This window comes from Phocoena phocoena, chromosome 14, assembly GCF_963924675.1.
Source record: "Phocoena phocoena chromosome 14, mPhoPho1.1, whole genome shotgun sequence".
Taxonomy (NCBI): domain Eukaryota; kingdom Metazoa; phylum Chordata; class Mammalia; order Artiodactyla; family Phocoenidae; genus Phocoena; species Phocoena phocoena.
The window spans coordinates 12,266,474-12,336,039 of record NC_089232.1 but is presented as its reverse complement, the minus strand read 5'-3'; the positions used below and the strand labels follow the sequence as shown (position 1 = coordinate 12,336,039).

General features: G+C 55.3%; 2 protein-coding genes across 2 annotated transcripts; one reads left to right on the top strand and one right to left on the bottom strand.

Moving 5' to 3' along the window:
- The first annotated feature begins 12,392 nt into the window (after positions 1 to 12,392).
- On the top strand, positions 12,393 to 38,518 carry PAX8 (paired box 8). The gene is made up of 11 exons (XM_065891644.1): positions 12,393 to 12,426; positions 13,046 to 13,211; positions 15,642 to 15,839; positions 17,408 to 17,496; positions 17,778 to 17,903; positions 18,141 to 18,316; positions 22,553 to 22,673; positions 23,130 to 23,336; positions 30,149 to 30,250; positions 36,900 to 36,986; positions 38,442 to 38,518. Exons 1-11 carry the CDS (start codon positions 12,393 to 12,395, stop codon positions 38,516 to 38,518), a joined length of 1,383 nt encoding a protein of 460 aa, XP_065747716.1.
- Positions 38,519 to 52,649: 14,131 nt separating this feature from the next.
- Positions 52,650 to 68,154, bottom strand: PSD4 (pleckstrin and Sec7 domain containing 4). Its single transcript, XM_065891643.1, has 17 exons — positions 68,077 to 68,154; positions 66,226 to 67,311; positions 64,981 to 65,106; positions 64,603 to 64,681; positions 63,750 to 64,059; positions 59,749 to 59,958; positions 59,232 to 59,312; positions 58,984 to 59,096; positions 58,716 to 58,774; positions 58,469 to 58,558; positions 57,384 to 57,427; positions 56,870 to 57,030; positions 55,774 to 55,844; positions 55,519 to 55,682; positions 54,850 to 54,994; positions 54,426 to 54,569; positions 52,650 to 52,907 (listed from the first exon to the last, which is right to left on the bottom strand). Exons 1-17 carry the CDS (start codon positions 68,152 to 68,154, stop codon positions 52,650 to 52,652), a joined length of 3,219 nt encoding a protein of 1,072 aa, XP_065747715.1.
- Between the last annotated feature and the right edge of the window lie 1,412 nt (positions 68,155 to 69,566).

Here is a 69,566-nt window from a genome sequence, read left to right as displayed (position 1 = left end):
GGTGATATGCTGGCCGTCATTGGTGTTCCCTGGCTTGTGACAGCATAACTCCAGTCTTCATGTAGCATTCTCCCTCCCTGTGTGTCTCTCTCTGTGTCCAAATTCCCCCTCTTAAAAGTTCACAGCCACATTGAATTAGGGCCCACGCTGATGACCCCATCTTAACTCGATCATCTGCAAAGACCCTACTTCCATATAAGGTCACATTCCGAAGCACAGGGGCTTAGGACTTCCACGTGTGAGTTTTGGGGGGACTCAATTCAATGCATAACAATCTGAGTGTTGCAGGTGGTGGGTCTAGCTCAGCTGTAGAAGCCCTGGTTTGGGACCGACAAAGAGAGGAGAAGCGGCACGTGTTCTCGAGAGCCTTTCTTGTTTCTCACAGCCCCATGTTTCCACAGAGGAAGGGACTCTGCTTCCCAGACCCAGAACCCCCAGAAAAGAGCTCCAAGACTGGGTTCACCACAGAAGAAAATCAAATGACAAGCAAACTGATAAGAGGATCAGGGCTCTTCCGGGGTGCGCCTGGACGAGGAGCACATTCTATCCAATCCCCACCACTGTTTTCCTTCACTGTGGCCAAGATGGCCCCAGTTGAGATGGCACTGAGGTCCCAAAGGGCCCCCCTGGGATGTGGAATGAATGGGAACTTGGGTCAGAAAATGTGAGCTCTGCCCTGGCTCTGCCATGAAGTGAGTCTGTGGCATCAGGCAGGTGGCCTCCCCTTCCTGGCTAGGGACCCTCTCAGACATGCCCCGCAGCCTTGCACACGTACACGTCCCCTCAATCGTCCGTCATCAGAGCATATCTCTCCACTGTCATGCAGGTCACGCACAGCCCGAGGGCCCATTGTGTGCCACGTCTCTCGTCTTTCTACAGGTGGCCTCAGGGCCACCCCCTGGGAGTTTCCTCCATGGAAAAGTTGCCCAAAGTCCCCCCACAGAGCTCTATCTGCACCCCTTCTGGTAGTTCCTGGCCTCTATTCCCAGACCTGAGGGCAGTCCCACAGGTGTGGATATTAGGACTAAAGGGACAGTAGAGATGATCTGTGCCCTTCAAGCCGGATGAGGAAGCTGAGGCACAGACAGGAGGGTCCCAGAGCGGCCAGGACCCAGGTCTCCTAGCTCTCAGCCTCCCGTGCCCCGTTTCCTCCCCAAAACCACAGCCTGCAGGCTGATCCTGCTCCCCTGGGCCTTCCTGTTTCTCAGGCAGCCCTGAGTGGCTTTTACAGTGTATAATGCGCTTTGCTACGGTGCCCAGTTCTGGGGAACCAGCTGTCGACAGGTGTGGAAGCCACAGATGTGAAGTTTTGTCACAGATTTTGCTCAGTGTGTCAGGCTCACAAGGGCAGTTGTTCTTCATTTGTTCCTACCTGTTTGGCTCCACAGGGTGGCCAGGCCCCTCTCCTGCCCCCGCACCAGGCCTGAGGGCTCCATACCCACCACACACACACACACACACACACACACACACACAGGGACAGGAACAGACACACACACACGCAGGGACAGGAACAGACACACACACACACACACACACACAAGGACAGGAACAGACACACACACACGCAGGTATAGGAACAGACACACACACACACACACACAGGGACAGAAACAGACACACACACACGCAGGGACAGGAACACACACACAGAGGGACAGGAACAGACACATACACACACAGGGTTAGGAACGGACACACACACACACATACACACACAGGGACAGGAACAGACACACACACACACACGGATAGGTACAAACACACAACCACAGGGATAGGAACAGACACACACACACACACAGGGACAGGAACAGACACATACACACACAGGGACAGGAACAGACACACACACACGCAGGGACAGGAACAGACACACACGCACAGGGATAGGTACAGACACACACAGACACACAGGGACAGGAACAGACACACACACACACACACAAGGACAGGAACAGACACACACACACACTCATACACACAGAAGTGCACACACGCCCCGTGGGGTTGTGAAAAGAGTTGAAGGAGGTAGCGCTCCTGAATGGATTTGAATGCTTTAAGGCTCTATAAGGCGTCAGGGGTGATTAACCTGTAAGTTTCTCAAGGGCAAGCACGCTGTCTTCTAGTCAGAAACCATCTCCCCACATACATGTAGCCTGGAATATTATTAGACGTAGAGTGGGAGCTCCTTGAATTGAAATCTAATGAACTGAAAATTGCTTTAATATAGAATCATTAAAAAAACCCAGCATTAATATCCACAGGCCTCTGACCCCAGGGGGAGTTGAAGGTACAGCACAGTGATCTGTGAAGATGCTGGGATTCCAAGGGCAGGTTCAGTGGGTGCTGACACACCTGCCTCGTGCCTACTCTCCCCCAGATGCAGAGGCCCTGGCCCTTCCCACTGCAGCCCCGGGTGCGTGATGCCAGGAGTCTGGAGGCATCTAAGAGGCTCAGTGGGAGGGAAGGAGTCAAGAATGACCTCTAGGACACCTCCAGAAAGCACTGGCAAGTTCCATTTGCAGCCTTTGACTGGAAGTTCGCATTTAATCAGTCAATTCATGCTTTCGATAAGTGTTTATTGACCATCTAATGAGAGGACATAAACTCTGGGCAATCACCAGAGGAAATTTTTTAAAAAAACAGACACCATGCCAAGAGATTATGGTTGAAGTGACCAGAGGTGGAAAGTTTCTGAATGCCCCAGGAAGCACCGCTCTCCTGTCCGCGATGCAAGCTTATACAGTCAGATAGGACACTGCACCTGCCCTCGAGGAGCTAGGCGTCCAGGGGACAGGCAGAGCACTGGCCCCAAGAAAGGCCAATAACGACACTCAGATGGAGTGCTGTGAACCAGGGGGGTCAGTGGAGAAGCAGGTAGCGGATAGTGCAGGGTCCTGAGAGGTGGTCCTGAGAGGCTTCTGTCCTGGGAAACATGGTGGCCAGGACGCGGGATGCGTTTTAGCTGCCCCAAAGCCACATCCGCAGAGAGAAGCCTTCGCCTCTTCAGGAAGAGGAGGGAGTATGTCTCCAGTCTGGGAAACAGGGATGGAGGAGAGATGGTGCCCAATATTAGTCACAGGGAGAAAGTGGCCCAATGTTGTTTGGCGTCCTGGTACAATCTATGGGATATGAGAAGCTTGCAGGGCCCTCCAGAAATCTTTGCGACAGCCCCAAAGGGTAGCCCAGCCTGGGAAGCCTTGGGCTGGGTGACCCCTCAGGGCTCAGAACACAGCACATTTCGTCCCACTTGCCGCCAGCTCTTCAGCCCCCTCATTTCCGAACCTTCCAGACTTTCAGGACAAGCCAGGGCCTCTCATCAAGTACTTTTCTGAGGGAGCTTGGAGATCCACGGACATTTACAGCAGCTCCAACCCTGGAAATCCACTCCCTGGGTCCCTTCCTGGGAGGGAAGTGACAGAGTTAATCTAAGGGCTGAGGGAGGTGGAGAAAGGCCTTGAAACTGCACAGTAAACCCAACCAGATTAATAGAAGAAGAGAGGAGGTGTGGGGGGGTGCCCGTTAGGAAGACAAAGAGAAAATCATGCCGGAGTAATAGAGAGGGAAATCTAATATCAACTAGGGAAAAATAAATGGAGATTAGGGCAAACAAATTAGCTTTAATAGGTTCAGTGCTAATACAAGAATAACAGCCGAGCTGCGAATGCCTTTGAGGGGAAGATGGGATAAAGAACCAGAGCAGTCATGCAGGCGACGATAAGGATGATGCAGGGATGCAGGGAGGGGCGATCAGCCAAAGGAGTGGGGGGGGGGGCGCGGGGAGAAGGTAGAGAGGAGGGAAAACTCAGGGTGAGTGGGTGGGTCAGAGGTGCAGGGGAGGGGTCTGCTGTCTTGGACAGGAGTGGAGGAAGGGGCTGAGAAGAGCAGGGGCCATCAGCAAGGGGTGGAAAAAAAAGCTAGCAAGGCAACGGGAGGAGACTGAGGACAGAGGAGGAAACACCCGAGCAGCAAAGACTGCGCAGAAAGGGAGTGTGGATGGGTGGAAATCGAGAGAATGGAGGAGGATAAACCAACGTGGAAGGGGGGAGAAATATAATGTAATTCCGTTCATTCTCTGGCTAAAGAAAATCATAAAAAAGGAAAAATTCAGCCCCAACCAAATGAAAACCCAGAGGGGCTTCTGAAGTGGGCTTTGCAACGCACCCATGCTTGGTAGGTGATGTGAAGACACATTCGCCCTCAGAGAAGGGTCTGACTGTCCATCCGGAATAACCACATGTTGCCAGGGGCAGTGCTGGGATATCCGGGAGCCCTCAGCTTGAGTCTCAATTCTGCCCCAGTGCAGCCTTGGGCAAAATTACAGACAGTCTCTACTCTCATCTCTCCATCTGTAAAATGGGGCTAATGTGCTGTTAGGAGAACTGAATGAGAAGACGCACTTAGAGAGCTCAGCCTGGCTCCAGGGTGAGCCCCTCCCACCATGCTGGCTGTCAGTCTTGTTCGGAAACGTTGACTCCTGGGAGAAGGGGGGTGAATACAGAAAGTAGCCCTTCCTCCCTTCCTCCTTCCCCTCTTTCCTCTTTTTTTTAAGTCCAATCTTGGAAAAATATCAGCCAAGTTTGGTTCTTTCCCACCTAGAGACTAATCCAGGGGAACCCTCCTTATCCCCCCTCTGTCTCCTTCCCTCTGTCCCTGCCAGCCCTCTCTACCTGTTGGACATGAAAAAATAGGGCTGAACCCTCCTACCCTCTGGGCTGATCTAAGGCAAGAGCATATGCAAAGAAGCCAGACTTCTTACCTATTATTCTGGGGGCTCTGGGGGACCCTCAGACCTGCCAGAACTTCAGAGTGTAGGAGGCTGGAAGCTGGTCCTCATGGTCTCACAACCTGGGGGCCTCTTGGGCTGAATTAAAGTGCATGGAGGCCCCACAAGAGGGACAGTGGCCAACAGGCCGGGAGAACAAATCTATAAGAACAAGCCCGGGAATCAATGAATAAGCGCCTAGCAGGGAACCCAGGAGGGGAGAGAGGAACAGGGATTACTTCCTGCCCCTCAGGGCATTCCAGAACCTTGCCCTTTGCTCATCACCAAGGATTTTGGAAGAGGAAGAGTAGAAAATGATCCAGGCAGGAAGATAGGGTAGATGGGGTGGGAGAGCTCTGTCACTTGCTGAGAAAGTAAGCTCATTACATTGAAACCGTTCCCAGAAAACTATGACATCCAAGAGGGCAGAGACCCACCTGTCTTGATCCCTAGGTATCCCCGGAGCCTGGAGCCATGCCTGGCAGGGGAGCAGTGATGGTCAGGTGGTAATGGAGAATGTTGGTCTGAGTGCTATATGGGCATTGTGTTACACAGATCACACAACACACCTAGGAGGAGAGGCGGAGAGAGGTGAAGTCCATGCCAAATTCAGAGGTGGAACAGGCGTTGGAATGTCAGCAGTCTGTCTCCTGAGCCTACTCTGCTAAGCTTTACGTACACAGATTCAGTGCATGAAAATAAATGAACAGATGAACCTCAGCCACTCATCAGGGTGAGAGGACAGATTTGCAAGCTGTTTAACAGTTTGGGCTTCTATGAGGGACTGACGAGTGGGCCATGTGACAGGGGGTGGAAGGCTGGAGGATGGTACAGGGCCTTCCTCTTGTTGCACGTGGTTCTTGTCAACATTGCGTCAGCAGCAGGTGATCCAGAGACCAGCAGTCCCAGAACCAGCCTCCTGCGCCCCTCAGATATACCAGCAGCAGATATACCAGGAGGTGCCATCACCTCGGAGGTCCAAGCCCCAGCTCCCTGGGCCCCTCCTCCAAATGTCAAAGTTCTGATGACTCCAGCCTCTTCCTTTTCTTCCCCAGTCCTACGAATGGTGGCTTCTTCCACAGTTACTGTCTCAGGGTTACCATCCTCTGCACTCTTACAGCCTCCAACGCCTAGAAAAGCAAGTCCCTCCATTAAAGCCTCTCTGTTGAAATACCTAGAAACAGGTTTGTGTTTTCTGACTAGTCCCTGACTGATGCTCGACTTAAAGGTCTGAAGAAACAGGGTCCCAAGACTGGCTTGGTCGTGTACTTGGCCTTGAACCCAGAACACACTGCTGAGCTCCGTGGCAGTGGGATCTGGGGTAGCAAATCTTTTTACTGCTAGGACCCTGACAGACATCAAGGGGTTGCATCACCCTGCAGCCCTGAGTCAGAAATTTGTCAAGTGGGCCTCTGAGTCTGGGATGTCCGAGTTCCCCAGTGGGATAGCTTTTGCTGCTAAACTTAGGTCCTCCCTAGCTGGAGCTGTCTCTCGTGATTCTTGCCCTTGGTGCGTGCTGAAATCTCGCCACCGGAGCTAAAAGTTCCTTATCGTTCTCCATAACCCTCCACAGCCAGGGTTAGAAGGAAAAGGCTTCCCAACTTAGAATCCGAAGACTCAAGTTGGTGACACTTTTCTCATCAGTGTAAACTGGGGACAGTAGCACCTATCTCAGAGTTCTCCTGCCTGATCAACAAGGCAGTGTGTGGGCTGTAACGCCCCCTGCAAAGGTGTGAGCCCGGCAAGTGTCACACATTTAATGTTGACCTTGAAGGTTGGATGTAAAAGCCAACAGGAAGGCCCCTGCATTCATCTCATGGCTCCTGCAGAAGGAAGGCAAACCTCTCTTTTCCTGTGCCATGGTGTCTGGACTCCTTTTTTTTTTTTAAACAACTCATGTCTAAGAGTTTATGTCTTTGAAAGAGACAGAATTCTACTGAGGGCAAAGAATGTGTGGGCTTCACTCAGCTCGCTTTGGACCTGCTTTCTTTCCTCCCTCCCTCCCTCTCTTCCCTCCCTTTCCTCCTTCCTTCCTTCCTTCCAGTAATTAACAAGCGTTTCGTGGGTACCTACTGTGCGTCAAGCATTATACCAGATATTAGGGTTTCAGAGATAGAGAAGCCAGGCAGAGGGAACAGCATGTGCAAAGGCCCCAGAGCAGGAGGGTGCACCAATAGCTCCAAGGTCATGCACAGGGCCCGTGAGGGAGTGGAGCAGGGAGTGTGGTGGAAGGTGGCATGTGATGGAGCTGAAGGGCAGGCTTTATGCTTGCGTGGCAGCTGGTGTCATGACCAACCAAGACAACCCTAGAGGAGGTGCCTCTATCACCTGGAGGTTTCCGATAGGAAGTTGAATATAAAAACGGAGGAAAGGGCTTCCCTGGTGGCGCAGTGGTTGAGAGTCCGCCTGCCGATGCAGGGGACACGGGTTCGTGCCCCGGCCCGGGAGGATCCCACATGCCGCGGAGCGGCTGGGCCCGTGAGCCATGGCCGCTGAGCCTGCGCGTCCGGAGCCTGTGCTCCGCAGAAGGAGAGGCCCGTGTACTGCAAAAAAAAAAAAAAAAAAACGGAGGAAAGATCTGGGCTGGAGATACCTAGATGCCCACGATGCCATCAGTACAGGGGTGGTAAGTGAAACAATGAGAGTAGGTGGGATCACCATGGATGATGGTGTAGAGTGAGCACAGCACTGGGATCTGAGAGAAGCCTGGGAAAAAAATAGATATCACAGAACAAATGACGGAAGAGAAACACGAGGAACCGGGACCAAGGACCGAGCCTTGTATGGAAGCCTCTTTAAGAGGGAGAACTTAGCACCCTCCACCACCTGCCGTCCACCCAGTTCCTAGCATCTGAGCACCTGCTAAGCATGAGGCATGTCGTGAGGTGACCCCTGAACAGCAAGGGAGGAAAGGAAGGAAATGGGAACAGTCAAGTATGACTACTTATTGAGAAATTTGGTTGAAAACAATAGGAAGGAAAAGTTTCATAGTCAAGGGGAGGTTTGGTTTTGTTTGTTTCGTTTTGTAAGCAGGGGCTGGGGAGGCAGCATAAGTAGATTTAATTGTGTTTGTAGGTCCAGAGGATGGACCTGGTCAAAAGGGAGACGTAACTCATATAAAAGACGTGGGAGGATGGTGTATGGAGTAGGGTTCCAGAACAGGTGGAAGGATGAGGAATCAGTGAGAAAGGGACGAGAATCGCAAGCAGAAGCTTTACCAACCGACTGTCTCTCTTCTCCGGTTACCCTTGGGAGACGTGCAAGGCGCAGAGACCAAGGTCATGCAGCAAGTTGAGGGCAAAGCCAGAGGCACGATGCCGCCCCTCCGTCCTAATCCCAGGGCCTAATGGGCCCAGGTAACCTATCACCTCATAGATGCTGGCGGGACCCGGAGTGTAGGCTTGGGGCGGAAGGTGGGACAAGAGGTTGGAACACTGGGTTTCCATGGTCCTGGAGCATTTTCTTTAGGAGTGTTTTGAGGCAGAGGCCCTGGCCTTTATTCCAAGGCAACGGGGGCTGCTGTGAGGTTACAGCGGGAAGTCACAGGCCCGCAGGTGAGCATGCCGGGGAGACAGCATCCCTGAACTGAGATGGTCAGAGACTGGGTAGTGCTGGCACCGCCATTCCTTGGGGAGCGAGGGTAGGCATGGTGGCGAGATTTACAGGACATCCCAAAGCAGCTGCTGAATCCCCCCACTATAGTCCTGCCAAGGCTCGGACGCTCACCTTGACACTCTTTGGGGCTGAAACAAAAATCCCCAGGTAGTTAAGTGGAAACTTTCACAGCACAACACATCGAACCATTGTCACTTTCGGACTGGGCAGTGATGTGAGGAATCAGACAGAAGGTGAAAGGGGAAAGTATCCAACGATGGGACTCGAGGGTCCCGCGGTGGAGAATCCACTCACCAACCATCACAATAGCCCCTCACATTTGTAAAGCATTTTCCTGCCACGTGTATTTACTGCAACATTCTAGGTAGACAAAGATGGGGCCCCTGCGCTTGAGAACTCATAAAGGAATCTAAACAGATCAAGGTGCTGTTCAGTGCAGCCAGTGCTGTGACTGAGACTTGGGCAAAGGGTTATGGGCCACAGGCACTTCCCTGGTGGTCCAATGGTTAGAACTCTGCACTGTCACTGCAGGGGGTACGGGTTCAATCCCTGGTCGGAGAACTAAGATCCCGCATGCCGTGCACATGATGCAGCCAAGAAAAATAAAATTAGAATTAAAAAAAGGATTATGGGGCACAGGGAAATTATCCTACATCTCAAGGGTCTGGGTATCCATACACGTAACAAGAGTTTGGGGCAATGACCTCTCTCTTGTTCTCCTACTCTGCCTACTCCTCAGAGCCCTGTAAGGAGTGAAGAATAACCAGAGGAAGGCCTAAGACCTCCCCCAGATGGTCACTTTTTCAAAGTATACATTTCTGGACAGCAGGCTTCAGCCAGAGCTTTGCAGACTCCCTCGCTGTAGGCTCAGCGCTCGCTGTCCCCAGGCAAGTTGGCATCCCCTCGTGTGCGGACTTCACACTCAGAACCCACTTGGGTCCGGCCGGGCCGGCTCGTCTTTCTCCTCCACCCTCCAGACCATACAAAGGGCCTGAACAAAGGGCCTTTGTTCAGAAAGTGTCAAACCTCTTCCCGGGTCACACCTTTCCCCGCTTCCCACTCATTCCTGGCTTCCGGCCTCAGAGCCCACCCTGTCCACACGGATAGGTGGTCAGCATTGTGGGCGGCCAGGCCCTCCCTGGGTCAGGAAGGAAGGATGCACCCACCTCTGGGCATTTGATGGTGACTCGCCCAAAGGTGTCTACTCCCCCGCACTGGACACAGGAGGGACAAAAGCCCTTCCGTGATGGGGACTGAGCTCCAGACTTCAAACCAGAGGTCCCGTCTCCCTCTGCAGCCAGCAGGCTCTTTCCAAATCCCCCACCCTGATTCTCTGACAGCCACAGTAAATGTCTTTCCATTTCTTGAGAGCACGAAAGTCTTGTGTGTAGGTTTTTTTCCTGTGGAAGCTTCTTCCCCTGGTTACCTCATGGCCATTCCACCCTTCAGCTTCCCTCAGACCGCTTACGGGCTCCCCTAGCATCTGACGTATCTCTTTCAAGAAACTTCTCCCTTAACATGGTGATTTCCAATTTATCTGACTGCATCCTTCCAAAGACTGTAAGTTCCTCGAGGGCCACGTTTCTCGTCTTGTTCAAGGTGACATCCTCAGTGCTTTGATTCATGGTAGGTACTTGGTATATCTGTGTTGAGATCAAAAGAGATGAAAACTGTAATATACAAACAATAAGAATTATTATTCTAAGAAGATGGGGCTCAGGTGGAGGTGTACATGTAGTTAGTTATTCTCTGAAATTTTCTTTACCAGCCGTTGGCCTAGGTCAGCAGCAGACACTGCAAATAGTGTTATTTAGCTCCCATTCAGTGGATGAAAACACTACTGTTGAAAACAACCCCAAATCTCTCAAATGATAAAATTAAAACGGGAAGTAAATGGAGTGTAACCCTTAAAAAATTGTATTACAAATATATGGAGAGAAAGACATATATCATATGATATCGCTTATATGTGGAATCTTAAAAAAATGATACAAATCAACTTATTTACAAAACAGAAATAGACTCACAGACTTAGAGAACGAACTTATAGTTACCGGGATGGAAGGGTGCGGGGGAGGGATAGATTGGGAGTTTGGGATGGTCATGTTCACATTGCTATATTTAAAATAGATAACTAACAAGGACCTACCGTAAAAAAAAAAAAAAAAAAAAGACTACATGATAAAAAAATATATGCGTGGAGGGATAAACAAATTAAGAAGAAGCAGCAGCAGCTTTGGCGAAAAAAAGAAATTACGCCTCAAAAGGGGATTTAAAGAAGTTTTTAGAAGAATTTAAGCAACTTTACAGAATAAAAGAAACTAGTGAAAAAAAAAAATTAGAACAGGCAGAGTCGACACAGGAGTCTGACCCAACGCCCTTTGCACAGCAACACAAAGAACTTAGAAGCCAATAAAATAAGATAAAGCACCCTATTGCCTTTCTAGGGGTGAAGAACTCCACCTGTAGGAACCCTCGTTTCTAGATGTAGAGAACCTAGCACAACATCTAAGCTCCGTGGATCACGTGGGAGCCTAAATTCTGGAAAATGGGGACAAAGCTGGGAGGCCTTGTCTGTTTGGGTGGCTGTCTGGCGCCCCCTTGTGTTCAGTGTCTGGACCCAAAAGAGCCGAAAAGCAGCACGGATGGAGTGTCAAATGGCTGAGCTATTTTCCACCGACAGCCTGTGGCCAGTGAGAAGCCAGAGGAGCGGTCTCAGGAGTGGACGCAGCCCCCTCCGCTGACCATCTGGGATGTGTTCCCAGCCCTGGTGGAAGCACACTTGCTAGGACAAGCTGCCTAGAACGAGACAGGTGGAAGCAGTGCCCAAGGTCACCCAACTGTCTCCACCAGGGAGATGGATCATCATGTCCCTCCTGCTGGGTGTTTGGCCAGCGGGCTTTTCCTCTGGACTTAGTGCCCAGGCCAGAGGCGCTTATAGACTCTTTTTTTAAAAAGCAACAAAAAAACAGATATTCACTGCTCTGCTGAAAACAGCTTGGGCCCCTGAGGAGACATTGCAGGGGCAGTTTTGAACGTGCTACGTCAGTGGGCCGTAATGGGCACGGGGTGCCTAGCAGAGGTACATCCCACCCTCGGCCGTAAGTAGCCCTTAACGGGCTGACGCAGAAAGCCTGGCATTGGCTCTTCCTCCTGCCCTGCCCGCTCCCCCTGACTCCCACCCCAGGGGCTCTGCCATTCCAGATCACCAAATCATGCCCCTGGTGTGAAAAGATGCCCTCGGCTCCCGGGCAGTGGCACCTCCAGTGTGGAACTGCACAGCTGGTGCCAAGCTTCCTGGGTCAGTTCTGGCCATAGAGTGGGGCTCACCCAGCAGCTCTGATGGGAGCCTTAATCCCTGGTTAGATCCTGGCTCTCCCTCATATAAGCTGAGTCAAATCAATTGTCACTGAAAATCTCTAAGCCCCAGTCTCCTCATTGGCAAAAGGAAGATCTCAGGCCTGAAGTTAGCCCAACCTGTATCTAGGGATTTTAGAGAGTTAAGTATGTTGATAAATCGAACAGACACCTTCTTGCCTCTAAGCCTTTGCACATGCTGTTCCCATTGCCTGGAACAGTTTTCCTCCTCATGTCCTTCTGTAGTCTGACGTCTCTTTATCTTCAGTCTCCACTTAGACTTCTTCAGAAACCCATCTATGGTCCCCTGAGCCTGAGCTTGGTCCCCTCCAGGGGTTCCCATAACCCCCTGCATGTCCCCGGTCCCAGCGGTGACCATGTGGTATGGTCATCGGCCGGTCTAGATCCTCACTTGAACCCTATGAGCCCAGAGCAGGGATCACATCTGCATTATTCACCTCGACACCTGCAGGGCCTGGTGCAGCGTTTGGCATGTAGTACGCGCTCAATAAATATGTGTTGAATAGGTGGATGGGCTGAGAATGAAACACAGGCTGGGGCCAGAGGGTAGAGGCCGAGTCAGGAAGGCAGCTAACGAGAAAGGTGCACATCACAGCGTGTCCACGTTCTGCACCACTGCCCACAGCCCGACATGTCAGTCCTGGAAGCCCTGGAAGCCCTGGAACGTGGGCCAGTGAGGTCTCTGCCGTTGCCCTTTCAGTGCCCCTAGCAGAGCTCGGGCCATTCAGGCCGGGAACCCACGGACAGGGCCCGCTCTGTCCATGCTCAACCAGAGAAGCTCTCCTTTTATTTAAGTTTTGTGTCTGTGTTTCTCAACGAGAATGAGAAACTGAAATACCACTGATTTCATCCTACGCCCTCATTTTATAGATGAGGAACAGAGACACAGAGAGGACAGGGGGATTTTCCCCAAGGTCACACAGCTCAGTATCAGAGTAGGAAAAGCCTGAATCCTCAACTCTTTAGATACGTTCTAGAGGGAGGGAGGGAGGTGTTGGGGTTGTTATTTGGAGTGAGGTGCTGAGGGTCTGAGAGGAGACCCCCCAAAAGGTCCCCAAAGTGGGATGTCCCCCCCTCTGTGGCATCATACGTGCCCCTCACCCCGCCAACCTGACCTAGCCCTCCTCAGAGGTGGGAAGCAGGACGGGGTGCAGCGGGAACACCAGAGGGGGTGCCCAACGGTGGGAGTTCAAGTTCAGGGGCTCTCAACATCCAATGTCCACACGCAGGCCGATTCTCTGCCCGGTGGCCCTGACAACTGTCCCCCGGACTACTGTGTTTCAGGCCACGGAGGGCTGAACCAGCTGGGAGGGGCCTTTGTGAACGGCAGACCCCTGCCCGAAGTGGTACGCCAGCGCATCGTGGACCTGGCCCACCAGGGCGTGAGGCCCTGCGACATCTCCCGCCAGCTCCGAGTCAGCCATGGCTGTGTCAGCAAGATCCTCGGCAGGTAAGCACGAAATTCACCCCTCACCACCCTCCCTTTCAGGGACTCGTGGGGTGTCCTGCTTGGGCCCCTCAACAGGACCTGAACAGGATGTGATGGTGCTTCTGGGCTTCCCCCATCTGCTGCCTTCTGTGGTTTCCTGCCCTTCCTTCCTCATTTGTCCATTTCTCCTTCCTTTCATTTCTCCCTCCCCCGTGGTCTCCTTTGCCCCATGTCCCATTTTCTATAGACTTCTTTGTTCCTAAAGCAGAAGAATCTTCCCCAAAGGCCCTCCCCCTGCTGAGACCAAGGGAAGGGAGCCACTGGGGAGGGGGACACACGATCAGAGTTGACTCCCGAGGTCTAACCCCAGCTTGAGGGACGCCTGAGTTTGTGTGTTTCTCAAACCGTAACTCCCAGAGTACCTGCCACAGAAGCACCGGGGTTGCTTGAGGAAATGCAGATCCCTAAGCCCCAGGCCAGGCCTACAGCAGCCTCTCTGGGAGCCAGGCCCGGACGCTGTGATTTTTATGAGATGACCAGGTGACACGGACACTAACTCTAGAGCAGCAGTTCACAGCCCTGGCCGCACGGTAGAGTCACCTGGGGAATCTTAATCTGAAAAAGAAATTGATGTCTAAGCCCCAGCCCACCCCAGTTAAGGCAGAACTTTCGGGGAATGAGTCCAAGTTTCAGTATAGTGTTAAGCCCTCCTCGAGTGATTCTAATTTCCTGCAACCAGACTTAAGAACTGCTAACCCTGGGCTTCCCTGGTGGCTCAGTGGTTGAGAGTCCGCCTGCCGATGCAGGGGACACGGGTTCGTGCCCCGGTCCGGGAAGATCCTGCATGCCGCGGAGTGGCTGGGCCCGTGCGCCATGGCCGCTGAGCCTGCGCGTCCGGAGCCTGTGCTCCGCAACGGGAGAGGCCACAACAGTGAGAGGCCCGCGTACCGCAAAAAAAAAAAAAAAAAAGAACGGCTAATCCAAAGGTTCAGGAGGGACCGGAAGCAGCGAAGCTCTGGACTGACGCAGCCGCGTAGTCCAGTCTGGAGGGCCACTTCGGGTGGGAAGTGCCCACACGTGGGGGATTCGGAGCTTCATGTCAGCGCGGTGTACCCGTCTCCCTTACCCAACCTGTAAGTGGATTCAGGAGGAGTTCTGGTTCAAAAAGACCAAAGCCTGATCTGTAATTGAACGTGGAAAGCCCTGCTTTCCTGGCCGAAGTTGTCAGGGAAGAGCGTGGTCCCAGGCTGGGGTCAGGAGATGCGTTCCCAGGATGGGCTGCAGTATCCCTCGAAGGGGATGAGTGCAGGAGGGTGGTGACACATAAAGGGAGTTTTTTGTTTTGTTTTGTTTTTAAAGAAGATGTTGGGGGTAGGAGTTTATTAATTAATTTATTTTTGCTGTGTTGCGTCTTCGTTTCTGTGCGAGGGCTTTCTCTAGTGGGGGCGAGCGGGGGCCACTCTTCATCGCGGTGCGCGGGCCTCTCACTATCGCAGCCCCTCTTGTTGCGGAGCACAGGCTCCAGGCGCGCAGGCTCAGTAGTTGTGGCTCACGGGCCCATTTGCTCCGCGGCATGTGGGATCCTCCCAGACCAGGGCTCGAACACGTGTCCCCTGCAAAAGCAGGGAGATTCTCAACCACTGCACCCCCAGGGAAGCCCATAAAGGGAGTGTTAAAGAGACAGATTTTATTTCATGGCAGAAGAGACCAGAGTTTCCCCAAGGAGGGGAGGCAGGCTATCCTGCTGAGGGATGCGGGGAAGGGGAGTGGAGACCCTGGGAGAATAGGCTCAGCTTCAGGGAGCTGGACGTGGCCAGGGCTCCAGGCCAGACTGGGGTTCCAGAGTCCATGAGCAGCAGCTTCAACTTGAACTGTGTAACCTGGTGGGAAACCAGTGGCTGGGGGTATGGGGTGGGGTGGAGGGGTGGAGGGGTTTTATGGAGAACAAAGGTGAAACCAGCATGACAGGGCAGAGGGCCCAATGACCCCCGCTGGCTTCCTGGGGAGGGAGGGGTAAAACCAGGATGGCCAAGGAGAACAGTAAGTCCTGCTTCAGCCAAGAACAGCTGGACAGAGCAAACCGCCGCTGGGAACCTGTATGTACCCGCAGAGCACATTCGTCAAAGTGCCCTTTCTAAGAAGGGAGGTGTTCTGTGCCCCGTAAGGTGGCTCTCGCAGGTGCTCAGACGCAGGAGACTGGCCAGAGGGACGACGGGAAAGAGAGAAGCCAGGTATCCCTGGGCGAGGTCTATTGAAGAGAGTTCTGGTTTGGCAGCGGCAGAAACCTACCCATGCAAGGGAAACAGGCAGTGCCGGGAACATCTTGTCGGAGGCCGGCCCTGGGGGCACGATTCAACCCCCCGGCCCCTCCCCAGAAGCCTCTGGCTCAGTTCCTGCCCGAAGACCCCACCTGCTTACTGGGTACTTCTTTGGGGTTCTCTATTGGAGTAGGTACTACGAGACTGGCAGCATCCGGCCTGGAGTGATAGGGGGCTCGAAGCCCAAGGTGGCCACCCCCAAGGTGGTGGAGAAGATCGGGGACTACAAACGGCAGAACCCGACCATGTTTGCCTGGGAGATCCGAGACCGGCTCCTGGCCGAGGGCGTCTGTGACAACGACACTGTGCCCAGTGTCAGCTCCATCAACAGGTGAGAGGGACACTGCAGCCAGGGGCCGGGGAACCCGGGCTTTGGGGGAATCATGACGGAGACCTGGCTTGAGTGGAACGGAGCCTGGGAAGGGGCCGCATGCTGAAGAGTCAGGCCAGAAGTGCCCCGGGTCCAGGCCAGGCACCACCCCCTCCAGCTTCCTCACTGCCATGGGGCATCCCCACCCTCACCCCTCTCCTCACCGCACCGCCCTCTCACCCCGTCCCCAACCCAGACTGTACCCACTGCAGTCTCCTTCCCCACACACCACATGCGCTTTCATTCAATAAAAGAAACTTCCTCTTGCATTGATCCTTTCTTTGGCGAGGCACAGGACCCCCTAACTGGGCCCTCATCCAAACACACACTCATTAGTCATCAATCATTCACCGCCTCAATCAATCATTCATTCACACATAAGTCACTCACGTGTAGGCCCTGGGGACACACAATCCTTGCCCATGTGGTGCTTACAGTCCAGTGGGAAAACACACTAATCGAGTCCTAATCAAGTGCCCATGCAAACAGCTGTAAGAAAAGCAGCTCTAAGTTTGGCTAAGGAGAGAAATGTGAGGGTGTTGAGCTGGCAGAGGGTGACTTTGTTTAGGGAGGTTCTGAAAAGATGCCTGGAGTAAGAAATAACTAATAAGAGTTAACTAGGTGAAAGGCTGGGGGGGGGGATGGTGAAAGGAGCTCTGAGACAGCACGTGCAAAGGCCCTGTGGTGAATAGGATCTCATACAAGAAGCTGAAAGAAAGCCAGTAGGTGGAGGGAAGGGGAGCATGAAGTCGGCTGAGGTGGAGATGTGAAGAAAAGGCTGCAGGTCAGAGGCTGGTGACCGTGCTGCATATCCTTGCCTCTGACCCAGAAGCAATGGGAAGAACCTTGGCAGATGTTAAGCCCGAGGCTGACTTGCATTTCAGAAAGTCCACTCTGGCTGCAGTAGAAAGAAAAGATTAGAAAGGGTCAAGAGCAGAGAGGGGTGGGCCAGCGAGTGACCCTGGAGGGAGAGTTTGGTGCTGGCAGTGAGGGACGCAGAGAGGGATGGATGCTGGAGAGATTTACAAGGTCAAACCCACAGAACCTGATGACGGGCTCAATGGAGGAAGGAGGGAGGCAGATGCTGAGCCCCACGTGCATTTATGCCTTGAATGACCAGGGGGACTAATCGTGAAATGGGAACAGTGCGAAGGACCAGGCGTGAGGAGTAAGGTCTTGGGTTTGAGTGTGGACAGGCTGAGCTTGAGGTGCCTTTATTTTTTTTTTTTCTGTACGCGGGCCTCTCACTGTTGTGGCGTCTCCCGTTGCGGAGCACAGGCTCCGGATGCGCAGGCTCAGCGGCCATGGCCCACGGGCCCAGCCGCTCCGCGGCACGTGGGATCTCCCCGGACCGGGGCACAGACCCGCGTCCCCTGCATCGGCAGGCGGACTCTCAACCATTGTGCCACCAGGGAAGCCCTGAGGTGCCTTTAGATACCCAAGTGGGATCTCAAAAAGGCAACTGGATCTGGGGCATCCAGGAGCCCTGTTTCCTTCTCTGCTAAGGGCCTTTCTTGTCTTCCTTACAGAATCATCCGGACCAAAGTGCAGCAACCATTCAACCTTCCTATGGACGGCTGCGTGGCCACCAAGTCCCTGAGCCCAGGACACACGCTGAGTGAGTACCGAGGGTCCCACAGGCACACCCAGCCCCTTGCACACACACATCCATCTGTGTACACACCCAGAGTCACATACAAACACATCCACACAGACACACCAGGTGTGTAGACTGAGCCCTTCCGTCGGGACACAGTCTTGCTCTGAAATATTCAGGGGTGGAACCAACTCAGGCAAGAACCCTGGCACCAGCGGTGCCGCTGACCCCTCCACGGTGGCAGCAGGGGCTCTAAGGGGTGTCAGTTTCACGTCCTGACCCTCCGTCTCGCCCCACTGCAGTCCCCAGCTCAGCCGTGACGCCCCCAGAGTCTCCCCAGTCCGATTCTCTGGGTTCAACCTACTCCATCACCGGGCTCCTGGGGATCGCGCAGCCTGGCAGCGACAGCAAGAGGAAACTGGACGACAGTGAGTGTTGTGGGAACCAGAGGGCAGGCTGGGGGCGCAGGAGGGCAGTTTGCTGAGGCTTTGATGGGACACAAGCCCCCTGCGGCCCAGGGCTTTCGGGCCTGTCTCTAAGCCACCCTGAGGCCCGGGAGCCTGGTCCTTTCCCTCCCCTGAAGCAAGTCTGCTCCCCAGCTCGGGCCTGGGGGATGGGTGGACGGGCCCCTGAAAGCTTTCTCCCTGCCTGGGGACACCCGCCAGGTGACCAGGACAGCTGTCGGCTGAGCCTTGACTCCCAGAGCAGCGGCAGTGGGCCCCGCAAGCACCTTCGCACGGACGCCTTCAGCCAGCACCACCTTGAGCCGCTTGAGTGCCCTTTTGATCGGCAGCAGTACCCAGAGGCCTATGTCTCCCCCAGCCACACCAAAGGCGAGCAGGTGAGGGGCCAGCCGGGCGTGGGAGGTTAGCAGACAGCGGGGGAGTGGGTGGGGGGAGGGTGGAGGCACGGGCTCTGAAAGCTCCCTAATCAGCCTGCAGCCCTGGAAGCAGCTAGGAGTTGCTTGATGGGCTCAGGGGGTGTGCTTCCTGCAGCTCCAAGGCCGTCCCAGGCTTTGTTTCACCAGACGCTAGCTTCTTCCTCATCATCCTCCCGGCTCTGTTGCCTTCCCTCACCCACAGCCTCTGAGCTTAGGGCAATGCAGCCAGCCATGCCATGCCCCTGCCGCGGTGACTTCCCTAGACGGCGGGGTCAGGTCCCACGCAATAAAGCCGCAGCTCCGGCCTCTACAGCGTGACCTCTACCGGCAGCTGCAGCCCCGCCTCGGGCCACTCACGCCTGCCCACCCCGTGAGCCTTGTTCACACCCCTCTACCCCAGCACACGGTGTGCCCTCCTCGCAGAATGCCTTTCCTCCCACTTCTCTGCCTGGAAAAATACCACTCGGCCATTATGACTCAGCTCAAGCATCACCTGGTCCACGAATCCTTCCTCGCTCCTCAGACACGCTTCATCTCGCCCGCATCCCTGCTTCTGCACGTCCGGGTGGCTGCTCCCCAGGACTCACGGGGTAGTGTAACTGCCTAGCGGACAGAGATGTAAAGACACAGCAGATTTCTTAAGGACAGGGCAGCATCTCAAAACATCTTTTTTTGTCTCCAGCACCTAACATTGCGCCCCTCTTATAACAGATGCTCAATAAAGGCAGATTGAGTGAATGCCTTGAGAAATCCAGCGCAATAAACTACAAGCTACAAGGGAAGTTTTATTTCCGGTGCTCAGGGCAGGTGAAATGGCTTATCGTGGGTTGGCTTCTGCGAAAAGCTGGCAGAGATGTCCGAGGTCTCCCGCAGAGCCCGACAAAGACTCCACACCTCTGTGCGAACTTCCAGGCCCGCTGGCCTCTCGGTTTATGATCTTTTATCAACACTGCAGTTGCAGTGTCTCCCTACCTCACCCCACCTGGTCAACCGGCTGAGGATTCTCTGGGCCGGTGTCTGCTCACCCCTCTCCGCACACGCCGTCATCGGATCTAGGAGTGAGGCGTGCCCGTACATCTTTAAGATCTGAGTAGGCCAATGAATGGTGACAATACCAATAGTCAGCTGAGCCATTGCCAGTGACCGTCTGGGCTGCTGGGCCGATGCCAGCAACGCAGCTGGGCAGGCATTCTGCGTCAGCGATTTTATCAGCCCGGGAGGTAGCAACCAGGAGGGCTGCAGAGAAGGCTGGCCGTCAGCAGACCTGGGGAGAGGGCCCGGGCGCTCAGCCGCAAGGCAGCACCTGGCTCTCGGGGCAGGGCGGGGCGGGAGTGGGGGAGCCGAACGGGGCCGCAGCGGCGGGCCTGCGGGAACCCGCTGTGTGAGACGGAGCCTGCACAAACCCACGTCCTGGTAGAGAAACCCTGCTGCTGAGACCCGCTGGGCCGCAGAGCCATTTCCTGGCTCTGTTCCTGGGCCCCACAAGGGGCCCTGCTTGATTACAAGGAGCCCCGAGACCCAGCACCAAGCTGGCATACGTACATGGGGAGTCATGCGATGGAGAGTCTTGAGCCAGAGGGACCGCAGGGCCCACCCAGTCCAGTCTCTCCATTTGTGTGGAGATGACCCAGGGCCGGAGAAGGTAGAGAGGGCTTGGGGAAGCGAATGGTTGTGGAGCTCAGACCTGCCGGCCCTGGTTTCATTCAGATCCGTTCACTTCACCTGCTTTAAATACGACGGTCCTATGTGAGTTCTTATTTGAAGACTGGAAAAAGAGAGCCTGAAAACCGTGGAACTGCTCCAACCCCTCACCTTACAGATAAGGAGACAGAGGCTTAGCCGTGTCCATAATTGATTCATTCCCTCCCTCAGCCAGTCATCTACTCCCTCATTCATTCCCCTGCTCGGTGGTGAGCGGCAGGGAGAACCCAGCCTGTGCCGGGGGCTCCTTACCTTTCCCGCCCTTGGTGCCGTCAGCACTGCTGAAGGAAGACTCCGTGTATCCTCACTGGGCACAGGAAGGCCCTCCGGCCTAGGGAGCCAGGAGAGAAGCACAGGTCCTCACACCTGACCTCAGGATGGGGCGAAGACATGGCCATCTCTTCTGTAAAGTCAACAAGGGGCAAAGCATTCAACAGAAACGTCGTGTGGCCTCATTTCCGGTTGCTATCTACCACCCGGCGTAGTTAGGCGTCCGCACGGCCCTTGTTCCTCTATTTTACAAGTGCAAGAAGCAGATTTATCAACAGAATGTGAATATTACGAAGACAGAGACTCAAGAATTGGGGAGCTTCTGACTCTTCACGTAACTCTGAAATAGCTATTTATTGAGCATTTGTGTTACCAAGCATTCTGGGCTAAGCATTTAATGTAGGTATATAAAATCTCATCGAACCCTTACATCAGCCTTGTGAAGCAGATTCTATCATCCCTGTTATACAGGTGAGAAAGCCAAGCCTCTGAGAGGTCAAGGAGACTAAAGCGACTTGGCTGGTCCTTGCAGATCCAGGGCTCAGACTCGCCCAAGTCCTAAAGCACTGTGCCCTCTGCACCCCAGTTCAAGTTCAATCCCAGTAAGAAACCCAGTCATCCTGGGGATGTTTGAGCCATTCAGTGCAACGTCACCGAAATGTCTGACTATATAGGCTGGTTTGTCTTTCACTGACTTGCCTAAATTTTAGAAAGTTATAGGATTTTGAGAAAGCATTTGGTATCAAATCAACATATCCACAAAGCATTTTAAACTTTTCTTACACTCTCGAGAAATGAGGCATCTTGTTCAATTTCATTAAGCCGGGCTCTAAGCAACTCCATCCTGCCTAGAAAGCAGGAAGCCCCCTCGCAAGGCACGGAACCAGAGCGCCATTTAGTCAGTAATTGCTGCTACACGATGATGGTGCCCTTGCGGCCTCCAGAATTTACTGCAGCTTCCAGAAGTGCCTGGCACACAACCAGAAACCGCTACGGCTCCTCGGAGAGCCCAGCGCGATGGGAATCATTGAAAGCGATTGCCTTTAGAGGAGCCGTTATGTAACCACGGAGCAAGCCTTGATTTCAGTTCTGCACACTAGTTCACATACTGCATTTGTGACGTGCGTGATCCACGTACGGGGAGCAGGTGTGTGCTGTCTCGTGCCCTGGTGGGAGGGAGTCATGGTGAGGGGTGATGTACTCTTGCTTTTAATTGAACAAGTTCTTCTTGGAGGCCACCTTAGGAGATGGCCTGCTCGTGTTAGGGGAGGCCGAGTGAAATCTAAAATGAGGTCAGAACTAAGAAAATCCCCAGGTACCTGATAAAGAATTAAAAAAAAAAAATTAACCCCTATAATCTTCAAGCTGAATGTGAACATTTATATTTGCTTGGATATGGGGCGGGGGGACGGAAATCCACCTATTCTGCTGGGGTACCGGGTGTGTCATTTTATTGAAGGAGAAAATGCCTGGGTCAGGAACTGCTGTCCTCGATTTAGTCTCTGTCTCTTACGCACCCGGGACGTTGACCTCTCTGGGCTTCAGCCTCTCGGCATATAAAACAGACGGAATATTGCTCACCCATGTCACAGGGCTGCTGGGGGCAACGGATCAGGATAACACGGGCAAAATCTATTGTCCGCTCTTGGCAAGTGTAAGAAGTGGTCATGGTGTTATCCACTGCAGAGCAGTGGTTGAGAGCATGGGCCCTGGAGCCAGACCCCTGGGGTTTAAATCCTGGCTCTGCCCCCTATGACAGTGCGGTAAGTTTCTTGACCTCTCTGTGCCTGCATTTTTGGAGGATCTGGAGAATAACTTAATGAATGGAGCAAAGCAACCTGAACGGTCTCATGTGCCAACTGCCCCAGCCTTGCATCCTGTTCTCTGTGGGCCCAGACGGGGTGAGGAGACCAGGAAGGAGCCCAGCGTCCAGGCAGGGCGTGGTCCTTGGAAGGAGCTGCTCTGTTCTGTGCCTGGCCTGTGCACCACCAGCTGGCATTGAATTCCGGGGCTGCAGAAGGGAAGGTCCTGAGCCTGGGACTGGGAGAAAAACAGAAGGGCTGTGAGTCAGAGAATAAGGGCCAATTAGCCAGCTAGGTGGAGTCGAGATTGAGCGGGAAGAGGGGACAGAGGAAGGGAGTGTTTCCTGGGGAGACTGGGCTGCGGGGTTTCTAGGTGAGCCTGCGACCCACGGCCTCTGTGCACTGACTGCTTTTTGCTCACCAGGGCCTCTACCCGCTGCCGTTGCTCAACAGCGCCCTGGACGACGGGAAGGCCACCCTGACCCCTTCCAATACACCCTTGGGGCGCAACCTCTCGACTCATCAGACCTACCCCGTGGTGGCAGGTACGATGCCCGGAATCTCCTGGGCCATGTGGCCCCAGCTGCCAGGATGGGCTGGAGGGCAGAGCTGGTGGATGGAGAGAAGGAAGGTGTTACGGCCCCGGGCCTGGAGAGGAGAGGGGGGCTATGCTGGCTGGGCCTCCAGGTGGGTCCAGAGGGTCTCGCCTTCTATCCTCGGCCCGGGTCCTCCGCCTGCCCCCCAGCGCGGGGCACACGCAGCCGCGTCTACATTCACAGAGGCACAGCAGGGAGGTAGAGCTGCCCCTCCCCTCCTCCCGCGGCCTGAGGGGCACCGCGTAGCCCCGCCCACTTCCCCCCTCCACTCCCAGCCTCAGGGAGGAGCCCGCCCACCGGCCCCGCGCCGCCGCACCCATCCCGCACCTCATGGCTTGGTTTGTGCATGTTCCCACCCCATCATCTCACACCCCTCTCTCCTTGTTGTCTCCCTCCCTCCGGCAGATCCTCATTCACCCTTCGCCATAAAGCAGGAAACCCCCGAGGTGTCCAGTTCTAGCTCCACCCCTTCCTCTTTATCTAGCTCCGCCTTTTTGGATCTGCAGCAAGTCGGCTCCGGGGTCCCAGCAGGTGCCTCGGTCCCGCCCTTCAATGCCTTTCCCCATGCTGCCTCCGTGTACGGGCAGTTCACGGGCCAGGCCCTCCTCTCAGGTACGACAGGGAGGTCCCGGGCTGTGCAGCCATCGTGGGGGGAGGGAGGGGGGGTCCTCAGGGCCGGACGCCGGTCCCCTGCTGTGGGTCCAACCCCCTCTCTGGCCCCCAGTCCTCTCCACCATCACCCTACTTCCTGATTCCTCCAGCAACTTTTGGAGGTGCCAAGATGTGCCCCCTCCGAGCCTGCAGAGTCAGGCCGTCGGGGTGGCAGGCACTCTGGGGGTGCCCGGCAGATTTCCAGAACCTCCACCCATGGCCCCATGGAAGAGCAGGGACCCTAAGGCCAGGAGCCAGGCTCCGTAAAGCCCTGAACACTTGGTCTGGGTAAAAAGTACAAAAGAAGGAAAAATGAAAACTTTGGAGGGAGAAAGGCATTGGCTTTGGGAGCCAAATTCTGGATCAAATTTCTAAAGACAGAGGGTAAGCCCCAGTTGGGTCTCCATAGTGGAACTCTCCTTGTGCCCTGCTTAAGAGTGTCACCCTTGGAGGACACTCAAGCGGAGTGACTCACCAATCCAAGAGAGATGGGGAGCAGGGACCTCCCATCAGGAACCTCATCCAACTCAAAACATTTAAAGCTGGAAGCATCTTAGGGGCATTTAGAGCAAATCTCTCCTTACACTGATGGGCGACAGGCCCAGAGAGAAGGGCCTGGCCGAGGCCCCTGAATAGGACCATGGTGAGGGCTCCGCCTGCAGGCAGCATGTGGGTCAGACCCCAGCAGAGCTGGGTCTCCCTGGCAGAAGGACATCAGCCCGTCTAGCCAGGGTCTGAGCAGTGGCTGAAAAAGTCAGAGGTGTTTGGCTTGGGCAGGGAGAAGGCCTGAGGTGGAGTGAGGGGTAGGGATGGGGGGCAGAGACCCATAACAGTCTTCAGATATCTGAAGGGCTGCCACAGAGATGAGACAGTTTCAGATGTGGGTCCAAGGCATTGAACCAGGACCCATGGGGGAAGCCAGGAGTGGGCCAGCCCCTTTTGGGCCAGTGGTTTTCAAACTTGCTGGATCTCACAGCACTCTCTTGAAATGAAACCTTTGACAGAAACCAGGTATCCAAACCAGACAAACGAAGAGCTGCTCTGTCTGAAGTAGGGGCTCTGCCCGCGGAAAGCCCTTGGTCTTGAAAACCACTGCAGCAAAAGAACCAGACCTCTGCCCGCCCAGAGGGACCGCACGGTCCTCTTATTCAAGTTCACTGACCCTTTCTTGTAACTGTCTGTATGTTTTATGTCTGTCTGGCACCTAGGATTTTTTTTTTTCCTCTGTGCATCCCTGCGTCTAATGAGGGGGGTCCTCTTAGAAGAGGTGGGCACAGAGGCAAAGGATTCATAAAGGAAGCCCAGTGTGTGGGCAGAGAGGCAATGTTTAAGGGTCTGAAGCAAGGAGGAAAGTGTTGACTCAGTGCAGAATTTCAAAAGAGGGTGAAGTCAGCGGAGATGGGTCATTTGTTTTGACCAAAGTGATTAAAGAAGCAAACTGTGAGCTGAGTGAAGTGATGTCAGCCAGAGAAAATGGGATGGGGAGGGAGGGAGGGGGGAATAGAAGAGACTCACATCCACTGTGGGGTGGACCGGCCTAGTCACCGGGCAAGACTGCCTGCCTTGTGTGCATGGTACGCCGGGGCCAGGAGGGCTGGGATGAGGCAGGTAAGGGATGAGGGTGTGGGTGAAGCATCTTCACTTACTGTGGGAGCTGTGGAGAGGCTTGGCAGGACCAGCCAGAGAGGAGCGGGAAGGACAGAGGGCAGTGGGAAGCAGATATATCAGAGCACAGACCTGGGTGGCGGTGTGAAGTGTGGTTGCAGCAGCTCAGAGCAAAGTCCCTGCCCCAAAGCTCCCACGCTTTCTCCCCTCCCTGCCACCCTTTTAGGGCTTCAAGCATCCCCAGCCACCGTGCAATCACAGGCAGGGGCTCTGAGAAGGGCAAGCAGTGGCCAGGCTTGGAGGGGCTGGGTCCAGGAGGTTGCCGAGAGCAGGAGGCAAGTTAAGGCCGCAGCTCACAGAGCTAGGCCCGCCCTGTGGATCAGGCACAAGGCCTAGGATGGCAGTATCCACGCTGAGCCCACGTGTGGGCCTGGAGCTCCTGAAAAAGCGCTCCCCCCTGCCGCCTCTGGTCAAGATTGGACCTAAATACTTCCCACGTGGCTGAGCCATGGTGAATGGACTGGGGGGAGACGGCAGAGAGAAAGCAGCTTAGGAGGGGAATGATCTGGGAGTTCCCTGGAAGTCCAGTGGTTAGGACTTAGCTCTTTCACTGCTGTGGGCCCGGGTTCAATCCCTAGTTGGGGAACTAAGATCCCGCAAGCCATGAAGCGCAGTCAAAAAAAAAAAAGGAGGGGAATGATTTCAAGAGTCTGGGGGCTGGAAACCTATTCAAAGGAGGAAGAGATGAGCTTGAAAAACAGGGAAGGAAGTCAAGACCAAATTAATCCGAGGTAATGATGCTGCAGACAGAGGAGACGAAGGAGGACCAGGTACATTTTCATTCCATAATGAAATGTCACCTACATGAACCCTCCCAGCTCTCTCCTCTGAGTAGCTTCCTATGGGCCTTGCCTGCCACCTCCCGCCAAGTGTTTGCCTGCATCCCCGGGGTCAAGTCCCCTCCCGGCCCAGCGGCTCTGCTAGTGCGATGTCTGGGGTGGTATTTTCTGGGTCTCAACTTCTCCCTAATCAGCCAAGAAAGAAGAAACCTCAGGGTTTGGAGAACAGGAAGATTTCTCCTAACTCTACTCGCAGTTCCCGTCAGATGCCCCAGTATGGGGTCCCAGCACACTGGCCGAGAGCAGTATTGAGGCTGTCCTTGTCCTGGCTGTACCAGGGCTGAGTCCCGCTCAGCTGACGAGAAAGCCCTGACTTCGGTTTTATCATCAAAGAGCCCGTTACCCGCCTCCATCCTTTTGTGCAAAATTATATTTAATCCTGCCAAAGAGAGTTCTGGATTGCCATAAATTCTCCTTGCTATCGGGGCAAGATAAGGAGTTGAAAAGAGGTCACAGAGAGGGCAGACATCAAAGGGAGCGGATGAAATGGTCTGAAATCACCTCTACCCTCAGAATTCCTGCGAGTCCTGGCTCTGATCCTGGCCTCTACCGATATTTAGAACATTTACCAGTATTTCTGAGGTGCTAGCGTTCTCTTCTAAAACCCCATTTCCCAGCCAGTCAACGTCGACCTGTGTCTGTGTCAGCTTCTTAAACATAGGACTGTATTGGAAGTATATTTGAGTACAGAGGAGATGGAATTACAAACCAAACATAAACTTGTGGTGAAGAGCCTTAAAAATCAATTTAGTCCATAAAATAGGCCGTGAAAGGGTGCCTCCACCTTATGGCTTCTGCGGTTTCATTTCTAAGAAGGTCGCAAAGTTCTTGGCTTTGGGAGAAAACAACATATTTAAGGAATTGAAGCAGAGTCTTGCGAGACTGGTGGGAAAGTTGATGGTACGGAGTCCGGGTGAAGGCCGTCCTGAAGACTGTCTCAGCAGGCTTTTCAAGGGGGCCAAGCTTCGGGGGAGGAAGCCTTCAGGAGTTTGCTCCAACATCGCATTCAGAAACCTCCGTCCCACTGGGAGAAAGTTAGGTGGCTAAGGGGAGACGAAGATTAAAAATCTCAGAATACAGGGGAGTGAGGCTGGTGAATTCAGTTTCCCGAAGAGCAGTTTGGGAGCTAGTTCTCGTGGCACGGGACTCATGGGGGCAGCTGTGACTAAATTAAACTGTGGGTTAAGGGGAGCTTGCATCCTGGTGCTCTGCCCACTGAGCTGCAGAGCTCAAGAAGCAGCAGGACCAGGTGATGGAAAGGGACAGGGTAAGAGTAGAACGAAGGGGAATGTGGGACCACAGGGCTCCAGGGCCGGAAGGAGCTCTGTAGAGCACCTAGGCCAGCCCTAGCCAATAGGTGGCCTGAGAGCCAAGATATACCAACCCCAATCACGGCAGACACAGATGCAGCCTCAGAATCCTTCTCAACACAAGGCACCAGGAAGCCCCCTACCAATCAGTCAAATATTAATTAAGGTGAGCCCAGTTTATAATCTGTCATCTAGCCTAGCTCCTCATGAGACAGACGGGAAGATGCGGGTCAGGAAAATCAAGTACTTTGTTCCTCAGCCACAATCTGGACCTAGATGTCTGTCTGTCTGTCTCTCTCTCTCTCGGAAGGAGGGAGGGAAGAGGAAAGGGAAAAGGTATCAGGCCCGAATTAGCCACCACCCTATTCCATCACTCTCCTACTCATGTCACTTACACCATGTGTCCTCATCCTGCCCACACAGGCTTCATGTCACTCCTTGCCTCTCATGGGCTCCGGTACCTGACCAGGGGCTTCATCCAAGGGTCCAAGGGGCTGAGTCTGAGAGCCGATCGTATTGCAGTCTATTTCGAAGAAGGATCAGATTTTCCCTTAGCATATCTTCTGCCTACTTCTCCCTCTCCTAAATATACTGACATTTCCCTTTCCTCACCTGTTTGGCCAAGCCCTCCTTTGTTCAGGCCTGTGTCAAGTGAACTGAACCCATCTGTCGAATTCCAGTGGGTTCCTTTCTGTTTGGTCCAGCACCGACCACTGCTGGACATTATACTCAAACAAATTAGGAAATTAGGGGGTGTTGTTCATTTTTACCAAAACATTCACACAGTTTTAAATGATGAACCGATGGCTCCTTTCCAATAGGATTTATTCTATAAGGTTTCCCTTGACATGTAACCATTTATAGAATGTGTCCATTGCACGAATCAGTGTTCACCTGTGGCATGACACCTTAGCTCTGAGTTATGCTGGTAACATTCTGGTAATAGTAATAAGGTGTGCAAGGCTACTCTTATTTTTTATCCCATTTTGCATGTGAAGAAACTGAGGCTTGGGGTACGTAGGTGGCTGGTCTAGGGCACTTGGAAAATTAGTTGTAGAAGCAGAATGGGGACCAAAGTCCTCTGGTTCCTAGACCCTTCCCTTCAGAGGAAGGGCAGAAGTCCAGTAGGCCTGGTCTTGTTTGTTGACCCCCCCAGACTTGGGCTTGGCTCCAATGCCCATCCCAGTCTATCCCCACCATGACTTAGCGCCTAGCCTTGCTAATCTAGCATTCTTGCTTCCTGCTGTATCCCCAAGTGCTGTGAAAAGTGCCTAGGGTATCAGAGTTACTCAATCAGTATTTGTCAAATGAATGAACTGTCTTCAGGGAACCTCTAGAAATAGAGGTAAGGAGGGAGTTACTGCTGTATTGACAACTTACAGGGTTCCATGCGAGGTACCTTCCCTCCCATTGTTACTAGGCCCCCCCTGAAGGTCCCGACATATGGAGGACCTCTGGGGGATGGATGGGAGGAAAGTTGGACAAACAGTGCCATGGAGGGGGTGGACTTGGTAAGCTTGTTGACAGAGGCTCACAGCGAGCCTATGTAAGTCCTAGGAGAGAAGGTAGCCCCCAGTGTGGAAAAGGTAAAAGCATTCTGGTAATGGTGATCATCTAACACACAGGTTCTCATTCAGAGGTGATTTTGCCCCCCGGGGGCATATGACAACATCTGGAGACATTTTGGGTTGTCACACTGAGTGGGAACTGCTCCTGGCGTCTAGTGGGTAGACCCAACATCCTACAATGTGCAAGACAGTCCCTCACAGAGAATTATCTCTTCCCAAGTGTCGATAGGTCTGAGGTTCAGAAACCTTGTAAACGTCACCAAGAGCTAGGACGACCCAATAATTTCATCATTCAAACTGGGGCATTTTGAGAGTGGGATGGACTTATTCCTAAATATGTTGGGACGGTGTTCATGACCTGGGCAGGACAGGATGACTTGTCACCTGGCCAAGAGTCCTTGGACGAGGCGGAATCTCATGGGCCTGCAGGACATGGGGCAACGGAAGAAGGGACACGGGTGAAGCATTGTGGTTGTTGGCACATGGTGCAGATGGAGAGAAACTCAGCAGGCCAGGTGGGGTCTCCAGAATGGGGAGGTTTGACTACCTGATGTCGAGGAGAGGCAAAGCCAGGGAAATCAGGGCTTCGCAGAGCAGCCCCTGTGTCACCAAGGCCAGAGTATTACCCACAAATTACAGATAAACAGAGAGATGGTTATTTTCAGGAATGGCATGGACAGATGTCAGTGGTTCATGGGCATGTGTAAACGCTGTCTGTCAGCCCACATCTCCTTTCCAGGTCAGGAAAAGGCAACATGTTTCACGTCTCTTACAGCTCTGATAGGTTGTGTCCACCCGAAAGGCCAGGTCCAGTGGCAGGAACCTCCCTCTGGCTCAGAAAAGCGTGCAGTGATTGATGAGCCATATCTGCCACAGGTTTGAAAGAGGAGAGAGATGGGCCCGCAGGCCACACCTTTGCCGTCCCTTCATAGGGCCTTGTTCCCGGCTCTCCTTGGAGCTGGAGATGTGAGCTTTGAGTCCAGTGGCCTCTAACGTATTTATTTAGGTCAAGCTGTGTTGGCTGCTATGCGGATGCCATGGGGGACCACAAAGACCCAGAAGACATAGCCCTCAGCCTCCCTCCAATACCACGACATCTTTATGGATGAATAAGATTTGTGTCAATAAAATCATGGGAGAACAGGGAACAATAGAGGACTGCAGTAACCAGGACACCCTGCATGGTGGAGCCTGTGGCCTGGTCAAGGCCAGCCAAGGAGAGAGGAGCCTGGGCTCAGAGGAGGAGGGCGGGGGAGGAAGTGGGTCTGGAGAAGGACTCGGGAGAGAGCGGGAATGGCAGAGGGAAGGCTTGCTGAGCCCCAGGGGAGCAAGACAGTAAGTACAGGAGCCCACAGTGGCCCACCTGATGACACTTTGCTGTATTTTTGCAGGGCGAGAGATGGTGGGCCCCACGCTGCCTGGATACCCACCCCACATCCCGACCAGTGGACAGGGCAGCTATGCCTCTTCTGCCATCGCAGGCATGGTGGCAGGTAAGGGGAGGGGCTGGGCAGGAGGGGAAGCATTGCAAAGAGGAAGTGGTGGCCCCAGGCCGAGCAAGAGAGGACGAGAGGTGAGCTGTGCCCCTCGCATAGGCTTCCCGAAGGGCAAGGAAGCGTGGACCGAGAGGTGTATCTTCTTATAAATGCCTGGAGAAGAGACTTCAGTGCAGTCCTGGCTCCATAACTCTCTCCAGCTCAGCCCCCTTCTTCCCAGATGCTCCTGTATTACCCACCATGATGAAAAGGGAGGGGCTGAGACAGCCTGGTGTTCCAATCGGAGCTCTGCCCTTTCTTCCAGTGATTCAGTGAGCCTTGATAGAGAGGCCGCTGGGGGCCATCGGAACACTGTGTGCTAAACCTAAGCCTAGCCTACAAGCAACCCGTGGTCTCCCAGTTATTTCACTCTGGTGAATCCCATTTACCCTTCCTGTAAAATCTGAGTTTGCGTGGTGTTGGTGATGATGGCGATGAAGATGGTTGAAACACAACCTTCTTCACACCTCGCACTCACTCAACCCTGCACGGGCAGGACCCGTGGTCGGAGAGCTCCAAAGGTACTATAAAGTGTGAGACGAGCTGGGAGTACTTCTCCATCATCACTTGGACTGTCCTGGAATCCTCCCTGCCAGTCATTGTGGTCTCTTTATCCACCAGTGTGGTCATCACCCAGCAGTGACCCGGGGTATCGAGGTTTGGGCAAGTAAAGACAATGAGAGTTTCTCTGGGCGAGTCTCACTCTTTTAGGAAACATACAGGAAGGACCCCAGGATGGATAGGGTGGAAGAGAGCCATGCGCACCGCCCAGAGAGGCCTGAGGACCTGGAGCTTCTGGAAGGGGCTCTGAATCAATCAGGGCATCTGTGACCTTCCTGCCAGCCCTGGACCAGCCTCTCTGGCTTTGACTCCAGAGACTCAAGGCATTCACCCAGGCCTGTTTCCCTCCCCCACTGGCAGGGGTTATTCTTTACCAGCCACCCACTCGGGTGCCCTGTGCGAGGCAGGTGGCCTGGGCTCTCCCGGGCAGAGGGAGGGGAGGAGGAGGGCGGGAGGGAAGGAGGCTCTGCGCTCCCTGGGAACCCGCTGAGCGGGCCTTGTCGCTGCCTGGTTACCGTGGCGATGTGCTTAATGCAGCGTTGAAAATACAGAATACTGACTCCTCTCTCCCTCCTGGCCCCAGACTCCCTCCCTCCCTCCCTTCCTCTTCTGGAGCGTGAAATGAGATTGGTCCAGATAAAAAAGGAAAAGATTTGGTTATTTTTTTAAGAGTGTGGATAATGGGGCCTCTCAATCAAAATCCCAGGCTCCAGTCGGCTCCCCCCATTCCCCTTCCAACCTCTCCACCTTTCCCTGCCGCCTGCTTAGAAGGGGAGGAGGAGATGTAAAGCACAGGGCTTTTCTCTTAATTATGGATCATTCCCGGGGGCAGGCCCAGGGCAAGGGGTGGTTCCTGGGGCCCAGAGTCTGACCTGTGAGGTAGCTGGAAGGCTTGGGCCTCTCATCAAAGGCCCCCAGGTTGTTTCCATAAAGACCTCACCCTGAGTGGGTGTTGTGGAAAAAAAATAAATAACACAAGTACAGCCTGGACTGCAAAGTGAATTCCAAGAGGGGGCTTGCTTGGCAAGGTGGATGGGCTCCCAGTAAGTTACATGCAAATCAGTTTTCAGAAAGTACAATGTTATTTAGATGCATCCCTGGTTCCCAGTAACTCCATGGTGCAAATGAATTCTTAAGGAATTGTTTTATAGAAAAAGTATTCGTGTCCATCTCTTACCAGTGGTTACAATCTCCAAGTTGACTGAAGCGAGATTCCTTCCATTAAAATCAAACCTTCATTGAGCACCTACTGTGTGCTAGGTACAGACAAAGTGCTCAAAGCAAGGCATACCAATGACATTCTTCAATCAATTGTGGAAGGAAGGAAGAGATCATTTGTCAGGCACTTTCTGTGTGCCTGGCCATTCATAGGTATACATTTATTTCTCATTTAATCCTCACCGTAAGACTGGGAAGCTGGTATGATCTTAGTTTTATGTAGATAAGGAAACAAGCGTAGAAAAGCGAACTAGTGCACTCGGGTTCATAACCATACTAAGTGGCTGGGTCGTTTTTGATTTCAAATCTAGCATTCTTTCAAACCTAGCGTACTACACCACGCTGCTTCCCACCACACCGGAAATAATGACATGCGTTATAGGAGAGCGACGTAGGAACCAGACCAGGGCACAGATTTCTCTTATCCACTCATCTTCTCTTGTGCCTTCTAATCGTTGTTGCCGTTGTTCCTGTCTCATCGATACAGTTAATGACCCTCTAACCAGTTCTGGAGCTGTACCGAGAGCTCCGATAGATGGATCCATCCGTCCATCTCTCCATCTTTCCATCCATTCATCTTTACACACAGTTTTACATACATCCGTGTATCTTGTCATCTATTCTTCCATCCTCCTATCATTCATCCTTCTATTCGTCCTTCCTTCCACCCATCCATCTACCCATCCTTCTATCCATCAATCCCTTCTTCTATCCTTCCATCATCCATCCATCTATCCGTCCACCTTTCCATTCATCCATCCGTCCTTCTACCCATCCTTCCATACATCTTTTCACGTATCCATTCTTTCATCTATCCATTATCCACCCTCTCAACCATCCTTGCCTCCTACCATCCATTCGCCACTTTTCACTTAACAAATAGTGGTTGAGGATCTATGGTATGGGATGCTGGGGATATAGCAGTGAACAAGACAGGTCCCTCTATTTATGGAGCTTACAGCCTAACAGTGGAGGAAAAAAGTGTAGTAAAAAAGTCAGTGACTGAATAAACAAGATAATTTCAGATAGTGATAAACCCTTGAAGACAATAAAATGGGATGATGTAATACAGAGCCACAGGGAGAGAAGGTTACTTTAGATCGGGTGATCCAGAGAGGCCTCTCTGAGAAGGCGTTCAAAGTGGTCAACCAAGTGATAAACTGGGGCAGACCGACCCCAGCCCAAAAGAACAGCAAGTGCAAAGGCCCCAAGGCAGGAACTAGTTTAGCATGATCACACAAAGAAAGAGGGTGAAATATCCGAGAACAGTGAGTGAGTGGCAAAAGCACTGCAGAATGAGGAGATGTTGTTTGTGGATGGGTCGAATTTGTAAACTACTCAGGCCACTGGGAAAACAAATTGCAGACCGTCAAAAGAGGAAGCACAGAGACCAACTGACCAATTGGAGGACAATTGCAGTAGTTCATACAGGACATAACAGTGGTTTGGGCCATGGAGGTAGCAGGGAAAGAGGAGAACAGAGACACTGAGGATGGATTTTGGTGGTAGAGCCAACAGCACTTACTAGTGAACTGGCTGTAGGGGTTCAATGACAGGGGAAACGAGGATGGGTCCCTGGTTTGGGGCTTGGGAAACAGCATGGATGGTGGTGACAAGTATATATGTGGGAAGTTAGAAGAGGAAGAGGTAGGGTATTTGGCATGTGGAAGTCAAGCGTTCTATTGGACCATATTAGGATTGAGACACCACCTAGATCACCGGTTTAATACATCAGCAGGCACGTGGTGTGTGTCTGAAGTCAGGAAAGGATCCTGACTAGGGCATAAATTTCAGCCATTGTACAAAGCTGTTATTTAATGCCAAGGGATTACACAAGATCACTAGAAAGGGAATGTGAATGGAAAATCACAGGAGGCTCACAAACCCAGCCCTGGGATTCTTCAGCATTCAGAAACATAGCAGAGAAGGAACGAGCAGGGCCAGTGAGTCAGAAAGGCCCTCGGGTTAGGAGGCCAACCAGGAGAACTGGCCTCGTGAAACCCAAAGGCATGGAGGGAGTGATGAACTGAATCAAAGTCGGCTAAGAGGTTGAGGGGGGTGACGGACACGGAAGTGACCGCTGGAGTGATCGGGGTAGAGGTTGCGGAGATCTGAAGAGATCGTCGTTGGCCTGATTGGAGGGGAATGAGGAGGTGAGGGCAGAGACCGTGGAGCAGAGAAGGGCTGGTAGCTGGAGAGGAATGTGGGGTAAGAAGAGGATTGTTAAAAGAGAAGATGGCAGAGCATGTATGCTGGCTAAGGCAGTGATGAATTGGAAAGGGAGACGTTGATGAAGAGTAAAGAGAAGGGATAAACTGTAGGGACCAAATCCTCAGAAAGGGGAGTAAGGCAGGATGCAGAGCAAAGAGGATGGGTTGACCTTTCATGGGTGCAGGGACATTTCATCTGCTTTGGCTGCAGGGGGCTTGACAGATCTGATGGTGGGAGGATGCTGCACCCAGGGCGTGTACCACCTCCTGAGTCTCGTACCCTACTCCAACTTCTAAGTGACCGAAGCAGATAGGTACTCTGTAAGTGTGTGTCGGATGAGTGAATAAGTGAGCAAGCGAGTGAGTGAACGCACGAAGAAGTAACACAGGGGGAGGGCAAACACATTGGACTTTCCACCTCTCTTCCTGTCCTTTGGAGCCGCTGAGGTTGGCTTTGGGTGAGGTGGGGTCAAAGCCCGAGGGCGTTGCTGGGCAACCAATGTAGAACCGGCTTCTTCCAGGGTGCGCTGAACCCGGCAGTAAGCGGGACAGGCTGCGTGGTGAATGCAAGAGAAAGCACTGGGGGCTATAGGGTCCTAGCAGGCCCTAAGGGATCGTGTGGCCTTGGGCAAACGTCCCTCCCTGGGGAGCAGTTTCTTCATTTGTGAAATGAATGGTTGGATGACATCATTTCTTTTCCTTTTTACTATATTTAATTTAAAAAAATTCTCTTCGATGTGGACCGTTTTTAAAGTCTTTATTGAATTTGTTACAATATTGCTTCTGTTTTATGTTTTGGGTTTTCTGCCACGGGGCACGTGGGATGCTAGCTCCCCGACCAGGGATCGAACCCATCACTCCCTGCATTGGGAGGCGAAGACTTAACCACTGGACCACCAGGGAAATCCCTGGATGAGATCATTTCTTAGTTCCTGTCTTTCTATATTCATCCCTTTGCTTTTCTTCTCCCTCCCTTCTTATACATGTATTTCTTGGGCTCCTGACCTGTGTTAGACTTAGGCCCCGCCCCTAAGGAACTTCCTGTTACTACTGCCTATGCTGACTCCCCGGACGAGGACCCAGTAACCTTCCTCTGCTTCCGGCTCTTCCTCCTTGCTTCCATTCCTGGTGTGCAATTGCCTTCTTCTCTGGCAGGGAAGAAGCCCCTACTGACCCCAGCTCAGGCTTTAACACTGGTTGGATGACTGGTGTGAAGCTCTATTTCAGCGCCTACCTAATGGGAAAATCATAAAAGCTAGCGTTTCTTGACTGCTTCTTATATTCCAAGCATGGCACTCATAAGCATTTGACGTGTGTTATCAGATTGAATCCTCAGCAAAACCCCACGAGATAGGGACAATACTCTGCCCCATTTTACAGATGAGGAAACCAAGGCTCAGAGGGGTTCAGTGACTTGTCCAAGGTTGCACAGCTAGGAAGTGGAGCATGGAGATTTGGCTCCAGACAGGCCAGCTCCAGAGCCAGGCAGCTTCGAGCCTCTCTTCTAGACTCTGGGAAGGAGATCAGGAAGGAACCACAGAAAGCACGAGGCTCACAACAGCAGATCAGATTCTGGAAGGCGGTGTGGATTCACCGGAGCTCAGGGTTGGCGGGAACCTAGCTTTGTGGATGAAATTGTCTCCTAAGTACATAAATGGATGATCTGGAATTTCAAGTTAAGAACCCTCAGGTCAACTTCTGCTCTGCCATTTCCTAACTGTGTGATTTGAGGCCCCCTGCTCACTCGTGTTATACTCCGATTGCCTCTTCTATAAATTGGCGCTACTGATGAGCACTTTGTCGGAAGGTTATGAGAATGAAGGGGCTTACTGTGTGGGAGAGTGTTTTGCCAACTTTACGCCCCGTCCCAAGCCCCAGCAGTAATTGCGGTGGTCTGCTTTGTTATTTAAAGGAATTCTTAAGTAATTTTTTTGGTAAGTAATTCCTTTGGTGAAGCCAAGAATCCACTCACAGAAAGAGGTGATATGATTTGCTTTGTGTAAATCGTGCACTGAATTTGCTTGCAGTGGCAGATTTGAAATGAGACAAACATCTCTATGGAGCCAGTCCCAGGACACAGATGCCCTCCCCTCTCCTTCCCTTCACCCTCAGCAACCCCACCACCACCAAACACACGCCCCTCCCTAACAAACCATATTTAGGGAGGCTACAAAGCTTATCCTTACTGAGTCCTTCCATGACCCCTAACCCCTCTCACTCCCATTGGCCCTTCCTGGAAAGACCTTTTTACAGAAGGTCCAGGCAGCCGCAGAAGTGGTTAGAACCTGGGCCCTGGTCACAGCACAGCTTCCAAATTCCACCAAACCCTCCATGTGTGTGAGCTTCTGCAGATCCCCAAGCCTCTGTTTCCTCATCTGGAAAATGGGCACAATACTAACATCTGCGTCCTGGGGTTCCTGTGAGGGCTGATCTTGATGGGGCAGTACCTCCAGTCCCTGATGGAAAAGGCACTGCCCCACACGATGCAGACTGAGGGGCCCCCGAAGGACTGATGGAGGAGGACTTGCTTGATGCCTGCCCTGCAGACCCTGGTCCCCCATCCCCAGCCTTCCATTGGTGCCTCCACCTCATGGGTCTCTCACATCCTCTTCCCACAGGAAGCGAATACTCTGGCAACGCCTATGGCCACACCCCCTACTCCTCCTACAGCGAGGCCTGGCGCTTCCCCAACTCCAGCTTGCTGAGTAAGTTGCCTCTGGGGCCTCCCAGGCCCTCTGCTCTGCGGGGAGGGGTGTGCAAGGCTGAGCCAAAAGTTGCCTGAGACCTGGGAGGCCCCAGTTAGATGGAGGGCCCGGGAAGACAGGTGTTTTCCGTAATCCGAGCAGATAGAGGGAAGGCAGGGTACCGGGTTGCCTGGGAGAAGAGGCAGAAGGAAGAGAGACTTGCGTGCATCACTGTCTCTCTTCTCCATCCTGAGGCCACGTCTATTAAATCTTTTGTTTTGTGTAAGATTCAGGGCTCAGGCTTTGGGAGGGCAGTGGTGGGTGGACTCCAGAAAAGTCTTGGAGGGGGACTGCCTGCCTTCAGGGACTTGGAGTCCCACAGCTGCAGACGCTGTCACAGGGGCGCCCTGCAGGAGTGCCAGCTGCCCCTCTGCTGGGGAGCACCCTGATTGCAAACAGTGCCATCCTGTTGCCCGCATTAACCATCTAAGCGACTCAAAAATACTCACGATTCAGCAGCAGAGCCCTTACACAGAAATCCTCTGTTCCGCCACATTCCTGTTGTTTGGCTTGAGATATGGACAGCCTTCAGGAGGAACAGAGAGTGAGCTGTAGAGCTGCTCCTCAGCCCCTGTCTCCCCCTGGGCCTGGGCTGGGTAGAAAAGCTTTTCAGGAAACCAGGCCCCTTAATGGGGAACGTGAGGGATCCCACTGGAGTCTCCGTGAAGGATGGCCTTAAGGGTCTCGGAGCAAACCTGAACCGGACAGAAGCCGCAGTGCAGTACGGCCAACCGCAAGGGCGCCGTCGCAGGCCTGGCAGGACCGTCCATTCCCAAGACGCCTCCTCTCCTCCTGTTACCTCCTGATGTTCCAGAAATGACTAGGAGGCTGGCTGAGCTGGGTTCTGTTTGCCAGATAAGTTCAAGCCACCCTTCTGTTCAATGTAGCCGGAAAGGCTGACGGCATTGAGACATGCCCTACCCGTGGAACTTTCCTGGGCTGCCCATCCTGCAGGTGTGCAGAGCTGCCTGGTGCAGGCCCTCAAATGTGCATCCCCCTCGACCAGTCAGGATCCAATCCCCCTACTTCCCAAGAAGAAGATCCTCTGACCTCGCACCTTTTGGGCAAGGCTGGGGAAAGCCCCAGTGATCTCCCCGCGTGAACTTGGTTCTTCAGGGTTCCAAATGTAACTGCTCTCTCTTGCCCTCCCCCTGATGCAAGGGCGTTGAAGGTCAAAGGAGTCATGGCGGGAGGGGCAAGAAGCCACTGTTCTCCTTCTGGCCAGAAACTCAGAGGTGAGGCCAGAGAAGGAGGAAATAGGGCCAGAGAGGAGTTAATCTTTGATGATCAGATAGGCCTGGGGGATCAATGATTAACTTGTGCTGTCTTAAAGGTCGGCAGAGGCAGGGAGACGCTGCGGTGCAGTTTCCCCTTCTGACCAGCAGGTGGTGTTGTTCTTTTTTCGAACGTGTCCAGGTTCCCCGTATTATTACAGTTCCGCAACAAGGCCAAGCGCGCCACCTACCACTGCCGCGGCCTTTGACCATCTGTAGTTGCCATGGGGACAGTGGGAGCGACTGAGCAACAGAAGGACTCGGCCTGGGACGGGCCCCAGAGAGTCACACAAAGGAATCTTTATTTATTACATGAAAAATAACCACAAATCCAGCATCACGGCTCCCTCCCTGTGTGGTTGATTTAATGAACCATGAGAGACCAGACGACGTTGGAGAAGGCCGCGCTGTCCTCCAGGACTCCTTAATGAGGGGCAGGAGTCCCAGGGGGACAGAACCGTCCCGTTCCAAAGAGACAAAATTGGAAGAGAAGTGGGGAGAGAAGAGGGGACAGCCAGAGGCTTGAGAGGGATGGCACATGGGGCCCACGACGGGGTCAGGGGCACACAGAGGCACCTCTGTGGCTCCATCACCGACACGCTCTAGCAGCCGCGGGCTGTAAGCGCTTCGGTCCAGCCCACGAGCCACAGCGGGCTCTCCCGCACCGCCGCCCGGAGAGGCACCACCTTCTCTGGGCAGCTTGCTCGGCGCTTTCCACTCCTCTCCCTCTTGGCCCACAGGCTGAACACTGGGTCCAGCCAACCAGGAGCTCCGCCCGGTGGTCAAGGTGGTCATCCGCCTTCCTTCTACCTGCATGCGGTGCGTGTAGGAGCTCCGTCCGTGAGCCTGTTGCAGCTTGAGACAGACATTCCGAAGCCCCCGGGGTTCCTGGGGGTGGGGTGCAGCCCTGCCCAGGGCGGAGCCAGGCACAATGGCTGGGGACCCGCCTCCCCTCCCAACAGCCCTGCCAAGCCCACAGCTACCCGAGAGACCCTAAGACAACCCCCCAAAGCCAGCCATGGTGGTTTCCTCTCTGGCTCCCACCATTCCTGCCCTCCGCTCCCCAGGCCTGACTGTAAATACTGTAAATGAGGCTCTGCTTGAGTCCAGCTGCCCTCTTCCTCTCAGTGAACTGTCTCCCTGCCATGTCGGGCTTCTCCCCGTGATGCTTCTTTTTTTTTTTTTAAAGACAACCCACCACTGCCACAAGACTCAATAAACCATTACTCTTGGTCTCCAGCTTTGGGGTTGGCTGGGGAAGGAGGCACCCCAGGACTGGGTTTTTTTCTCCAGAGAACCTCAGAGCCCAGTGGCCAGCGAACTCACTTTGGGGCCGGGCATTGAGAGGACCACGAATGCCCAAGGGAGAGAGCCCCTGACTTAGCATTCGCCCTCTGCCCCCAGAGACATGTTCAGCAGTGGGCAAATCACGTATCCCAAGCTTCGATTGCGCCAACTCTGAGTAAATGCGAGCATAAAATAAGCGCGTGGCCCGGTGCCCGGCCAATCACAGACCCCCCCCACAGGTAGTTGCTGTTCTTAATAACAGGAAGCCAGAGAACCCGCCGGGAAGGTTGGAGGCAGATCCGGGAACAGCTCTCCACTGGAGCCCACGTAAACAGCTCTTAGGATCCCTGAGGTGTGAGAGGAGGGAAGGGAGAAGACAGTTCTGGGCTCTGCTGCATGGGGCCTCACATAAATTAAGCCGCCATTTGCCCTATTTTACATATGGAGAAACTGAGGCTCAGAAAACAATGAAATAACTTGCCCAAGGCAGGAAGTAGGAGATTCAACCAAATCCTCTTACCTTAAGTCCAGCACTTTCACCCAACAGCGCAGGGCTCTCATCGGGGATGCCAGGGGGGTTCTAGACCCAAGGGAGGTTCTGAGACTGCCACCGAGAGTTTAATTTTTGGGGGTTTGTTTCCTAAGTATTTGGCAAGACTGTGCGATCAAGAAGCTGAGGCCAGGAGGGGGTGAGGGAGCTACTCTAAGGGCTTAGGACAACCCCCTTCTGTGAAATTTTAGAGGACAAGTCACAATGGTGACTGCCAGGTGTCTGCCCCCAAGAGGGTGCCTGGCCCACCAGTGGCCACCTGGTGTCTGCGTGGACCCCCTCCGTGAGGGACCCAGCTGGAGCCGGGGGCAGGATGCCCAGATTAATGCCGACAGCTAGGCAGATAACAGCTGAGGTTGAGTCAGATGGAGGAGGGGCTTCCTCATCCCCCCACTAGCACCGCAACCAGGGGCTCCCAGGCTGGGAGGGCAGCGGCTGAGAGACAGGCCTCTGACCTCCCTGGTCCTCCCAAAGGAGAGGCGAGGAATGCTCGCTGCGGATGGCGTAGACAGAGTGGGCCCCCCACAAAGACCAGTCCCCATGACTTCTGAGCGGATCTGAGATGAGGCTCAGTTTTCAATAACAGGGTTTTCCTCCAGCCACGAGCAATGGCGGCAGGACTGCATCCCATTATATCTGGGTTCCTGAGAGCCCTAAGACAGTCCCCGCCCAGGAATCACCTTGAGGTGGATGGTGCCCCACCAGAGCCTGCAGAGCGATCCTTCCTATTCCCAGCCAGACCCTTTCTGGGGACCCTGGTGCGCTGGCAGCCTCTCCAAGCCCTGAATGACAAAGGGACCTGGGCTGCGCTTTTGCGGGCTGACCGTGGTTCAGCGCTCCCCTTCCTTCCGGAGGTGAGCTGGGCCCCCCGGGACACTCTGCTCAGAGCAGGTGTCGGCGAGTGTGCGGCAGGTCCTGGCCAGTAGCGCTCCAGACACTCCGTCCACAGTCAAACCACGGGTCCCCCTTCGGGGCTTGGAAAATACAGCCGTCTGTGTGCTTGCGGGGAGAGATGATCTCAGGTGCCCTGACATCAGGGGTGGTGTTGGGACAAGTTGGCGAGGTACATGACGGGGTCGTGGTGAAGAAAGAGTATGAGGGGAAGGGCGGGGAGGACAGGTGTTGGGAGGCACAGATGAACAGGAAGCGGCTTTCCTGCTGGGGAGCGTGGGAAGTATCCGTGGGTAGCTGCGTGGGAAGTGGCGGAGAGGTAGTTTACTCTGTAGCAGGGTCGAGGCCCTGGGTTTTCTGAAGGTATATGGGAGCAGTGCGTGTGTCGGTGGGAGAACTGGGGACGAAGCCTGGGCCCGAGGCGTTCCCAGGGCAGCGAGGGCCCTGTCTCACCGCCCGCCCCATGCCCCATCCCCATTGCCCCCTGGAACCATCCCTCTCACTGCCTGTGTGGAGAGTCTTCCTCAGCTTTCCAGGCCCTACTCCCCGGTCTGTCATCCTACCCTCCCTCCTCCAGTGGCCCCTGCCCTCCTGGCATTGGCCAGGAGAGCCCAGGGTGCCTGGAGCTCAGCGGTCTGTGTGGGCCAGGCAGCCCTTGCATGGTGGTGCGTTTCCTGCTGGGAGACAGAGCAGCTAGAACCCTACCTGGGCCCACCAGGTGGGGCAGAACACACCTTTCTAAGGTGGACTGGAGCTGCTGTGACCCTCTGGCCCCTACCCCACGGCCTGCGGCAGGGGGAGGCAGGGGCAGCTAGGAGTCCTGCCCCAAGGCCAGCCCCTCCTGTCTCTTCGCCAGTATTCTTGGCATTTGTTGTTACTAAAAAACACGTACCTTCTGCCTGTCGTGTGCCAGACACACACTCAACCCTCACAGCAACCTCAGGTGAGAGGAGAGCATGGCCACAGTCTACAGATGGGGAAGTAGGAGGCCAGAGAAGGTGAGGGGCTTGCGAAGGTTTCCCCTCTCCCGCTGTCCTCACCATCCTCCTGGCCCCCTCCCCAAATACTCTCAACTTTTCCCACCAGAGTCTTCCTAAGGCTCGTCCTTTGGGGGTGGGCACAGGACAAGGGGGCTGGAGACCTCGGGGTCCCGAGTCAGTGCCCTGAGCTTCAGGGGGAATTGGGGCTCCCTCCCTGGCCCTCCCTGAACTCCCCCATCCTCAGAAGATAGAATAACCCTTCCCCCATAGGCTTAGTCTCTGTCTGTTTTTACAAAACTCATTCCCATCCACTTGTGTCTCCAATTCTTAACATCGGCCCCGTTTTGCCCTTGGGGAAACAGAGCAAGAGATGACTGGATCTTTCAAGGTCATTCAGAGGAGCTGGGGCCACAGCCTGACCCCTAATCTAAGGCCAACTCTGCATCCCAATCTAAGTCCTTGAGTAGCTGGATGTGGCCAGGCTTCTGCGGAGACCTCAGGCTCCCATCACTTTGTAGGGAGGGACAGAGTTATGTGGCCGCCTCCTTGACCCTTAATGTCCCCCCAGGCCGCCCCTTCTCCAACTTTTAGGGTCATAAAGCGTTTCCACCGCAGGTAGGGGTCTGATTGTTTCTGCCTCAGTTTGTGAGACACCCGCAGACAGGGAGTGACCCAGCCTGCTACCTGCAGCTGCCGCTGTGACTGTGATGAAAGCATCCCGGCCCACAAAGGCCGCCTCCTCTCTTTCCCTCGCACCTTTCTCTTTCCTTTTCCCGCCTCTTTCAATCTCAGCAGTCCCTCTTCTGCTGAGTCCGAAACAATTATTCCTTTGAGAGACCTTTGTGTCTGCAGTGAATGGTCGGGAGGGCTTAGAGTTTCCCCGTGTCTGCTCAGGAGAGGCTGGAAGCATTTCTCCCTCCTTCCACCCCTTCGGCTTGCTTTCTTAACTCTTCTCATTACTTTATTCTCCTCCTCTGGCTCTTGGGGGCTCTCGGACACGGATGCTGGAGGTCCTTATCTCCTGATGGCAGATCCCGATTCCCTACTGCTCCCTGTTCGAGTGCATGCACCCACACACACCACCGGCAACCCCATCGCCACATCTCTAAGCCCCTCAAACCAAACCCGGTGCCTGGTTTCCTGGACAAAGCTGGAGGAAGCCAGCGAGGCCGGTCCCCGCCCCGGTAGCATCCTCCCCTGGACGTCCCCCTATCTCCTTCTCTCGCTGAGCCGAGCGGCAAAGGCTAAGCCCCAGCTGCTGAGAGGCTGCCCTGAGATTTGGGGCGAGGGCTGGGGGAAGGAGGGCTTTGTTTTGGGGGAGAAGGGAGGTCAGGGCCCAGCTCCTCTGCATCTGTACCCGGTGGCAGCCGGCCAGGCTGGGGAGTGAAGCGCTGCCTCCGGCTCTCCCAGGGAAATGTGATTTCCCCTTGAGCGAAGCAGACTGTGCAGAGTGGAAATTGGCTCTTTTCTGAGCGAGTGGCGTCTGTTCTGGAGTCGGGGGCGGGCTGGGGCCCACGGGAGGCCGCGCTGGCCCCCGGAGTGAGCCCGGAGCAGCCATGTGCTGAGAACTCATTAGGGATAAATCAAACTAGTACCAGCGTGAAGCCAACTCCCTTCCCCCCACCGCGCCTCCCGGTCCCCCCCTCCTCTGAGACGCCCCACTTCCCCTCCCCCTCCTCTCCAGCCAAGGCATCCTCCCCGTGTAACGGGAGCCCAAGCCCACACGTGCGTGCCTGCACACAATCGCACACGCAGCCCTGCCTGCCGCCCCAACTCCCGGGGCCAGCCTTGAATGAGACCCGCTTTCATTTACAAATAAATCTTTTTGTTTGTTTTAGATGTGTTTGCTTTTTACCGGGACGAGGGCGTTAGTTAACTGCACTAGCAGCCCGGGCCTGGGAACTCACATTCCCCTCCAGCCCGCCCTTCCACTGCCATCAGGCCCCGGTTTTCGCGTCCTGCTCGTGCCTCCTGGGGGCCCTGAGTGGAGGCCCCCGGCTGTGGGCAACGTTGGTTCCCCCCATACACCCCCTGGGGAGAGGAGCGCACCCCCGTGGGCCGGGCCAGGAGAGCATCCCCCAGCCCACCCACACGCCTCCCCAGGGGACCTTGCTGCGGCAAAGACGTTGTTCATCAATACGGGTGAGCTCGGTCCGAATGGAAACTTACTTCTCCACCAAAGGGAAGAAGAAAGAGAAAGAGAAGAGGGTAAGAAAGAAGGAAGCGGGGGCAAGGCCCCTTGGCCGTGGCGAGGACTGAGGTTTCACTGGTAGGAGGTACAGCCACGCCCTCCCCAGAGCCGCCCTCTATGCTGATGATGGCGATCAGGGAAAGGACCTGCTGGCCAGACGTTCTAGGGGCTGAGGTTGTGGTGTCACTGGAGCTGTTAGCTATGGCAATCGTAACGGCTCTGTTTACCCCCCTGGGGGACAGCGTTGCTCCAGAGCTCAGGCCTGGGTGTGGGGCTGTGTCCCCGCCCTGGCTGCCTCCCCGGTTGGCAACCCCAGGGAAATCCTCAGCTTCGTAAAATGCGTGGCTCGGGCCAGAACGATGTCCAGCCGTCACACCGTGATTCAGTAGTCACCTGGGCAGTGAAAGGCATTACGGGACTCATCTGACTGGTTCAGGTATGAAGCCCTCTTTCTACCAAATTCCCCTGGTAATTTTCCATCAGGCAAACACCGTATTTCCATATGCGGAATCCGGTCTCTGTTTGGGGTGGGGTGGGGGGGTGGTTGGCTTCTGGTGGCCCACCCACCCCAGGGCCCTGGGGTCCTGCCTCAGCTGGCTGGGCTAAAGCCAGGCTTCCAGAGGATTCCAGGCTGGGACAGAAATCAGAAACCTGAGCGAAGTGAATTAGCCACAGTTAATAATACAGTTTGGGGACTGAGAAGGCCTAGTTCTCACATTCACTGATTCATCTGTTCATTCAGAAATAGTTCATAAACCACCTGTTCTGTGCCACACCCTGTGATAGGCACCTAGAAGGAAACAAGATGAACTGGACGGGATTATACCACCACCACCGTCACCCAAAATAAAAACAAGAAACTTCAGAGCTTTTATTTACAAAATGAGACTTTTATAAAAGTCAGTATAGGGCAAGACGGGAAAGGGATAAAAGCCAGAAGAGAGGGGATATAAAGTGCTGTCCGGTTTCAGGTAAGATTTGCAAAATCCCTCACGCCCCTCCCAGGCCTTTCTTGAGCATCCATAGCGCCTCCAAGAAGCAGCCTCTAAGAACAGCGACTGCAAACCCTCAACCTCGGGCCTGAAAAAGGGCTGTCGTCCTGAGCTTCTGTGTCCCACCGAGGGCTGAGGAGGGCGCTAGGCAAGAAGACTCGACGTCGAGGAGACTCACAACGTAAGCGCCCTTTCCCAAACACCCTCTCACCCCACTGCAGCCACTGTGGGCCTGCCTGCCCCCCGCACCCCGTGACTGACTAGAACCTGACGGCCCGGGTCTTTCTCTGAGCTGCATCTTTGTTGCTACAGTGGGAGCAGGGTCGGGGTGGGGGTGGGGCGTGAGGGGATGCTCAGGGCCTCTAAAAGCTCACTTCCCTGCAGTCCTGGCTGGTCCCCCTCCTTCCCATCTCAGTAACCCCCTGCACCCTGACCACAGGTCCAAGAACTGGAGGGAAGGGAGGATGAAGAAGGTCCTGGGTAGAGAGGGTCGGGAAGAGGCCCGGGAGAGGAGGCGGGTGGATGGCACGTGGCGGGGAGACACCACCTGGCTGTGAGGTCGACATCTCCATCTCCTGGGTCCTTCCCGGCTATAAGCTCCGGCACGGGGTGGTTACGGGGACCGGGGCCTTGGGGACACGCCTCACCTCTGTGACCCCCTTCCCCCATGCACATTTGCACCAAGCTCTCCTTGGAGGATGGAGGGAGGGGCATTTGGGGGCTGAAACACAACGATGGCAAGAGGAGAGGGCGTCATCGGAAAGGGACCAGGTGCCTTCTCCCCGAAGCCAGCCGGGCGGGGGTGGGCGGAGACCCAGGCCAAGGCTCGGGGCCCATCTGAGCATGTCGCCTGCTAAAGGAGGAGCGGGGGTGGGGGAGGGGAGGAAGGGGAGGTGAATAAATAATGGGAAATAAAAGTTCATGAAGCAGAAAATAAAAAGCAGATTATACAGATGTGGCAATTTGAAGGATCATTGCCTCTGTCCTCTTTCTAACTGCTGCATCTGGAGGTTCGAAGCACCTTATCCCCTCCCCTCCCTCTGCCAGGTCCCCGCCTGGCTGGAGGTCCCTCCGCGTGCCTTGGCACCTGAAACACTCAGCCGGTGGCATCTCCTAGCACCATGCGCTCCTGCCCAGCCTGGGCCTGCGGGGCTGGGGCACGGGGTGAATGGGTAGAAGGGTGGGCTGGGCGTTTTGGGGTGAAGGCTTGAGTGAGGGGTGACTGGGGAAGAAGGGGAGCATCTGTGAGAGTGGAGTGTGGGTGAGGACGGGGTTGGTTATGGGGAGTCTGGACGGGCAGCGGTGACGGAAAGGAGCCTGGATGGGTGGGAACAGGGGGAGGATTTGGCTGGGGCCTGAGGAAGGTTACCCCTTGCGAAAAGGGGGTTTGGATGAGGTTTGGCCTGAGGGTGAGATCCAAACTTCTGTATCTTCGTGCCGGCAGCTTCTTTCTCGTCTTCATCAAAATTCATTTGTTAAGCCTCAATTTGACACCGTGCCAGGTGCTATATAAACAGACACGGTCCCTGCCCTTAAGGAATTTCCAGCCTAAGACACACACACAAGCTGACATTTTGTTTATTTTATTTTAAATATTAATGTATTCCCACCTTGTTCCAAAGAGGATTTGAGACAGCTCACAGGAAATGCATGCAATAAATTAGTGAAATACAAATAAGAAATAAAGCATCAGAACGGGTGGAAGAGTGGGTCCTGCGTGGCTGTACCCGAGCCGCAAATCGGCCTGGAGTCTCTTGGCGGCCAGGTGAAAGGGTTGTCACGGTCACTTACCAGGCCTCATTCGCTCAGTGAGGGAGTCAGCGCCTCTCTGTGCATGTACTTCCTCCCCACCCTGTCAGATGGGGACAAAGAGGTCCAGAAAATCAGAAGCTTCTACCTGACACCCAAGGTGAAGCAGAGGCCCACCTGGCTCAAATCTCCTCATCATCCTGGTACGTTGTCTTTCAAAGCAATGGACGACCTGTCACAGAATCATTCATAGAAAAGGGGAGTCAGCCGGGGACAGGTTTAGGGGAGATGATCCTAAGTTCACTCTCCCGTGTAATGAGTAACATCTGTACAGAAAGTTACCATTTCCAGGAGGATTGGTTGAGGGACCACGTCCTGCAGACGGGTCTGAAACTCAGAGCAAAGATCAGGACTGAAACCTTAGATTTGGAGGCTCTTCCCAGAAGCTAAAGCGACAGCCCTGTAGTCAGCCAGGTGAGATCTCTGAGAATCCCCCTTGCGAAAAGGCTGAGTTCAGGCTGGGCCGCGGGGAGGTTACAAGCGGAGAAAAGACAGAAAAGAACATGCAAGAAAGTAGAAGACGAACCAGGAGAACGTGGAGTACCGGAAGCCCAGGGAGGATAAAGTTTTGAGATCTACCTTTTTCAACACCAGGAGTCAGGCCCTGGGATACGATGGAAAACAACCAGCCCTGTTCCCGCCCTTGGGAGGTTTATGTTCTACTGGGAGCAAAGAGACAGGAAAGACAGGAGGGGAGGGCAGGGGAGGGGTGTAGAAAGTTAGGCTTTGATGTGATAGGGAATAACGGGGGGAGAAAGAGTCAAGGAAGGCTTCATGGGGGAGGTGGCATGTGGACGGCAAGGGATTTTGCCTCTTCCCAGTCCTAGCACTCCGAATTTCTCAGCAGATGTTCCCCCCTCCATCCTTTGGGTGGCATTGCCTCCACACCCCACCCCCATCTCGGAAGGAGGCCTCTGATTACCTTAGGCCCCTAGTGATTGGCTCAGAGGTGGGCACATGGCCCAATGTACGTTGCTCAAAGAGACCCTACCCTGGGGCTTCCCTGGTGGCACCGTGGTTGAGAGTCCGCCTGCCGATGCAGGGGACGTGGGTTCGTGCCCCGGTCCGGGAGGATCCCACGTGGCGTGGAGCGGCTGGACCCGTGAGCCATGGTGCTGAGCCTGCGCGTCCGAAGCCTGTGCTCCGCAACGGGAGAGGCCACGACGGTGAGAGGCCCGTGTACCGCAAAAAAAAAAAAAAAAAAAAAAAGACGAGACCCTACCCTGGACTTGAGTTTGAAATTTCCAACGAGCAGATATTCTCTGCGTGCTAGATTTGTACCAAGAAGAGGGAGTCTTGAGCTCTTGGGGCCACCTCGGTACCGTGAGGGTTGCCCCTGTCCTCCTAGGCCTGGGAGAAGAACAAGAGAGAAACAGGTTCCTGGCTCAGTGTGGAGCCCGACCTGGACACAGACTGTCCAGTTATTGGAGCTGAACAACGTCCTATTCTGCTAAAGCCCATGTGAGTTTACATCTGTCACTTGCAAAGTCCAGGCAGAGGGAGAGCTGAGTGCAGAGGCCCAGCCTCGGAGCAGGACCCCACGTTTGAGGGCAGAATGTGAACCGGAGTCCAGAGGCGGGAGGGTGCCTGAGGAAGGCCAGTGAGGCCGGTACTAATAGCTAACAGGCTTTCCTTCTGTGCCAGGCATTGTTCCGAGCTGTTTACGTGCATAATTTCACTTAATCTTCACAAGGACTCTGTGAGGTAAGTAGTGCTATTATCCCCATTTTATAGAGAAGCAAATGGAAGCACAGGAAGTTAACAAACTGGCCAGATCACACTGGGCCTTGTGCCGGTTCCACAGATCAGGGGGCACGTGGGGCCAAAGGTCGCTGAGAGGTGAGGAAGCTTGATGACTGAGGGTCGTAAGTGGGGAGCAGTGGCTGGAGGCCAACGTGCCAGGTGTGAACGGGACCAGGGGAGGGAGGGAAAGGGCTGGCAAAGACCACACATCCGTGGATCTCGGCTACAGGCAGCAGACGGGTCAAGTGCAGGCTCTTCTTTTTCCTCACGATGGCGATACTTCAAGTTGTTTGCGAGGCAAGATAACGAAGGGGTAGAGCATAGGCCGAAAACCCAGATGGGACCCCTGAGGGCGAGGTCAGGGTAGGCAGGACATGGGGAGGGGGAGGGGTGTGGGCACGAGGGAGGGGGAGGGTCAGTTCCAGGAATGCACGGAGCATCGCTTCCTCAGAAGGCAGGGAACAGGTAGAGATGGGGGCCAGTTAGATGCAGGATAGCTGAAGGCAAAGGTGTTGGCAGAGGGGGCAGTGGGAAGGGGCCCTTACGCAGAGTGTGGCATTCAGGACACCCCCTAAGTATGGGCAGCAAGCAAGTTGGGGGGTCGGCGGAAGGGAGAGGGATGTGGCCAGATGTGGATGGCCAGGTTGTCCCAAGGTTCCAGGGCGTTCTCTTCCCCCCACCCCCTTTTTATTTTAGACTTACAGAAAATTTGCATGCATAGTATAAAACATCTCCAGGCCATAATCTACCCTATTCTAGGCTCACTTACTCAAGTCATTCCATCTTCTTAAAGCCAAACTCCCAGACTATCTCCCAAGCCATGAGCCCGTCACTCTTCTGCTCGAAACCCACCCTCCTAGGCTGTACACCAGGTCCTTTACGATCCAGCTTCGGCCCACCCTGACCACCGTGTGTCTCTCACTCTATCCCACCTCAACCCTCCAGCCCAGCTCCTGCCGAGCAGGACACGCCCCACTTGTTTCCATCTGACTCGGAGCCCCCAGAGGAAAGGACCGAGGAGGCCTCGGGCCCTAGTGATCTCAACTCCTCCCTGGTGCCTGGCAAACAACAAACAAATGAATGTCTTCAGCAGAAAGCCAGATGGAGCAGAGATGCTGAGAGACCGGGAAGAGGTTACATCTGGGGTATCTCCTGGTTAGCTGAGCTCCCTAGGTGGGAAAGGAGGAACCGAGGGCAAACTTCAGCCAGCCTTATGGAGTCTGAGCTGTTCACCAAGAACCTGTGCCCATCCCCTTCTCCTGCAAAGATATGGACCAACCCAGTGCTGAGTAGGAAAGAAGAGTAGGGTGGACACTACACTACTCTAGGTGAGTCTAGGCCCGTGGGGTTTGATCCGTTCCAAACCCAGGACCGGGACTCGGTGCTCATTTGGTTTCCATTTTTGTAGGTTCCTTGGGACAGTTCTGTAGGAAGTTCTAGGCTGTCCCCATAAGGTTCCAGAAACGTCTTCCTCTCCATCCGCAGGAAGATGTCAAAGTCCTAACCCTTTGCTTGGATCAGACCTCCCCAGATGGCGGGACGCCTGGCTGGGCCACTATGGGTTTGGGGAAGTGGAAGGGCCTGGTTCTGGTGAGAGGGCGGGGCAGGGGGGAAGGCCTGGGGGCGGCCTAACTTCCTGTTTTTCCAGGAGCACAGCTGTGGCTGGACAACTGGGCCGCCCAGGCTTGGAAGATGCAAGCCCGCCCCCTGGTGGTCACATGTCATAACCACAGCCCAACAACCCACCTCCACTTCCCCAGGCCTCCAGGCCAACGGGGGCCAGGACAGCACTGGCCAGAGGGGGACCCGGCAGCCACGGTCACCTGGCTCTGAAGGCCTCACATGCCCGGGGGGAAAGGGAGATGCCAGTTCTACAAGAGCAAAGAAGCATGGAAATGTGACACGCACGCACACCTGCAAGCCAAGCTCTGCCTTTTATTCGGGCTTTAGAAATAAGCATACGGGTCAGTGAGGTCAAATAACCCACTCACGGCCATTCAGCCTGTAAGCATCACTCCTGGGCCAAGTCACGTCCACCTGGCGCTAGGCTCCCGCCTCAATCCAATGAGACGACCGGACTTCACCGTGGCTGTTAACTACCACTGCACATCAGAGTTGCCCAGGGAGTCTTAAAAGTACCTATTGGTGTCCCTGACCCAGATCTACTGTATCTGAATCCCTGGGTGTAGGATGGGAATGTCTCCAGCGTGTCTCTACACTGCCAACTGGAAACCAGAGAGCAGGACAGTCATCTCCTGGAGGCCAGGGATGCGCTTAATCCGTGTCTGAATCCCATAGCACTGGCCCATAAAAGGTAGTTAATATTACTTGTGAAATGAAAGAATGAACACATGAGTGGATAACTAAATGATTCTGAGGTCCCCTCCAGCTGTGACAGCCTACATATGTGACTCCTGCACCTGCTCAGGGTGCTACATACACGCCCACAGACATGCACACGCACACAGACATGCACGCACACACGGCAAGGGGGATGCGGCCCGCCACCCTGCGGGTGGCCCCAGCTGCCCGGAACTGGCTGACCCTCCCCTGCCCCTACACTCGAACACACCTCCTTCTTTGTTGGCATCTATTGTGCACGCTTTGGGTGTGTGGCCCGGCCCTGGGCCCTGGCCAGACACCCGTCGTGGCCCCCAAGTGCCAGCCCCACCTGGTGGAGTTCCAGGCTGCTTGCAAGCATGAAGGGGAGGACAGGGCCGGCAGGAAGGCCGGAGGGGCCGTGCGTCAGCCAGCAGGCGGGCAGTGGAGAGGCCCCTCTTGGCGGGTCGCCTGCTCGCACACTTGGCTGAACAGAGACAATGGTGGCCGCCCCTGCAGCCCAGCCTCCTTCCCACAGGCAGAGCCTCGGGTCCGCGAGTGCCCGGAACCTCCCCCAGAGAACAGCCCAGCTGGGAGCCAGCCCGATGGAGCACAAGGGGACTTCCCAGGCAGGGTGGCAAGGGCCCCTGGGAGCAGGCTGGTACAGGGGAGGGGACTGGGAGGGTCCTGGAGCCCCTCGGGCATGTAGCTTTCAGGGAAGGGAGCCAGGCCTCCGCCCCCGCCCCCCAACTCTCCAGAGCCCCCAGCGGATGCGGACGCGTCACCACCTCTTACCCTCAGCCTCCCTAGGGTCTGAACCCGGAGAGAACTCCTTCCCTGCTCTGGGGAGGCAAAGGCCCCTCGTTCCAGGGCTCTCCACCGAGCTCTGGAGGCCGCCACCCCTTCCGGCCCTCACTGACCGCCATCGGCTCCGCTCTGACGATCAGCAATTGGCCACGCAAGGCAGGGCCTCTCTCGTTTGCCCACTGCGAGTGGGTGATGTGTGGGAGAGGAGACAAAGGCAGGGGCCCCAGGGTCAGCCTCACTGAGCCCCTGAACTCGCCGCATCCCTGCCCCTACCCAGAAGGCTGTCCGCCCAGTGGGCGGGGCCTGGCTGGGGTCTCCCAGGACCTCTCCCAGCAGGCCACCTGATTCCCAGAACAAGACCACCCTCAGGGCTGCGGCTCCCCTAGCTCGTCTGCCCAGAGGGATCTGCTGCCCCGGCCTCTGTCCCAGAGGTCGGGGGTCCCCGAGTGCTGTGACTCTCAAATAAGCACCGAGCTGCCCGCAGGCCTGGGAAAGGTGTCCGCTGTGGCTTCTGAAGGGATGGAGGGTGACATGGGATGAGCTGTGGGAGCGGAGCCAAATTCCTGACCTCCTGTCGCCCTCGGGAGCAGCCAGGGGCGGGGGCAGCAGTATTGGGGAGACTCCCGTGTACGAGGGACCACAGGGGAGCAAGGCTATCCTTCAGCGGGGGAGGGGCAGGGCCTCATCACCACATGCGCCCGCTGAGACAAGGCTCTTCCTCGGGGCTTCATCCCACATCCACCCCAGGCCGTGGGGCAGAGTCGGTGAGGGGGCACCCGATTCACAGCGGATTGCGGTTCCGCTTGGGGATGATCTTCCGGTAGGTTCTGCGCTCTGAGATGTTGCGCTTGACCTTGGCCGTGGTGGGGGCCTCATCCACGTGCAGGGACGGGCTGGAGTGGGACTTCTTCAGGCTGGGCTTGGACTCCTGTGGGCCTGCAGCCTCCTTCCCCAGCTGTTCCTCCCACAGGTCCAGGTCATCCGACGGGCAGTGCAGACGGGCCACCAGCAGCTGCAGGTAGGTCTCGTAACGGGTTTTCTGCAACACACGGGCCCCGCCGCCTTAGCACCACCCCGGCTCCAGGTCGGGAGGGGGCTGGGATCGTGAGGGACAGACAGCCCACATGTGAATGACGCTATGGCGATAAAGACTCCTGCAGAAGGAGCGCCGGGCCAAAGGCTAGCATCTCCTTGAGCAACCGTATCTGCAGATCCTGCCGTTCCCTGGGTGTTTTATAGTTACACCCGTAAGTCCAGCCCTGGTCTAAGAGCCAACAGCGTGCAGTGCTGTGACTGGCATCTCTGGAGCACGTTACATCGCTGAGACACTAAAAGATCCGTAACCCACTAGGCCCGAGATCTGTGCGGCACAAACATAAACAGTGCCCATCTGTGCCCAACCCTAAGTGAGTCTGCGTGGCGTTCTAACAACTGGCATCTGGAGGGTATGACGCTAACTACCCTCATCTGTTTAACACTCCTTGGGCCCCTGTAACGAGCATCCTTCGGATACAGTTCCCAGTTTACCTAGTGCTTCCCACCCTCCAGCCCGCTGGATCCCCATCCCAGCCCTGGGAGGTCGGGTGGGAGTCACTGCTCTGCTTCGTAAAGAGGGAAGTGAGGCCCAGGGAGGGGTGGGCCTTGCTAAAGGTCCCAGCTGGTCAGAAAGTGGTAGGGAGAGGCTGGAATGCCGCGTGCAGAGCTGGGTCCTACCGGCCACACGCCGGGGCCTCTGGGAAGTGGCGTGCTCACAGCGATGGATGCAGCCAGCGCGCCAAATGGATAAACCAGAAAGAAAGGGAGAGGGCAGAGCGAGGGCCGGTGGGCACAGCCAGGAGGTGACACTGACGCTCCCTTCTCCCCTCTCTGCCCCTGGGTGGCCTCTCACCCCTTCTGTTCCCACACTGCCCCTCGCCTACCCTCCTCCTGAATTTGGGTGCAGGGTGCGTGCCGGGTGGGAAAAAATATCTCAGCATCGATCACAGAGCTAATAAAGGTCATTCCTTAGTTACGACCATACACGAGGCACGGATGTAACTGGAGTCTCTTGAAAATGTATCAGGTTTGGACAAGTCGCTTAATCTCTCTGTGCCTCAGTTTCCTCATCTGTAAAATGAGGATTACCGCCCCTACCCCCAGAGTAGTTAGATAATAAGATAATCCATGCAATGCGAGCTTCAGAAATACTGCCTATTATTATTATTAGGTAGCTATTAGGAGAAATAATTCTGTTAAGATATAGATTTCCCTTCAGTGTAGGAAAAGCCAGAAATACTCTTGGGAGCAAAGACATGTATGAAAGTAACATTCCCTAAGAGCGTTTCCAGACAAGCAGCTGCTATGCGCCCCCAGGACAAGAGGAGAAGCGGCCCGAGTGCACACGGACACACACAATTTGCGCACGCGTGTGCACACACTCGTGTGCAGACAGCGCACACAGCACCCCGAGTTCTCACAGGAGCACCTCCCCCTGCCCTGAGCCAAGGCTGCAGGGACAGCCACGGCCACGAGAGGGCGGCAGAGGGTCCAGGCGGAAGGTGAGGCGCGGGCACCTCACCTCGTACTCCAGGTACTCCTTCCGCAAGCGGTAGTCCTCCAGCTCTCGGCTGCGGCCCCGCCGCTCCGGTAAGTTTCTCTGCAGATCCAGCAGGTCGTCGGCGGCAGCATCCAGGCAGCTCTCGTGGGATCGATGCTGCTCCTCCTGGGAGCGGGAGACAGTGGGGGAAGCTGCTCCGAGCCCTCCCACTCCGTTCCAGGCCCAGGTGGGCAGCCCAAGAATCCCCCTCACACCCCCGCCCCCCGCCTCCGTTCCTGGGCTCAGGTGTACACCTCGATCCCGGGCCTAGGTGTTCAGCCCATCCCTCCCCCTCCCCCCCCCCCCCACTTTTCCTAGGCCAGCTGCACAGCCTCTCATCTCCTTCCTAGTCCTCCGGGGCGCACCCCCATCCCGCGCGGCATCCCGCCCCTCCCCCGGGCCGTACCAGGGAGCTCTGGGCGGGGCCCACGGGCAGGATGGGCCGGACGAATTTGCGCTGGGAGCCCACCGCTGCGGGGAAGGGCGGCGCCGAGTGCGTGGCGGCGGCCAGGTTGATGCGTGCCATCCAGGAAGTCATCTCCTGGGCAGTGCTGCAGGGAGAGGTGGCCGTCTGTCCCCAGGACCACAGAGGCCGGTGCTATCACCTATCCCCGCCCTCAGCCTCCCGTGGTTTGCACAGCAGCCCGGCAGCTCAGGACTCAGAGCCGACAAAAGCCAGAGAAGTCCTGCCACTGGCCGAGGTGGTTGACCCCCGCTTGTGGTTTTTCTCAGCAGACAAAGAGGCAAATCTGGGAAGGCAATAGAGTTTATATCAAATGCCAAAAAATGATCGAGTGTTCGTGACTTCCTGGAATCCTCTGTTTGGAACTGAGAGGCTCGGTCGGACTTTCGGGGAAGAGGTGGTGCAGTGGCGAAGTGGGCCGAGGGCAGGGGACGGAAGCAGGAAGCCCCGGCTTCCAGCTGTAGCCGGACACCGGCCAGCAGCCCATCTCAGGTGGACTGTTCAGGATGGCACCTCCCCCCCAGGGTGGGGCCGGTAGCCGTCAGAGGATGAGAGGGGGTCAGGGAGGAAAGCTGGGGCCTTGCCGCTTGTCTGTTCCCCCCCGAAACTCACGGTGCCTGGAAGAGGTAGAGGCGCCAGTCGGCCGTGCGCAGCTGGAAGACGTGCGGCTTCTTGGTGTAGTGGGTGGCGGGAGTGGCCAGCGAGTGGTGCACCCCTACCGGTTCGTCCACCATCTGCCCCAGCAAGCTCTCCCCCTCAAGGCCGTGGTCCTCTCCCTGCCACAGGGCACACGGGCTCAGAAAAGAGGTCTGCATCAGTTGCTCATCCTCCCGTGCTGCCCATCGCGGGTGCAGACTCCCTTCCTACCTTCAGGAAGTAGAGGACCATCCCTCGCAAGACCGTGTGGAGCATCTTCCAGCCGCGCTTGCCCCACGACGCTGCCCCAGGAGCAGAACACAAAGGTGGGTGTGGTGGCCGCCCCTCTGGACCCTCAGACACACACTGTCCCCCCGCTTCCCCTCCACCAACTCCAGTCCCTCCCCAGGGTGTAGAGCGACAGGCCCGAGCACAACAAAACACAACCGATCACACAAACGGGCAGTACCGTGTCTCACACGTGGGCAATCACTCGCAGACACCAAAACAGAACTATTTACAAACAACCACAAAAGCCGACGCTCGTACAGACCATCACACGCCCCCGCCCCGCCCACAAGCACAGCTCTTCTCACACATCATTCTGGTCCCATCCAGAGAGGCCCAGGGGCTCAGATGCTAGGGCAGAAGGCCGGCCTCCTCACGGGCACTTCCTGCCCTTGCTCACGTGGCTTCTCACAGCCAAGTGCCAGTTCCCTGGCGGGTCACCGTACCCCAGCCCATCTGGGATCCCATTCCTGCTCTGGTCACGTGGCTGCCCGGCTCCAGAGCCGTCAACAGTCTGCAGGATGAGGCCCAATGCACCTCACGCCATCCTCTTTCACACGCCCCGTGCTCTCTTCTCGGTGGGGATCCCTCTGCCCAACTACAAAGAATCAGACCCTCTTTTCCTCCAAGGTTCAGCTCAGAGACCAGAAGCCTTAACTATCCTGTCCCCCACGTTCCACCCCAAAACAAAACCAGAAACCTTGCCCTCCTGCACACGCCATACTCGATGGAGGCCTCCCTACACCACGCAGCTCTTTCTTCCTTTTATACCAGACACTGGTGTGCTTGTCTAATTCCCACCATAGCACAGGGGTTCGGGGGTGGGGGGTCCCTAGGTCTATCTTGTCTCTGCACCCCTCCCCCACCCCCAGCACATGACACAGACCCCGGTTCACGGTCAGCACTGTGGAAGGAACATGGGCTGCCTGTCCTCCGCCCGTGCCGTCTCTCTGTACGGTGTCCCTGAGCACAGCACTTGCACATACACCCCGTTCATGGGCAGACAGATGCCCCCGCGTGGCAGCAGGCAGACACTCACTCTTCTTGCCGTCCGCATCCTGATGCATCTTCCGAGCCAGGATGCCCTGCTTGTAGGTGGGCGCCGTGGGGTCCTGGACCAGCTGGAGGAAGGGGTTGTTCATCTTGCCAGCCAGGGGAGACGGCTGGGCCTTCTCGGGCCTGGCTGCGTCTTCTTCATCCCTGGACATCAGAGAATCAGGCTGGGGATGCTGACTGGCCAGAGGCCATCAGGAGGTGCCCACCACCACCTCAGGACCCCCATCCTCTCTCTCCTGCTGGGAAGCCACACCTCAGGACCCCCCCCCACCCCCCGCCACCGGAGAAGTCCTCCTCCAAAGGCAACCCATCACTCCCTACCATCCCCATACCCTCGCCACCTCTGGCTCCTCAGATGTTCCCTGGCCCACTGCCCCGCCTCTGGCTCCACCCACATAGAGGGGAGCCCTGTCCAGGGGCCCAAGTTCTCCAACTCGGGTGGGTGGGTGGAGGGAGGGCAGGGGAGAGGGAGGGGAGGCAAGGTGAGTCTCACTTACACGGCCCACTCGAGCTTCTCACTTCGGATAGACCAGTAGAGGGCCTGGAACAGAAACATACAGGTGGGCCTGGGAGCCTCGGGCCGTGGGGTGCACATTCTGTCTGGCAGAGGTAGGACAGGCATGCTGCAGCCTGCTGCCTCCACCCCGATGCAGCTGCCCTTCTGCCACGAGCAGGAAGCAGCCCATGCATCTGCGCATCCACGCACACATGCAGCAACGTACGGGGCACGTGCCGAGCACTGTGCAGGGAGCTAGAGACACGAGGACGATCAAAGCGATCCTCGTCCTTTCTTGAGCTTAGCGAGGCCTGAACCAGTTCCCTTGAAGGGGAAACGAGTCACCCCCATACCATCCTGCCCAGAGGGATCTGACACAACAGGAACAGCTGACGACCGGGGCAGTCAGTGTACGGCGAGTGAATGAATAAACGAGGTGCTGTGACTTTGAAATGATAAGACCGAGGGTCCTCATATCAGCGTGGCTGGCTGGCTTCCGTAGCCCTGGCCACGCCCAGTGGGGCGCCGGGTACCTAGTAAGTGTTCGATTAATGTTCACCGACTAGACAAGAGAATAAATGCTCTAACTGCTTAGGAAGGCAGACTGTGGGCCAGGCCCTGGCCTAGGCAGGTTGTGATAACAACCCTGTAACGTGGTCACTCGCCCCGGAGGAACTTGCCTTGGCCAAGGAGTGAACTGAATCCAAACCCTGGAACCTCTGGCCCCCGAATCCTAGCTCTAGACTTTTACTACTTGAAGCTCTGCCCTGAGAACCAAAACCCCAGGCCTTCTCAGGCCTAAGGATCACCCAGAAGCATGACAGAACATTGTAGGGGCCCAGCCTGAGATTCTGATTCAGTAGGTCCGGGGGCGGGGGGGGGACGGGTGGGGCCTGTGAATTCACACAAGCTAATAAGTTCCAAGGTGACGCTGATACGGCTGGCCCGGGACCCACACTTTTCGTTCCCTTCAGTAAGGAAGGCCTGTCCTCTCCAGGATGTTTCGGCAAAGCCAGGCGTGAGCTCACGTTGCCCTTGGGACAGAGAGCTAAGGCTCCGGGCCCCCGAGCGGCCCCCGTGCCGTACCTTGAGCAGCTCCTTGGGGAAGTTCCCGCCGTCCCGCAGGCCGTTCAAGTTGGTGATGAATTCCTGGCAGCTCATGCTCTTCCCGATGTTCTGTGGCCACGTGGACAGGGGCGTCGCTGGCACACATGCCCGACCCCAACAGAGAGACCCCCGGCCGGCTACTCCGAACCTTCCCCAGGTCCCCAGGGCCCTCCCTGACCCCATCCCAGGCGTCGGCTCCCCTTTTCCAGGAACCCCAGGCTCTCACCTGTCCGTGCAGGTCCGTGTTGAGCAGCATGACGGCACAGGTCAAGGTGTGCACGCAGTCTGCCCCCCAGAGAGAAAGCTCGTTGGAACCGGGACTCCTGCATTTCCTCTGCCCACCCTGGGCAGGGTGACCCCCAAATGCTTCTGGGCCCCCAGAGCCCCCCAAACACACTCCCACCAGCCACCACCCAGTGAACCCCCAAGCAGACTGGGGACACTTCCCTGCCATCCTTCTGCCCGGTCCCCCCAAAGGGCCGGCGTCTCCCTACCTACTGAGGAGAAGAGCCCAGGGTTGCAGTGATAGAAGCGCTTGGAGAACTGGTAGAGGATCCGCTCGCGTTCCTGGGTCTCGCCACTGAGCACCAGGGCGTGGAGGAAGCCCCTGGAAGGAGGGCCAGAGTCCAGGCAGAGCCCAGCAGCCCCAGAGCTCAGGGCCAATCAGATTCCAGCCCTGCCGGTGGTGCCACTGCCCTCCACCATCCCTCCCTCCTCCCCAGAGAAGGCCCCCAGCTGTTACCGGAGCGCACGGTCCAGGCTCTGGCCTCCAAACTGGAAGAAGGACAGGTACTTCTCAGCCACCGTCCTGCTGAAGTCGTTGCTGTGGAGGGAAAGTGGGGATGAAGCCTGCTTTGGGGTTCTGGACTGGGGGCCTGAACATATCCTGGGGCCTGATGGGGGCTGGGGGGCGTGAAATCAAGGGAAAGGCACAGCCAGTCTGGACCCTAGTTCCCAAGAGGGCACTGGCACCCCTCTGACGCTGAGTGGGAGGGACATGGGTTTGGGGTGGGGGAGGCAGGTCGCCGGGTCCGGCGGCTCTAAGCAGGGGTCGAGGGCGACACGAATGTGACTAAGAGGAAGAGGCAGGCATGGCAAGGGTCTGGGGGGCAAAGGGGTGAGGGGTTCAGTGGACGGGACAGGAATGAAGGCTTGAGAGGTCAGCGGCCGGGCTGGGGGGACACGGGCGGCCAGGGAGCCCACTGGCTGCTTCCCTTCCTGACTCGACCTCGGCCTTGCTCAGGTTCAAAGCCCCTTACTTCTTCTGCAGGTAAGCGGCCACTTCGGACTTCCGGAAGCCCTCCAGGCGATAGAGGCGGGAGGCCAAGTTCCAGGCCACCTTGTCGGTCCTGACGCCATTCTCCACCTTGCCTCCAGCTGGCAGCCTTTGGCCTTCCTCTGGGGGCTGCGCGTGGGGCACGGGGCTCTCAGGAAGCCTGCGAAAGTCCATCAGTGACCTCAGACTCCCACTTGGGATGGACACAGAGGGGCTCGGGGTCAAGCATCCTTGAGGTCAGTCATAGGGGCAGGTGTGCTCAGGAGTCCACGCCCAGAGCTCAGGGCAGGAGCTGGAGCTCCAGGGCCTCGTGTGGCCGGGGAAGAGCCGGACCAGGGCCTCCCCCAGGGAAGAGGCAGGGTCACAGGCTGCCTGGCCTGACCTGGGCGCCCGGAGGGCCCAGAGAGGGCAGTATTCACACGAAGCTAGCAAGGGCTGGAGCGGAGCTCGGTACCAGCACTTCCTAAGGTAAACCACAGGGACGTCCTGAGCCGAGTTCACCTCAGGTGGCAGGTGCAGCCCTTTGAAGACCCCAGTGGTGTTTAGTCCATCCCAAGGAGGGGTGGGAATACCTCCCCAGAGGTCAGCAGCCACTTGTGTCCCTCACCTGTCCCGTCCGCCCCATCATGCCTCCTTGCCGCCCTTCCCCTCCCCCAGCTCCAGCCTCCAGCCTCCACCCCTAGATCTGGAGCCAAAGAAGGTGCAAGGATAAAGCAAGAACGGAAGGCGAGACCACCTTTAAGGGACGGTGACAGCTGGGGTTGCCACAGGTGGTTTCCATCCCCTGCCTTCCTGTAACGGCAGCCCTGTGGTACAGGAAGGGGCCTTCCAGCAGGGGCTTTGGATGGTGCCCTGCAGAGGCTGCACAGGCCCCAGTAAGCCTCACGGTAGACTCGGAGAACACTCAGAATCCCAGAAGTCACCCAGCCCCATCTCTACCTGACTCTTGCGTTTTCCCTGCAACATTGCAACCAGGTATTGGGGTTTCCTCATTAGTGGACTAATCATCATCCAGGTTACTGCAGTTAGGGAGTCGTACAGATAAGAAAACTTATCACGGTATGAAAATGTTCACCGACAGACTGCCCACTTATAAGATGTACGTCTTAACACAAATGTACGTCTCTGCCCCCAACTGGGTCAGCGTCTTTGCTGGTAACTTCTCACTGCTTCCTGAGGCTCATCCACATCCAACAAGGCAGGGCAAACATAATGGAAACCAACTGAAAAGTGAAATTACAAATCTTGCCAGAAAGGATTTTGTGAAGGCCGTGAAAGTGATGCTGGAAGATTCCAGGGATCACCTGGGAAGCCACTGACAAGTGAGGAACGGGAAGAGTGAGCCCAGTGAACAACCGAAGAGGAGAAAATAACAACAATGACACGCTTGTCACATCTAAAGAGAGCTACTTAGACTACCAGCTGACAAAGCCCTCAAATACTTTTACAAAAATGACCTAGTCAGGGCTTCCCTGGTGGCGCAGTGGTTGAGAATCTGCCTGCTAATGCAGGGGACACAGGTTCGAGCCCTGGTCTGGGAGGATCCCACATGCCGCGGAGCAACTAAGCCAGTGCGCCACAACTACTGAGCCTGCGCGTCTGGAGCCCGTGCTCCGCAACAAGAGAGGCCGCGATAGTGAGAGGCCCGCGCGCCGTGATGAAGAGTGGCCCCCACTTGCCACAGCTGGAGAAAGCCCTCGCACAGAAACGAAGACCCAACACAGCAAAAAGAAAGAAATAAATTAATAAACTCCTACCCCCAACATCTAAAAAAAAAAAAAATGACCTAGTCAGGGAGTGTTGTTACTAAAATAATATCTAGATGGGAAGGCACTTTGAGGAAAAATACCCCACAGGGCAAATATAAATTGGTATGGAATTGTATACTTTAAATGGATGGATTGTATAGTGTGTGAATTATATCTTAATAAAGCTGATATAAAAAAATAAAATAAAATAGGACTTCCCTGGTGGTCCAGTGGTTAAGACTCCACACTTCCACTGCAGGTAGCATAGGTTCGATCCCTGGTTGGGGAAGTTCCGCATGCCACCTCAGTGCGGCCAACAATAAAACAATAAAATAAAATGATAAATTAAATAGACCCTTATGACCTCACTGTGAAAGTTAAGGGTGAATGAAAGACGTCTCATTGGGCCACCAAATTAGGCCAGGAGAATTAATCTCCTATAGTTTATTAAATATAAGATTAAATAAATTTACTTATGTAATATTTAGTGCCATTTACCAAGAAAAGCATCAATTAAACCTTTTTTCATTATTTACTATGAAAGTATGGGTCTCATTTTCGGTGGATTTCCTTTTATTTGGGGTTGAATTAACTTTAATTTTGGGTATCGTGAAGCCTCTCTTTTTAGACACCTAGAGACTCTTCTGATTAGCTGGAACTTCTTCAGGGACAGTGTAGCTTTCCAGCTGCAGAAGAGTCTTCTTTGGTTTCTTTGGTTTCTGGCACTGCCTGGGGTTCACCATCACCCAATGACTTCGAGGTGGGAGTGGAGTTAATCTTCCAGTTAGTCCAACACTAGGTCCACGACCTGAACCATCACTAGTTTCCCCTGGTCTCTTTCATATGAGCCCTATTTGGCCAACGAAACCCCTTCCCCATGTAGAGATCCTAGGGGCTGACAGCCTTCATGCAGCATCCTTGGGGCAGGTGGACGTCTAGGATGGTTTCCAGTTGGACTATTTCTACCCCTGGTCACAGTTCTAGGGTTACTTAGTCCTGCTATGGACCCCAAGATCCACCATTCCTTTGGTCCCAATCAAACCTCTCCTTGCTGCTCCAGCTTCCCCTGAGATCCGAGTCGGCGCCCTGGGCCTCCCAGACACATCCTCAAATTCAAAGCGGCATGTAATCCCCACATCACAAGCTCTGACATTCCCTCTCCCCAGACCTGCCTAGCATGGCCCCCATTTTTCTGGGCACATGGCCTTGGTCAGGTCAGGTTCGCTGCACGCACCCCTGGTCCTCTCCTGGTGTCCAGCCGTGGACACGTCTCCCTGGCTCTGCCTCGATACATTCAAGTCCTGCCCCACGTGTTTGACTGTCCGCTCATTGGTTTCTTGTGCTACCAGACCCTCCAATCATATAATCCTGGCTTAACAGATATTAGTATGTTAAGTCCCAACGTGCTTTTCTCACGTCACCTGACTCCAGTCAGAATGACCATCAACCAAAAGTGTGCATATAGTAAATGCTGGAGAGGGTGTGGAGAAAAAGGAGCCCTCCTACACACTGTAGTGGGAATGTGAATTGGTGCAGCCACTATGGAGAACAGTATGGAGGGTCCTTAAAAAACTAGAGTTACCATATGATCCAGCAATACCACTCCTGGGCATAGACCCAGAGAAAACTATAATTTGAAAAGATACATGCGCCCCAATGTTCACAGCAGGACTATTTACAATAGCCAAGACATGAAAACAACGTAAATGTCCATCAACAGGTGAGTAGATAAAGAAGATGTGGTATGTATGTGTATACACACACACACACACACACACACACACACACACACACACACTGGAATATTACTCAGCCATAAAAAAAGAATGAAATAATGCCATGTACAGCAATACGGATGGACCTAGAGATTATCGTACTAAGTGAAGTAAGCCAGACAGAGAAAGACAAATATCATATGCTATCACTTATATGTGGAATCTTAAAAAAAAAAAAGGATACAAATGGACTTATTTACAAAACAGAAATAGACCCACAGACATAGAAAACAAATCTATGGTTACCAAAGGGGACAGGCGGGGGGAGGGATAAATTAGGAGGCTGGGATTAACAGATACACACTACGATATATAAAATAGATACCCAGCAAGGACCTACTGTATAGCACAGGGAGCTCTACTCAATATTTTGTAAGGACCTATATGGGAAGAGAATCATACCGGGTATTCTTAAATGCCTGTATCATTAGGAGGCAGAAGGTGGTTAGAACGACACTCACCCTTCTGTAGAGGTCAAGAGAACGTCGGGCTGCCTGGCTCCAGCCTCGGCAGTCCCGGCTGGGTCTTCACTCTTTACTTCCTTCCCTGGGCTTGGGGCCTCTCCTGCCTTCTCCTTCTCCAGGGAAGTCGGCTCTGCCCCATCCGTCTCCAGGAATGAAGGGCTTGAAGTATCTAGCATCCACGTGGGAAGAACGCTGCCCGGGTGGTGGCTCCAGAGCTGCGGGCTGCCTTCCTGGGAGGACAGGGGGCTGGGCCGGGGGCTGGGGCCTCTGGCCTCAGACTCAGGGCTGCTCGGCTCCGACGAAGAGGCTGGGCTCCCCCGGGGGCCGGGGGACACGGTGCAGGGAGCAGACTCCTGGGCACACTCTACATGCCTGTCACCTGAGGAAGAGTGTAGAGCGAAGCTGGCACCGGACAAGGGGTAGGCTGAGGGCCAAGGGGCAGAGCCAGGGAACAGCCTGGGCTGCCACCCCCAGCAGCTCCCCCGTCCCAGGGCTCCTCCCTGGAGCGGCACATTCTGTCCCCTGTCGGGCAGTGACACACCACACGTAGGGACAGCGGGCAGACGACTCCCAGAACTTCAGCCCCAAGGCAACCGGGGTTTCAGGGCTTGCTAAACCACTGAGACCCAGCCATCCAAACGGCTGGGACTTTTGACCATTTCTTCATTTACTCTGTGAGATGAGTATTTTAAAACCCATCGTACTGATGGAGCCAGAGGCAGAAGCAGGATTTAAGCCCAAGTCTGTCTGGGGACTCCTTAATGACACCCCTGGGGAAGGCCCTCTGTCCCCACTCCAGATTCCAAAGCCTCCAACCACCCAATTTCCCAGACCCCATATTGGATCTCACCTCTGTCCTGGGAGCGAAGAGGCCCCTGGGGCCAGGAAGGAACCTCCTTGGTCTGCCAGCCCTCGTGACTTGGCAGAGCCTGTTGAGAGAGACACAGACGCATCTGTGAGCCCCGGAGGCACTGAGAGGTGAAGGGGGCAGTGAAGACATCGGGGAGGAGAGGTAGGGAAGAGGGACCGTGAGTATACAGAGCCCTCCCCCGTCCCTGCTGTCCTCCCACCCAGACCTCACACCCTGGTCTGGGCCTCGGTTCAGAAGTGGCACCCCAGATGGGACCCACATCCTAGGGGTGCTGGTGCTGGGCCCTGGAAATCACTGGCTTCATGTTCCTTCTTTACAGATGGAAAAGTTGAGGCCAAGAGAGGGGAAGTGACTTGCCCAAGGTTGCACAGGATACGTGGCAGGGCTGGCATCAGATCCCACACGTTCTGTTTCCCAGGTCCATGCTTTGTCCACACAGGACGCTGCAGCCGGGGCAGGGGCAAGACTGTCTCCCAGAGGGGTCTAGGGAAGCAAAGGAGAAGAGAGAGGTTTGCCCAAGGGAAACTGCTCCCAGGGCCTTCCCGACACCCTTCCAGCCTTGGGGCCTCATCCATGCTCACTGACTTCTAGTCTTCTCTGCTCTGTCTGCTCAGATGGCCCTGTCTCATGCAGCATCTGCCCAAGGAGGGGCTGTGCTGTAGAGAGGGGGACAGCCCCCAGGCACTGGGCTGGGCCCTGCCATCCCAGATGAGCGCAAACGGCCGGCTCCCAGGACAGGGCTCCCAGGCCTCCCTCTGAGGACTCCAGGGGCCCTAGAGCAACCAGGCCCCAGAATGCACATCACAGGACACAGGCACAGCTGCCCTGCACAGGGACCCCAACCTGTGGGTGGAGGGGCCTGGGCAGTGTCAGCAGCTCCTCTGATCTCGGGGTCAGCCGAGAGCTGCTCTGGTTATGAGCTCTTCCCCGTTGCTCTCTGGGACCACAGAGATTAGAAAGTTACAGCCCTGCTCTGCCATGTTGAGTTTCCTTATCTCTTAAGCAGAGGCCTCCCTGGGAAAAATGTGCTCACATAACTTGTCCCTACAACTTGTGCCAGTTGATATCAAGACCTCTGCCATCGTCACGTGGGCCTGATCGGGTGACACTGGATGCACTGACTCACGTGAGCTAAAAGTAACAAAACGCTGACATCTCTCCCCAAAAGAGAGGACTCTTAAAGCAGACATCTCCCCACCAGGGGCAGAGGTCACCCCAGCAGGCTGACCGCTGCCCTGTTACAGTCGGGAATGTCTTCAAGGTGGGAGGGGGAGAGCCCGAGTTTGGCCTGGAACACGCGGCAACCGGAGGAGCTGTTTGTTCTCCAAATGTGTCCACATGCAGCCCCTTGGAGCTGGCGAGATGGGAGACATCTGTGCCTTAACGTTAATTGCCATCAGGTTCAGTTGACAGGATGGCGCCCGTAAAATTCCCTCTGATGCTGAAGGCCACACTGGGCCTGCCTTTCTGCGCTATTGCTCCAGGATCCCCAAAGGCCCCAGCACCTGGGAAGAGAGTTCTGGGCCTGGTGACCACAGAGGAAGGCCCTTCCTTCCGTGTCCCCATGCACAGCCTGGGGTTGGTTCCCAGGGCTCTGCTCACCTCGCTCTCCTCCTGGCCGGGAGGTGCTGCGGGAGCCCCCTCGGTGGTGCCCACCACAGCCCAGGAGGAGGAGTGCAGCCTGCAGGTGGGCACAGGGAATGGCGGTGTGGTATGCCCGCTGGGATTCACTGCGCTGTCCCCCAGATCCGGCTCCCTGCCCAGCTCCCATGGCACACTGCTTCCTGGGGATGAGGGCTCCAGGGTCTGCGGGCTCTGGGGCCCAGTCCTCACATCTGCGCAGGGATCTGAGAACCCCCAAGTAAAGCGCGCTTCAGACACACTGGGGGCCGAGGACGGGCTCTCCAGGAAGAGGGGGTTGTCAAAGAATATGCTCTCCTCCTCGGGACCCCACTCCGGGGACGAGTCTGGCGCGCCCTCCCTCGGCCATGCCAGCTTCCGGTTCTCCCCTTCAGGCCCGTTGCTATCTTCCCTCGAGGCCCCGTGCACGTCCACGGGTGGGCTGGGGTGGAGGCCTGAGTCCCGGGGTCCCACCGGGCTGGAGGGGAAAGCGGGGAGGTCGGGAGACGCCGTGGGGAGGCAGCATCTCAGCTCAGCTCTGATCCCTTCCGTCTTCTCTAGCTCCTCCTGAAGGTCCAGGACGCACATCTGGGCTTGCAGGATGCCCGCCCAGAACACCACCTGGGTGGACGTGCTCTGGCTCTGCCTTGGGCTCCCCAGAGGATGGCTGTCCCGGGGTGACCCGGGGGATGCTGCTTTCTGCCCTGCCCCCTCCTGGGAAGAGCCACTCCCCGGGTGCGCGGGCTCTGGGCTGGAGCCCCTGGGATGAACATCTCGCCTCATGGAATCAGGAGGGTCAGAGGCCCAGGTCTGCTCCCCGCAGGGTCCGAGAGGGCCAGCGAGGCCGCGTGTCTGCCTCAGGTGTGCTCCTGGGTGGAGCTGCATGTGGTCTCCCAAACAGATGTCGAGAAATTCCATCGGCTTGGGGTGTTCACAGAGTCCGTCGTCACTCATCCTCCACAGAGTACAGGCTGCACAGGAGTCCCCAGAAGCATCCGCCTTCACAAGCCCATTGTGTTGATTAGAGGGATCGCCGGCCAGGGGGGTGACTGGGACCCCACATCTACCCTGGAAGTACCCAAAGCAAAGGCAGGTTAGCGCTGGGCTCTCAGCCCCTGGAAGCGCACGTCCAGTGAGTTACACATGGCTTCGAGCGCCTGCCACATCCATAGTCCAGGCCAAGGGCCGCCGCCCTCCGCAGCCCTGCGGGGCTGAGAAGTGTGCCATACACGCCGTCTGACCCACAACTGCAACTGCTCGCACCTGCCCCAAAGACACTCGTCTGGTGGCTGAGGGTGGCCCGAGTGGCTGAGCTGAAAGAGATGAACTGGGCAAGCCAGACCCTTCTTTGGGGAACCTGGATTGGAGAATGTCAAGGCTAAGATGGCTGGTAGCAGGAGCAGAAGGTGGAAATGTCTCCAAATAGCGGGAAAGGGGGGAGGGCGAGGGGGGAGGGGAAGTAAAAATAAAAGAAAAAAAATAGCAGGAAAGTAGCAGCAAACCAAAAAAAGGACGGGGAAACCAATGTACGTGGGAGCCAAACAGACCTGGACTAGAGGTGAGGGGAATGGGACAGACTTGAGGGAGAAGCAGGGAGCCGGGAATGAAGGGCCACAGCTGGTCTTGTTTCCACCTCCCACGGCTCCTGTCTTTGGGGGCCTGCATCCTTACCACGCTCACTGGCCGGGTCTCAGTTACAGCCATGCAGCCTGGCTCAGGAGGAAGCTCAGCCTGGGCGGCTGCAGGAGGATGTTTCAGCCCACGGGGCAGCCCTGCCACACAGGGAGGAGCCTGCTCCCTTCTGGGGAGTGGGAAGCTGGGGCTGCCCCACACCTGCTCAGAGCTGCCCGGTGCCTCGGCCACATTGGCACTCTGCACCGGGCCTAATCGGATGCGGCCGAGGAGTCTCATGGGGCATTTTCTAGAAGCGTGCATCTCCATCCCCTGCAGGTGGTGCCCAGGTTACAGGGCTTTCGGGGTGGCCCCGCTTCTTCAGAACAACTGGCTTGTGGACACTGTGAAACTCATAACTCGACCTGCTCTCCCTCGGTACTGGCCCTCAGGAAGTGTAGGTTAAGTCCGCAGGCCCTATGCACGCATTTCCCGTATTAAGCGCACCCCAGACCATATCACAGCTTTTATTTTCCCTTTGCCTCACTTTCCTCACTCACATATCTCTATTTTGAGGACTGTGTGTACGTGTAAGCCATTCTGAAATATTGGGGGGAACAAAAGCACACACACGCGTGAACACACACACACGCACACACACGCGCACACACACCTGCTCCTGACTTGTAACCATGCGTAACTTCCTGATACTCACTCCCACCTACTTCATGGCCCACCACGAGACACTCAATCAACGGGAACACTCAGAGCTGGGAAACAAAGGCTGGGTGGGGTCCTTCTGTTTAAGGTCACCAAGAAAGCTTGGCCGGGCACTGTTCCCTCTTTCAGGAGGCGCCCGAGAGAAACGAGAAAGGACCTGCACGGGTTTCTAACTCCCCTTGAAAGCATCGTCCCAAAAGTCGCTCAAAGGGTGAGCTGGGACGAAGTGAGAGAGTGGCATGGACATATATACACTACCAAATATAAAATCGATAGTTAGTGGGAAGCAGCCGCATAGCACAGGGAGATCAGCTCGGGGCTCTGTGACCACCTAGAGGGGTGGGATAGGGAGGGTGGGAGGGAGACGCAAGAGGGGAGAGATATGGGGACATATGTATACATAGAGCTGATTCACTTTGTTATAAAGCAGAAACTAACACACCATTGTAAAGCAATTATACTCCAATAAAGATGTTAAAAAAAAAAGTCTCTCAAAACCAGAATCCCTTTCTGGGCTTTTACTTCTCCCTCTGTTCCAATCCTCATATTCTTCACTGTGAGCACGGCAAGAAACTGTAATTGCTGAACTGGGGCTTCAGGATTCGGAAGCTTTAGACCCCAGGAAGGGCCCATCTACCACTGAGTTCTCAGCTGGCCTCCCCAATAGACTGGGACTTCCCAAGAGGTGGGGCCGTTTCTTACTTTTAATCTTGTATTTGATGCTCTGAAGCCAATAGATTTGAACTCTGCTCCTCCTATGGGTCTCCAACTCCTTTAGCTCAGCCTCAGTCATCGTTCGAGGCTCTTTCTCTCCACCCCAGGGGAGAGCCCTGCTATAGTCCTATCACCGAGAGAGAGGGAGGGAGTGCACCCAGAACCCATTGTCTATACTCGGGCAAGCCCTCTGGATCCAACCGCCCTCCCCAGCCTGCCTGGAGAATGATGAAGTGTGAGAAAGGAGGTGAGACACCCATCCCACCACCCCCGCCCCA

Coding starts and splice junctions, on each gene's coding strand:
- PAX8 (XM_065891644.1), top strand. CDS start 12,393: ATGTCAGTCCTGGAAGCCCTGGAAGCCCTGGAAC. Junction 17,904..18,140: donor CAAGAGGAAACTGGACGACA/GTGAGTGTTGTG, acceptor GACACCCGCCAG/GTGACCAGGACAGCTGTCGG. Junction 36,987..38,441: donor CCCCAACTCCAGCTTGCTGA/GTAAGTTGCCTC, acceptor GAACGTGTCCAG/GTTCCCCGTATTATTACAGT.
- PSD4 (XM_065891643.1), bottom strand. CDS start 68,154: ATGAGACTCCTCGGCCGCATCCGATTAGGCCCGGTGCAGAGTGCCAAT. Junction 64,060..64,602: donor TCTTCGCTCCCAGGACAGAG/GTGAGATCCAAT, acceptor GGGGGAGCCCAG/CCTCTTCGTCGGAGCCGAGC. Junction 59,313..59,748: donor GCCGCTTACCTGCAGAAGAA/GTAAGGGGCTTT, acceptor TTCCCTCCACAG/CAACGACTTCAGCAGGACGG.